Genomic DNA, 66,835 nt, shown 5'->3' with positions numbered 1-66,835 from the left:
CAATTCCACTTCTGGGTTTATTTCCAAAGGAAATAAAAACACTAACTCAGAGATCTCTGCATGCTGTGTACATGGCAGCGCTATTCACAATAGCCAAGACATGGAAACAACCTAAATGTCCCTCAACAGATGAACGTTAAAGAAAATACATAATTCAGCCATAAAAAAGGAGGAAATCCTGCCATTTGTGGCAACATGGATGGACCTTGAGGGTATTATGCTAAGCAAAATAATTCAGAGAAAGACAAATACTGTATGATCTCACTTATATGTGGAATCTAAAAAAGCTGAACTCATAGAAACAGAGAGTTAGAATGGTGGTTGCCAGGGGCTGGGAGTGGGGGAAATGGGAAGATTTTCATCTACAAACTTTACTCATCAAAGGAATACGTTCTGGGGATCTAATGTACAGCTTGGTGACTATAGTTAACAATGCTGAATTATGTGCTTGAAAGTTGCTAAGAGTAGGTCTTAAATGTTCTTAACACACACACACACACACACACACACACACAAAGATAATTATGTGAGGTGATGGAGCTCTTAACTAACTTTATTATGGTAGTCATTTTGCAAAATACACTCCTATCGAATCATTGGGTTGTAAGCCTTAAACATATACAATGTTATGTGTCAAGTATATCTCAGTAAAGCTGGGGGGAAAGAACACAACGTGAGATCTACCCTCTTAACAAATTTTGAGGTGCACAATACCGTATTGCGAACTACAGGCCCTGTGTTGTAGAGCAGATCTCTAGAACTTATTCGCCTGGCATAACTGGAACTTTACATCCACTGAGCAACAACTCCCCATCTCCCCTCCCCTCAGCCCCTGGCAACCACACTGTATTCTCTGCTTCCATGAGTTTGACTATTTTAGGAACCTCATATAAGTGGAATTATGCAGTCTTTGTCCTTCTGTGACATAGCATAATGTCCACCATTATCTATGTTGTCAAAATGGCAGGGTCTCTTTCTTTTTAAAGGATGAAAAATATTCCATTGTATGCATATACCACGTTTTCTTTATCCATTCATCTGTCGATGGACACTTGGCTTGTTTCCATCTATTGGCTATTGTGAATCATGTATTCCCATGTTCATCAGAGCTCGTTCTTTTAAAGGCCCAGAGACACACAGGCAGTAGACCTCTTCACGTGAGCACGGTGTTAAAGGTAACTTGGGTCTTCTTTCTGACTTTTTTTAAAAATATAAATTTATTTATTTTTGGCTGCGTTGGGTCTTCGTTGCTGTGCGTGGGCTTTCTCTAGTTGCGGCGAGCGGGGGTTACTCTTCATTGCGGTGCGCGGGCTTCTCATTGCGGTGGCTTCTCTTGTTGCGGAGCACGGGCGCTAGGTGCACGTGGGCTTCAGTAGTTGTGACACGTGGGCTCAGTAGTTGTGGCTTGCAGGCTCTAGAGCGCAGCCTCAGTAGTTGTGGTGCACGGGCTTAGTTGCTCCGCGGCATGTGGGATCTTCCTGGACCAGGGCTCGAACCCGTGTCCTATGCATTGACAGGCAGATTCTTAACCACTGCACCACCAGGGAAGTCTGGTGCTCTGCTCTGACCGGCCTGTAGACCGGCCTCAGGCCTCAAGGTTCATTGAGGTGGTGTTTTAAAGAGGCTGCTGTTATTTTGAGATGCTCCCCATCAAGACATGGGGCCTAGTCGCCCCTGAAATCTGAGCTCTGTGACTCCTTCAGCCAGCTGAGTGCATGGGAAGGATGTCTGGGGCTCCTGAGGCTAGGTCATAAAAGGCCAGGCCCTTGTGCCTGCTCCTCTTGGAATCCTGGCTCTCTGGTGGCCCCTCCCTCTCGGAAGGAAGCCACCACACTGCCGCATAAAGGGCCACGTGGGGTCCTGCGGCCCACAGTGCTGCAGCCCCCCAGTGCAGGCATCAGACCTACGAACAGAGTCAGTGTTGGACGTGCCTCCCCCAGGCCCAGCTCTCCCAGCTCTCCCAGCATCCCTCCAGCCACCTGAGCCTTCCCAGTGGAGGCTACAGACATGGCAGGGCAGGGAAGAGCCGTGCCCACGGGTTCTGTGAGCTGCAGAAAAGGCTCCTTTCACGTTGCTTTAAACTCTGCAGAAAGAAGGAGACTTCAAGGCAGGCAGCACTGAGTTGCTCCTACTCGGAACAAAGCCTCCTATGACTTCCTACCGCCTGTCCCTCCTCTGCCTCCCTGACCTCTTCTCCTCCCAACACCTGCCCCGCCCCACACATCCCCATTGGAGCCCCCCTCCCCAAACGCAGTGCGCTGCGGTCCCACCTCAGGGCCTTCGTGTGCTCTGTTCCCCCGCCTGGAGAGCTCCTCCCACACATGCTACCCCCCTCCCCCTCCCTCACTCCCTTAGGCCTTTACCCTGAGCCACTTCCTCAGTAAGACCTTCGTGGTCACACTCTCCCGGCTTGCACCCCTGCTTTATTCCTAATTTTTCTCCCTCATTTTCACCATCTAAATGCTTATATGTTACTGATTTATGCTGTAGATTGTGTCTCCACTAGAATGTAGGTTCACTGGGGGAGGGGAGGGGGTAGAATACATCCCAGGGCCCCGGAGAGCGCCTGGCACAGGGAAATAGGCAGTCGATAAATATTCATTGAATAAATAAATGAATACTATGTGACAAAGTGTTGGTTTTGCTATTATCCTTAGAAACAAACTGAATATGTGCCTGTCACAAAAAATATTTGTTGAGAAAGTGGAAAGCATGAAGAATGGAGGGCCCTTAGAAAGTAGTCATCCTGACTGTCATCCTGAATGTCATCCTGTCGCCAACCTCCACGTCCAGCGTCACTGCCCACTTCTCTCTTCTGCCAAACAGGAGCTCCTCTTCCCCTCGCACTGAAGCTTTTCTGCATCTGTGCTTCCCTCCTGCCGGGTCCTCAGCCTGGGATGTCCTTCACTGACCACTTTATGGACTTGTATCCTGTTAGTCTTTTAAGGGTCAGCTCAGGCACAACCTCTCCCAGCTGGAGCCTCTGAGCTCCCATGAATTCCACCTGAGCGTGTCTGTGGCACTTCTCATGGGTACCGGGGTCCCTGGATGCCCATCTCACCTCCCTCATGAGTCTGAGATCCCTGGGAGGACAGGGGCTGCATGTGCCTTGCTCATCTTTGTAGCTGCACCAACCCTGCTCACGGGTGGTCTCGGATACAGATGGGGTATCAGGAGTTTGGGACCGTGGAGGAAGGATGGGGTAGGAGAAGAGGTAGGGAGAAGCCCATGCTCAGATTCTGAGACCTACTATAGTAGTGGCAGAACTAACGGACACACCCCTACTACAGTAGTGGCAGAAAGAACACAGTTCTTGGATAAAAGAATCTGGGTCGTCTCCTGGCTAAGTCTCCACAGAAATTCGTTTAAGTTCCTCAAGCTTTGGTTTCTTCATCTACAAAATATGCTTATACTGCAAGGATACTGTGTGGGTGAAAAAACATGGTTTTTCGGGGGGGGGGGATTGTAAACAAAAACACTACACAAATAGTTTGTTTATTTATTTACGGCTGTGTTGGGTCTTCGTTTCTGTGCGAGGGCTTTCTCTAGTTGTGGCAAGTGGGGGCCACTCTTCATCACGGTGCACGGGCCTGTCACTATCGCGGCCTCTCTTGTTGCGGAGCACAGGTTCCAGACATGCAGGCTCAGCAATTGTGGCTCACGGGCCTAGTCGCTCCGTGGCATGTGGGATCTTCCCAGACCAGGGCTCGAACCCGTGTCCCCTGCATTAGCAGGCAGATTTTTCAACCACTGCGCCACCAGGGAGGCCCCACAAATAGTTTGTATGCAAAAGTTAAGCGTTCTAACCACCTCTAGTGCAATTAACAAGGGTGCGGTTCAGGTTGTGACCAGAGGGTGGCAGCAGCAGCAGGCGGAAGCTTTGCCCCATGGTCCTTTGAAATAAAGCAGTTCCTGGAGCTGCTGGATTGCCCTGCGGTGATGGGTGATCGGTGACCTTTTTCTTTTCTGCCCAGCTCACCTAACTCGGAAGAGATTGCCCTCTCTCATACAGTGGGATCTGGCTGTGCCTGCACTAAGCCCAGAAACCTCCCTTTGATGATTTCTCCATAAGTTTTTAATGGCCACTCTCACCGTCACGTGTAAGTTTTTCATCGGTTACCTTATCTAGCCCTCACCACAACCTTCTGAGCTAAACTGAGCCAGCAGAATTGCTGCCCCTCCTCCACCTCACCATCCCAGACTCGATGAAACTGAGGCTCACAGAAGGACTTTGAGGAGAACACAGCTAGCAAGCGGGAAAAGTTAGAACTCACTTTAAACCTGGGTCTTCCAGCTCGACTTCCAGCATACCACCACTTCTTTCACCTTCTCTATTGAGTTGTTCACGCAACCAGCATTTACTGCGTTCTTGCTGTTTGTGGGAGAGTTACATGGACTTCCAGCCACTGTGGACCCTTCTCAGGGCCTAGGCCAGCTGGTGTCTCCATCCTGTTCTTCTCAGGTGCTGGCCCTCAGTCTCTTTTTCCCCTACTCTGCGGCCAGCACCGTCTTCTTGCGCCCTGGGCTCGTGTCCCCAAGCCTAGCAGCTGAGAAGCACTCTGTTTCACTGCTTCTTCTGTCACAAACTCACAGGTCCCGCTGGCGTTCTAGCTCAGCAACCCTGAGAAATAAACACGGGGAAGAAGGCTACAAAAATAAAAAGCAGAGAAAAGCAATATGTGCCCTAAGAAATCTTATAGTTTCCTAGCTCTTGTTGGTCTTAATCCCCAACTTTCTTGCTGGAAAGTATTCCGAAACCCTGAGAGCCTCTAGCTTTCCTGGCTTATTTCTGAAGGCAAAGCTTCTCAATTTTGTCCCCTCCCCTTATTCTCTTAAGTAGACCCCTTTATCAGGAACATAGTGGCAAACAGGAAAGCTGATGTTTGTCGAGGATCTCCTCGGGGCCAGGCACTGCCCTATATGCTGGACACACATCACTTCATCTGACTCACAATAAGCTTGAGAATGAAGTCTCTGTCCTCTTTCACAAACGTGGAAACTGAGTCTCACAGGCAGGAACTGCATGCCTAGATCTGTATAACTAGTATGCGTGGGCCGGCTCTGTTTGGCACAAATCTCTCTTCTCTGTAATCACGTGATTATACGACTAGTGACATACATAGACATAGTGTATCCCTTCTCTCAGAGGCATTTACGGGCCCCCCCAGCCACCCCCCCGCCGGGGGGGACTTCCAGGCTGAACGACTCTCATTTCAGGTATCCAGACTTCACACAGGAACTGTCTCTGTGGGTTGATTCTGTCCTGCCTGCTGTGTGGGTGGGAAACACCAAAGGAAAAGAAAGCTCCGTTCTTGCCTCAGAGGAGATAACACCTGGCAGAGGACTTGGCGCTCAGAGATGGGGGTCTCCCTGCGTGGAATATGCGTCGGCGGCTGATTGCAAGAGGCTGCCTTTGGGAGAAGACCCACTCGCTGCCTGGCAGTGAAAATGGCTGCGGATTGATGCCGATTCTGATGTGACCACCCAGATACACAGCCAAGCTGAATATCAACAGCACCAGGCTGCAAACACACACACACACACACACACACACACACGGTGTGGCCTTTCTGATCCTCACTGAAGCCACAGCATACTCAGTTTTTAGTATAAAATGCAACCTGCTTACCTCCTTTTTCGTGTTTCTCACCTGAGCTTGTGGGAAGGTATAACGAGGGCACAAGCAGAGGTACCAAAGAGAGGAGATGGATGTTAAGTAGGAAGGCGAGGCTGGACTTAGTGATTCCTAAGTTGAGGGAGCACACGAGGGCTGGGAGGCAAAGATGACCCTGAGGTCTCAGTAGGAAACAGACAGTGTCCCAGAAGCTGGGCATTAGGCTGCTGACTTGGACAAGGGGGACAGACACACCCCAGAACCTCCCTGAGCTCAAGACCCTCAGCTGAAATGCAGAGAGGAGACCAGATCGCTTCCTGAATTTCCTGCTGCTCTAAAATCTGACAATTCAGGACATTTGGTTGGGCGTGAACTGCTGCGGCGTGAACACAACCTGATTCTCTCTCGAGCGCGTTACCTTGACACGACTTGAGGGAGGCAGGAGTGAGGACCAAAGGTATTTCAGTAGTCAGGGATAGGAACTGGTCCTAGAGCGAGATCTCTGGAAACGTCTTCTTCCGCCCCCTCCTCCTCTGCTTCTTACTCCCTTCCCTCTTAGACTATTTCCCCAGGAGTATTAGTTTGGGTAGGAAGAGTCAATGAAGACAGAACAAGAGACAGCCCCTAGAGGGCAGTGAGGATGGAGCGGGAAAATTTGGAATGAGTCATCGGCGGATTTTCCCTGGAAGCTCACATACAGGAAGGCAGGAACTGTACCCACCCTCAGTACTGGGAGCTTTTACCTAAGTGGGAGGCCCACTTAGAATTAAAAAGAAATCAATTGAAAAGCAATATATATTCAATTCGGAGACGTTAGAATAGCAGCAACAACCAAGGACAACAGAACAATAGCCATTATCCCACACGCAGAGACCAACACCCTGGTGGACATCCTTCCAAAAGACACACACCCAGCACACACTTTTTGAGAAACAAAAATGGGATTACGTTGTTTATCGTGACCTTTTTTTTTTCCATATTCAGTTTTTGCCCATATCATGATTTGTTTAACAGATTTCCTCCTTTCAAATGTTTAAATCATCTGCAATTTTGACTTATAAAAAATGCTACAAGATATAAACTTTTAGCCAAGTCTTGTAAGTCTTTCATTATTTTCTTAAGACAAAATCATTCTTGTGGACTTGCTTGGTCAAAATATGAATATTTTTGATGCTTCTGATTCACACTGACAAACTGCCCACCAGAAACTCTACACCTGTTTGCATTTCTACTGTCGATATTCAAGAATGTCTGTTTTTACCATCATTAACACTGTATAGTTTAATTATTTAAAAAAAGATGAAAAATGCATCTATGTTAAAATTTACATTGCTTTATTGATAAATTGACTACATGTTCATAGGCTTATTCAGTTGTATTTCTTTTTTTGTGAATTGTCCCTTTGACAACCTTAACCAAATTTAATATCAAGGTGTTTTTTCTACATTTTCTTTCTACATTTACATAAAAAATTTAATTTTAATTTTCTACATTTACATAAAAAATTTAAATTTAAATTTAAAATTAAATATTAACCTTTGTTATATATCTTGCAAATAATTTGCCCCTTTTGGTACTTTGTCTTTTAATGTTTTTTAGGGCTTTTTATGTACAAAATTTTTAAATTTTACATAGATTTATCGATCCCTTTCTTTTTCAGTTTCTGCCCTTGAAGTCCTGCCCATTCGTCATTCAGAATTAAGAAAGATGTGAGAGGAGCAGGAATAACGTTTTAAAAAGAACAGAAAGCTGCTCTCCACTTGCTCCATGAGAGCCTAGGAAAACTATCAGGAAAGCTGAAGCAGGTAACACCATGGCCGTCACCACACCGTCTGGACCAGACCTTGAGAGGCTGGAGTTGGCAGTTGGCCAGTGAGTTAGCCACTTACAAGCAAGGAAGCTAGATGATAATTGCTTCTCAGGATCTGCATATACTTTTGAGAAAACATGTGTCTTAAGCACCCTCTATCAAAAAAACTTTTTATTACAAAATTAATGTATTCATTATCAAAATTTCTAACTTCACAGAAGTTGATAAAGTAAAAAGTAAAAGTTTCCTTTCTTCCGCTTCCAAATTTTAGTCCTGAAAGGGGAAACACTGTTAAAAGTTTGGCATGAGTCCTTACAGACTTTTTCCTATGCATACACTATTACATGTGATATAATATAATATAATAATGATATATTATAATATATTCTTACTTTTAGGGCTACTTCATTCTATTTTAACTGTTATTCAATATTTCATAGTATGAATATACCATAATTTTAGTTGTTTGAACATTTTTATTACAAAAAAACACTATAACAAACATCCTTGAACAGGATTTTTGCACATTCATGCAAGTATTTGTGAAGGATAGATTTCTCACATTAAAATTACTAGGTAAAAAATATATATATTTTAAAGTTCAGTGAAAATTTCCAAATTCCACCCCATGGGAGGTATGGCTTTATATACTCCCTCTAATATTATATGAAGGTGCCTGATTCTCCCTACATTCGTGCCAATAATGTAAATCACTATCTTTTCTAACTTTGCCAGTCTGATTGTGAAAATGGTGTTTTATGGCTATAATATATATATATATATATATATATATATATAACATTAGATGGCTTCTCATACATTTATTGACATTTTTTTCTATAAAGTATTTCCTCTATAAACTGCTCATTTATATCCTTTGCTCATTTTAAAAACTGAATTTCATTTGTCTTTTTGATTGATAGGAATAATTTATATACTTTGGATATTAATAATTTTTCATATATATTGCAAATTTTTCTGTCATGTCTTTTCATTTTGTTCATCATCTCTTTGCCTATACTTCAGTGTTACATTTTTACATAGTTGTGTCCATCTTTTCTTTATTAATACTTTTGGAACCTATAGCATATGTAGGTAGGCCTTCCATACTCAAAGGCATGAAAATATCCTCTATACTGGTTTTTTGTAGCACTGTGTAATACTTTTAACATTTAAAAATGTAATCCAACTGCGTTCTATTTTTGTGGATGATGTGAATTAGGGATTTGCCACACAATCGTGAGGTAAATATTCTATTCAGGCTTCCTTTTGCCCAGTGGTTGAGATCCATTGTTTTGACTTACTTTCATTTCCTGGGCAACTTTCTGAGACAGGACATCCATAGTTGCACCTAAAGTTGAAACAGAAAACAAGCACAATTTTTAAGATTTTTGCTCACTGTATCCTAAAGAATCATAAGGCTAGAATTTTACATTGGAAATCTGTAACTGGGTGTTCCTCTCTCTATAGCTGGGTCTCTCTGTGCCCCTTTTTCTGGCTGTGTTCATCAGTGCATCTCTGTTTCTCTCCCTGTCTCACACATTTCTCTCCTCTTTCTTTCTCCTGGTCCTCTAGCACTTCTCTTTTTTCTCCTTATCTCTTCCTTTCCTTAACCATCTACAGTGTTAACCATCTTAAATGTTTCTTGGATGATTTGTTCTGGTTGTTTAATAGCATTTCATAGTCTCAATGCATTTTTCTTTGTTTTGGAACAATTTTTTATTTACCTATCTGTGAATTTCAACATAGTTATAAAATGTATGCTAGGCTTCCCTGGTGGCGCAGTGTTTGAGAGTCTGCCTGCCAATGCAGGGGACATAGGTTCGAGCTCTGGTCTGGGAAGATCCCACATGCCGCGGAGCAACTAGGCCCGTGAGCCACAACTACTGAGCCTGCGCGTCTGGAGCCTGTGCTCCGCAACAAGAGAGGCCGCGACAGTGAGAGGCCCGCGCACCGCGATGAAGAGTGGCCCCCGCTCGCCACAACTAGAGAAAGCCCTCGCACAGAAACGAAGACCCAACACAGCCAAAAATAAATAAATAAAAAATTAATTAATAAATACAAAAATTTTTTAAAAATGTATGCTAAACATAAGATTTGGGGATTTCAAGCATTTACAGCTGAGACTCAATTTATATTTGTTTCTTTTTATCACATAAACAGTCTTAGAACATTTAAAATGCCTTTTGAGAAAGAGAAAAAATTCCACTTTCATAATTATTTAGTATGTATACATTTTCCAGTATTTGTAATCATGGAATAAATGATTGTATTCTACTAACTATTCGCTTATAAACATTTACCTATATTTCTATGTGGTCCTGTTAGGGACATTACAGCAGAACGGATAGAAGATGGGCCGTATGGTTGGATTTGGCTCCTTGTTAACTAAAGGGTGATCCTGAGTGATTTATTTAGCCTCTTAGTTCCTTTTCTCTTCGATGGGAATACTAAAACCCACCCAAGGTTGTTGTGAGGATTAAAATGTTATAAGAAGATACACACTCATAAATATACCTGCTTTGGCAAAGGAGCACATCAGCCAGGTTTTGTATGTGTGTGCGCGTGCGTGCACGCGTGTGTGTGTGTGTGTGTGTGTGTGTGTGTCTGTTTTCTATGTCACTGTAAAGAAGCAAAAAGGAGAGGCACGTGGTTAAGCTCTCAGGCAGTGCATTCCACTGGTGTTATTTCAGTTCCTTTTAAAAGAAGAGCTCAGAGTCACAAGAAGGAAACTAACCCCAAAGATGAGACTTACGTGTAAAATCTTAGCCAGCTTCCTTCTGATTTTCGCTGTTTCCACCAAAGGTAAGTTGGTGCGTGGGTCTCCACTGTCACCATTAGAAGCTTCTTTGGCAACCCTGAAGTGAGTGCAAGAATCAGAGAAGTCACAGCCCAGCTTTCCTCGGCAGTGAGCTACCTCAGTAACTTCCTTGCTTTTTGTAGGTGAGGTCTCTGAAAATACTAAAGTCATCTGGGGTCGTCTGGATCATGACATCAACCTGGACATTCCTGGTTTCCAAATGAATGATGGGATAGCAGACACACGATGGGACAAAAACAAAATCAAGATCGCACAATTAAAACAAGACAAGCCACCTTACCAGATAACGGACACGTATGTGATGTTAAAAAATGGAACTCTGAAAATTAAAGCTCTGAAGAGAAATGATAGCGATGTCTACACAGTATCTGTATATGATTCGAATGGAAAAAACATATTGGAGAAAGCATTTGATTTGAAGATTCAAGGTAAGTCTTTGTCCCCTAAATTCCTCCATCTCAGTATGGGTGCTATTTAGCAAGGTGAGGAATAGCATTTATGAAATGTCCCCAGCCCTGACCTTGGCCTTGGGGGAGCCCTAAAGGAAATCGAATGCATCCCTCCTGCCTCGATGCAGGCTCCAGTCCTGTGAGAGAGATTGAATCCACAGCTAATAGACCCTCAAGTCTACATACGTCAAACTCTCTCTTCAGAGGCTTTGGGGATTCAGGGTTGAGTGAAGGATCTGGATTAAGATCCTGCGTTAATCAAGAGGAGGGGAACAGGTGGGGAGAAGAAAAAGGTGGCCGTTCCAGGTGGATGGTGAAGGGCAAGCTAGGTATGAGACTGGGAAGGGGAGGCGGACTGGAGGACAGTGGGTCTTCCATCCAGAGAGACACTTTCAAGCCAGGATGTCCTGAAGGAGTAATTGTAAGGCAGAAAAGGGCTGGAAATGATGAATTTAAGGATGAACAGCCCTTGTTTCTAATCAGCTCAACATTGGCATGATCAACGGTGGAAGATGATATTTGCTGATATCTGTAGAAAATACACAAGGTGTGGCTTTGTATGTCTATGCGTGTACTGGGAGGGTGGTAGTAGCTATTGAAGATGGAAGCGTGAAGCCCAGCTAGGAAGCTGCTGCTTTAATCCAAGTGAAGTAGGGAGGGGCTGGTCTGTGAGACTCAATTCAGGTTTCACATTGAAATCAACTGAGGTGCTATTCAAGTTACCAGTGCTAAGTCCCATCCCAGACCAATTTAATCAGAGTTTCTTGGTTCAGGGCCTGGGCATCGTAGGTGCTAAACTCCCCAGGTGATTTTAATGAGCAGCCAAAGCTGATAACTAGTGGCCTAGACTAAAGGGTGCCTATAAAATGCCTAAAGAACGATTACACTGGGGGTCATGTGTGGAGAAAGGATGAACAAAGTGGCTTGAGTTCGGGAGAGAGGGAAGAGAAAGTGCAATAGAATGGAAGTGACAATGAAGTCACAAGTCCAGGGGTCACTTGGCTGGGTGTGGATAAAAGTGAGAAGAGGAAGCTGTACTTAGCTTGGAGAGGAAGACAGGAACCCCAGCATGAGCACAAGCCAGAGATTCAGTGAACAAATAAGCATTTCTGTGCTTCGCACAGGAAACGCTGCCAAAGGAAGGGCCCCCTCCTTCTACCTAGAGTCACCATCCAGCCCTGTTCTTGAGCACTGGGACCTGGTAGCAGCCCCCCTCCAACAGTCACAGACACTGTCAGCCCCTCTGCAAATGACAACTTTCCATACCTAGACCTGCACCAGAACGGACAGTACATTCCAGAAATGGGGTGAGACAGAATGGAGCCAGCAGGGACCTCTGCTTGTGGGCTCTGGGAACCACAGATATCATGACTCCTGCCAGCATGGGCTTGAGTGTCCTGTTTTGAACTTGAGCTTCACATTCGTGTTTCCTTTAGTACTGCAGTGGTAATAATGGCTACCAGTGAGATGTCACGTGCTTTGCTACGTGATCTTATTTAAGGTTCCCAACAATCCTGAGAGGTAGCTGTTATTATCCCCTTACTATCTATAAGGTAACAGAAGTGGCTTGACAGGAACAAAGTCAGGATCCAAACCCAAGGCTAGTTTTAGCCAGGATGGAGACATTCCCCCACCCACCACCCCAAACAGCTTTATTGTGGTATAATTCACATACCATAAAATTCACCCATTTGAAATGTATGATTCCATGGCTTGTAGTATATTTACAGAGTTGTACAACCATTACCACAATCAATTTTAGAATGCTTTCATGACCTCAAAAATAAACCTTCACTCCTTGGCCAAAAGACACAGATCTTTGCATGACACAACAGCCATCTCATTGTGTTTGTGTGTGTGTGTGTGAATGTCACACAGCATGTCAATTTGTGGGTCCAGTCACCATTTCCTGCCACATGACCTTGGGCAAATTCTCTGTCTGCTCTGAGTCTGATTTTCATAATAATAACTCTATCGGCTATTCAGTGGGACAAGGCTTCAGGGAGACAACTAAGCATAGGTGCCTTGGGCACCTGGGACACAATACCTGCTTCCTCAGTGCTCGTGCTCTCCCCATCTCTTTGTTCCTCCATGCTTCTCAGTCTCCAACCTTGGTACCCACGTCTCCTTAAGGAGGGGGCTGCTGCTGCCAGCTGAGGAACCAGTGGAAGGCCCCTTAAAAGCAGATGCTAGTGGAGAAGGAGTTTGTCCTAGCAACCTGGAATCAAAGAGTCTCATCTGTGAGACGTGCCCCACAGGATCCAACCATGCCTCTTGTATGAAAGTATCTTACAGAGAGGATGTATGCAAAGATATAACTTCGACTGGATGGCCATTTCTGGGTGGTTCATATCAGTGAAATACTGGAAAGGATCTTAAAGTCCCCAGCAGTTAGGAACTTATTAATTAAATCAAGAATAGATCATTTAGGGCTTCCCTGGTGGCGCAGTGGTTGAGAATCTGCCTGCCAATGCAGGGGACATGGGTTCGAGCCCTGGTCTGGGAAGATCCCACATGCCGCGGAGCAACTGGGCCCGTGAGCCACAATTACTGAGCCTGCGCGTCTGGAGCCTGTGCTCTACAACAAGAGAGGCCGCGATAGTGAGAGGCCCGCGCACCGCGATGAAGAGTGGCCCCCACTTGCCGCAACTAGAGAAAGCCCTCGCACAGAAACGAAGACCCAACACAGCCATAAATAAATAAATAAATAGATGTCAGGAGCTCTTAAAAAAAAAAAGAATAGGTCATTTAAAAAGATGATGAAAGTGTATATTTATTGGTGTTCCTAAAATAATTTCATAATAGATCATTAAAGGAAAACAGGCAGACTAAAAAAAAATCTATGATCCAGTTTTAGTTTTTAGAACACTATTCATATGTGGTATGCATGGCATAGAAAACATTTGTTAAAGGGATGCATCGAAACATTAATAATTATTGACTCTGGGTAGTAGAATTGCAAGTGGTTTTTAATCTTCTTGAAACTTTTTTGGTATTTTATCAATTTTTACAGTGATGCGATTTACTCTTATAAATAAAAAAAGAGTATTTCCATTTTGAAAACACAAGCAAACTCCTTGACTCAACCCCTAGCGTATGCACTGACCCTGTCTTGTTGTATGGTGATGTTTTTCCATCCTCTTCATTCTGGGTCACACCAAATCCCTGGATGGGAAAAAAAAAAACCCTTAATTTCTGCCTGCCTATATTTTGGGACAGAAATGAAATTTGGTGAGAAAGTTCGTGGGGAAGACATTATTGTCTGGGAGGGAGGAAATCATAAAAAAAAAAAAAAAAGCTATCCATCTGCATAATGAACGGAAAGATGCTGAGAGAGGAAAGTGGCAAGTCTGAGGAAAGAGAGGGAAGGACGAGAAAAAGGGCAGAAGTTGGTCACACGGCTCACAAGTGGTGGAGTAGGATTTGGACCCGGCCCAACTGACGCCAAGGCCAGGGCTTTTTCTTTCATGATGCAGCCTTCGAATATTGTCATGTCAGAAAAGGAGAGGCAGGGCGTGTATGATTATGATTATAACAACTACCACCAATATTGTCAGTACCTGTCAGTGTGCCAGGGCTTTGTCACATGTCATCCCTGCTGTGACAGGTGGGGAATGTCTTTCTTATCCTTCTCTCGTGGATGAGGTCCAGTGAGGTACAGCAGCTCTGGGAAAGCTGAAGGCGCTCCCTCCCTCCAGAGTTTGAACTGTACACCTGGCCCCCTGCTCCCAGGACCTGCTGCTTCATTTGTGACCAAGGCCCCAGGCTACACATGTACCAGTCCTCCAGGGTCAAGTTCGCAGCTGCTCTTAAAACATTGCCCCCACCCCGCTATCCCTCACAGGCTCCTGAACGTATGGGGATCAGGATATGGTAAACCTCTTACCCGTACTACTGAACTTGGATCTGGAAGGGTGAGCTCCTCTCCTGATTTGCCATTTATTAGTGGGTGCCCTTGGACTGTCCATTTAACCTCTCAGAGCCTTGGGCACTTCATCTGTAAACAAGAAGAAAAACATCTGCCTCTCTGTTTGTTAGGGTGAAATGATATCATATATGTGAAAACATTTTAAGATATAAAACAGCACATAAGCATGTGATATGATGTATTTTTTACTGATATAATGTATCTATAAATATCAGAAATAAATTTGTTCTGAATGTGCTGTATAAATAAAATGAAATAGAAATGATTTTGGGGGCTTCCCTGGTGGCGCAGTGGTTGAGAGTCTGCCTGCTAATGCAGGGGACACAGGTTCGAGCCCTGGTCTGGGAAGATCCCACATGCCGCGGAGCAACTAGGCCCGTGAGCCACAACTACTGAGCCTGCGCGTCTGGAGCCTGTGCTCTGCAACAAGAGAGGCCACGATAGTGAGAGGCCCGCACACCGCGATGAAGAGTGGCCCCCGCTCGCCGCAACTAGAGAAAGCCCTCGCACAGAAACGAAGACCCAACACAGCCAAAAATAAATAAATAAATTAATTAATTAATTAATTAATTCGGAAAAAAAAAAGAAATAAGTTTTGAAAATTGCTAAGGGTCTTTGAAATTTTTTCTGGTCCCAAACTAACTCAATTTCCCCTCTCTAAATACCTATGTCTTTTACAATCAGTAAATGGCCTAATATGAATTGGATCTTTCTTTTCTTTTCAGAGGTGGTCTCGAAACCTGTAATTTCCTGGAGTTGTACCAACAGAACCCTGATCTGCGAGGTAGCAAAAGGAAGTGACCTTAAATTAAAACTGTTTTTAAATGAGACCCGTATCAAAGAAAGTCATCAGAAGGTCATCACACACAAGTGGAACAGCAAATGGACTGCATCATTCAACTGCGTGGCGAGTAACAATGTCAGTGACCAAAAGAGCACGGTGACCATCAGCTGTTCAGGTGCGTGGTGGGCACTGGTCAGACACCCCAAGTTCACTTCACAAACACAGCCTTTGAGGCCCACAGCAGAGGACCGCTCCAGGGCCTGGGGGCTTGGGCTGCGAGACAGCCCTGGCTCAGGATGAGGACCGAAAACATACCTCTTTTCCCCGGAAATCTTCAAGGGAAGTCTTAGAGGAGAGAGGAGGTAGTGCTCTATGGTTGCCCATCTTGGGAGTCTTCTCAGGGAGCGTGGTATAACCTCAGGCAATGAAAAAGATTCTCTTCTAGGCGAAAGAATTGCCGAGTAGAAGAGATAAAAGGAGCTGTAACGGTGATCTCACACAGACCGCCACTTCCCAGAGGGGCAAGCTGACTTGCCCACGATCCCTCGGCTAGCCAGTGAGCATGATTGTGGCTCTTAGGGCAATAATAGGGAGCAAAAAAGATTCCTTTCTGGAGGGGAGATGGCTGGCACCTCCTATCAGGGGCAGAGGCAGAAGGGCTGTAGAAACCCTGGGAGTTAGAGGCTTGTGGGGAGGGAGAGCTCGAGGCCAGGGAAGACCATGAACACAGGTGGGCAATGCTCTTACTGCCTCAGAGCAGACAGCCCAGCACCAGAAAGTTCTGAAACTTCAAGAGTCTAAGTTCTTTCCTGGACCGCCAGCTTGATGTGACCCCTAGAAGTAATTTTTTTTTTTTAATAAATGTATTTATTTTAGGCTGTGTTGGGTCTTCGTTGCTGCATGCGGGCCTTCTCTAGTTGTGGCGAGCGGGGGCTACTCTTTGTTGCAGTGCGCAGGCTTCTCATTGCAGTGGCTTCTCTCATTGTGGAGCACGGGCTCTAGGTGCACGGGCTTCAGTAGTTGTGGCACGAGGGCTCAGTAGTTGTGGCTCACGGGCGCTAGAGCGCAGGCTCAGTAGTTGTGGCGCATGGGCCCAGTTGCTCCGCGGCACGTGGGATCTTCCCGGACCAGGGATCAAACCCGTGTCCCCTGCATTGGCAGGCGGGTTCTTAACCACTGTGCCACCAGGGAAGCCCCTAGAAGTAATTTTTGAAACGTGGCCTGCTCTGGGAGCCAGGGGTCTTGACTTCTAGTTTGGGCCTGTCCAAATATATAGGGATGACCTGGACAGAGTTCTTCTCCTTTCTGGGCTTCAGCCTCCTGGTGCACAAAGAAGATGAGCCCTGTGATCCCCAAGAGTCTACTCATCTGATACTCTGGGATTCTCTTTCCACTGTTGTCTAGTCAACCCCCTGACAAGAAACTGAGCACAAAAGATAGTTATTTGGCCAGAGACCCTGAGTTTCTATAGTGAGTATGGCTGGTCAGTGACCCTAGGAAGCAGCCCTGAGCTGGTGTGAAGTCAGAAGTGAGACTTTTTAATATACATTTTGAATTAGTTATCAGTTGCTGCGTAACAAACAACCCCATATTTAGTGGCTTAAAACACAAGCAGTTATTATCTCACAGTTTCTGTGGGACATGGATCTGGGAGGGACTTAACTGGATGTTTCTGGCTCAGAGTCTTTCATGAAGCTATAATCAAGACACAGGCAGGAGCTGAAGTCATGTCAGTCAGGTGCAAGCACTACTGGGGGAGCATGCATGTCCAAGTTCACTCACGGGGGTGGCATTGGGCTGCCCCACAATATGGCAGCTACTTCCCTCAGAGCAGCCTAAGAAAGAGCAACAACAAGCGCCCAAGACAAAAGCTGTGGTCTTTTTGTACTTGATCTCAGGAGTGATAGATGTCCCATCACTGCTGCGGTATTCTATTCATTAGGAGCCTCTCAGTAAGTCCAGCCCACATTGAATCAGAAGGGGTCTCACATCAGTGGGAATGCCAGGAGGCAGGGCTCAACGGGGACCATCCTAGAGTCTGCCAGTCACACGCTCAGACCAGCGTCGCTTCACCTCCTATGAAGTCTATGTCTGCCCACCAGCCGTCCCTCCGTGCCCCCCATCACTAAGGCACAGTGAGTGAAGTCGCCCCTCCTCGACTTCACAAGCTCTTATCCCCTTTTAGGAGGCTCTTGATTAGAGTTGCCAGATTTAGCAAATAAAAAGAGACAGTATAAATGTGTTCCAAGTGTTGCGTGGGACATACTTATACTAAAAACTATTCGTTGTTTATTTCAAATTTAACTGGGCATCCGGTGTTTTATCTGGCAACCCTACTCCATGCTTATTTTAACTAGATCCCACCAGTATAAAAATGTGTGTGCATGAGGGATGGAGCGAGGGAAGAAGGGCTTTGGGGGAAGCTGAGGTTTGAAGACTGGAGCATTCCTGTCCCTTACTCTGTGGTACAGAGTGGGAGCCAGTTTGGGAAAGGGCCACTGGAGAGATGGGAGGAGTACCTAGGGGGAGACTGGGGAGGAAAGGGCTGCTCTTGAGGACCCTAAAATGGATCTGGATGTTTCGTCCTAAAAGGTCAAGGCAGAGAGGAGCAATGATAGGATTAACCACTTGGCTCAGAAAAGAATGAGCATGTACTTAAAACCAAAACAGTAGGAGGAAGGAGCAGGTTTGGACACACAAGAAGGACTCCACCACATAAACTCGCAGGCACATTATCTCCAAGAGGGAGTGCAGGAAGGAGCGTGGCTGGATTTAGTGACTGCGAGGACGTAGCTTTGAATGACAGAGCCACAGCTGCCTCTGAGACAGGCTGGAACATTCCCCGCAGAAAGCACCCAGAGGCTGTGCTGGACAAATCTGTGAACAGACTGTGTAAGGCGCTCCTACATTCCCAAGCGTGCCCAGATAGGGGCGTGCTTGCCCTGCCTGAGGACTCTGAGAAGACAAGCTAGTGGCTTCATGGTTTAGCCCCTGCTCCCCAACTGGTCCTAGGCCCACGCCCCCCCACCCCCCCCAACCCAGGTCAGACCCTGGGAAGTCCTTGGCTCAGCCCAAGGTGGACTCCAATAGCCCTGGCCCTTCCTCCAAGCAGGCAGAGCCTAAAGGACCCACCTAACTTTCCCGGTCCAATTTCACAGCAGGTTAGGATTATGCTTGCTTTCCTAACGGAAGCCCCTTCATCCACAGAGCATAGAGAGGCTGTGCAACCGGCAGGCAAAGAATGGGTCAGAGAGAGACTTAGGAAAGAAAGCAAGGATTAACAAACCACTGCAGTCTGAAAACCTGTTTAGTTTCGTTTCTGAGCCTCCGGCTTGCTCCTGGGGCCCATCCTGGGCTTCATGTACAATAGTATCTTCCCAGGAATGTTTGGCTAGAGAAGGGTTTCCTTGTTTTCCAAGGTTTCCTTGGTTTCCTGAGCTCCATTTGTTCTCCAGATGTACGAGTCCCCTGACCCCTGGCCCCAGCTGCTGCCTCTGTGACTGCTGTTGACTCACAAAGGGGCAGATGGTCCAGCATCCCTCCCAGGAAATAGCTCCCAGAAGCACCGGTGCACAGAACTGTAGTCAGAGCAGACCTTCGTCTTTGTGTGTAGTTTTACAGTTTACAAAGCACTTTCACATCCATTATCTGATTGACTTCCAGCAGCCGCCTGTGATGTAAGTTCCTTATCTCCATTTTTTAAAGACAGGAACAGGCTCAGAGAGGTGGAGTAACTTGCCAAAAGTCACACAGCTCTTGCCTAGAAGAACCTGCACTCAAACCCATTTCTCTTAACACAGTCGTTGTTATCCTCATTGCATGACAGCAGCTGAAGGTCTGTGAGCTGGAGATCAAGTCCACTGCTGCTGCTAACTCGCTGTGTGTTTGAGTTTCTCTCACAGGCCAGGGAAAGTCTGGGACGGGGTGCTGCCTCTGAGGTCAGAGAACTGGGTTGGACACTTGAAACATGTATCCTGTCTTTAGAAACTTTCTGGCCAAGAGGGTGAGAAAAAATCATGACGTGGGAGGACAGCCAGAGATGAAGCTGGAAAAACAGTGCAGAAACATGGAGATGAGGGGCTGCTTAAAGGAACCACTCAGGAATGGATACGGTGTGGCCTCAGGCAACTCATCCTCCCTCTCTGGGCCTTGTCTGTGAAACTAGAGATTACCCTAGATCTTCTCTAAACTCTTTCTCAGATCTAAACTTCCGTGACATTCTCCTTGATAGGGGACAGTGCTTGGTACATGAAGAATCAGGCATTTGTGGTTCAGGAGAGCAGTTCTCCAAGGAGCGTTCTGAGAGGGCTTATCCTGGACCCTGCACCCGCTCAGGTATTGACCCAGTTCACCAGCCTCCATGAGCTTGTCTTCCCTGAGGCTGAAAAGTCCCACCAAGCTCTTTTATCTGAAAGATAGGAGGCAGGAGTCCTCAAGTCCTTGGCCAGAGCAACGAAATGGCCCCTCTTCCCAGGACCCTCCCATCCATCCCACGTCTGTTCCTCTTGCAGAGAAAGGTCTGGATATCTATCTCATCATCGGCATTTGCGGAGGAGGCACCATCTTCCTGGTCTTCGTGGCGCTACTCGTTTTCTACATTAGCAAGAGGAAAAAACAGAGGAGAAAGAGAAATGGTAAGCTCCCTCTCTTCTGTCCCACCGCAGGTCTGGGTGAAATCCCCGTGGAAACAACTCATGGGTCTGGCACTTAGAGTCTGGAAAGAAGATAATGGAGATGGGTAGTTTCAGAATGTCAGGGCTGTAACCGGCAGTTACAGTTTGTTCCGTTTTGTGGTTAGCTTGATTTTTGAAAAACAAATTCTCAGGGGTAACAATGTGGGAGCTTTGAGAAGCTCCATCCAGGCCGGCCTCATTGGAATCCACCACCTGAGGCTGACTGGGTATAAAGCTGTGTGGACATATGTTGAATGAGCCACATATATCTATGTGGGTAGAAAGATAAGCTTCGAAACACCGTTTCTATGAACAAACATCTTGTCTTCTCCTGAGGGTGTGGCCAAGGTGGGTTCAAGACCAAGCTCCTAGGAACACAGGTAACATTTCAGGACATCACAGGGACTCCCAGGAACACACTTGTTCTAAAACTGGATGTTTATATCCCCTTTCCCATTCACTGTTCCAAGGGGAGGGGTTAGGGCTGTGAGCGTTTCTTCCTTGAATCAGGCCTGTCTGACAACTCACCTAGAATGAGAAAGTTATGCTCATAAGTGAGGAGATGGCTCAAGGAGCGTCCAGGCCACTCCAAGCAGTGTGGGTGAATTACAGCAGAACTGGGTGAAAGGCAGATCTAACGGAGAGACGCATCCAGAGGCAGGTAGGGACTAATGTCCTCTCTGACTACTCAGAGCTTATTACAAGGGCTCTAACCCTGCCATGCTCTAGGGCATGATCCCTGGGATGACTCAGAGGCAGGGCTGGGATCTGAGTGCCCTCTCTGCTCCCTGGAGACCCAGGCACAAAACCATCTAAAGTCCTGGGCTCTAAAGCCCTAGGCTCTCCCTCTATCTTTCTGGTGGGCATTTCTGTCTCCCCTACCCCACCAAGGCCTGGAATCTCTAGAGGGTAGAGGTGGCTTCTGCTTCCTCATCGTATCCCCCAGAGCAGCTAGCGTGACATCTTGTACACAGGAGGGACACTCAATAAATTGTTACATTGATCTTGATTGTATCTTGCCAAGAAAACTCTTCAGAGGTTTTATTGTTGCAGATGAGGAGCTGGAGATAAGAGGGAAGAGAGTGACCCCTGAGGAAAGGGGCTTGAAGCCCCACCAAATTCCAGGCTCAACTCCTCAAAATCCAGCCATGTCCCAAACTCCTCCAATACCTGGTCATCGTTCCCAAGCACCCGCTCGTCGTCCCAGGCCTCCTGGCCCCCGTGTCCAGCACCAGCAGAAGAAGAGGCCTCCTCCTACCCTGGGCAAACAAGTTCACCAGCAAAAAGGCCCTCCCCTCCCCAAGCCTCGAGTTCAAACGAAACCTCCCTGTGAGGCTGAGGAAAACTCATAACTGTCTCCTGACGCAGCTGTCCTCTTCCTCTAACTAAAAGAGATTAAAAACCGTCCTTTCCCATAAAAGGCACTGTGGAATTTCTCCACTCCAGGTGTGCACGCCCACATTTCCATCAAGTGTGCTCTACAAGCAGACCATGATCACCTCCCCAGCCCAGGAGCCACAGCCATGTCTGTATCTTCCAACTCAGCCATGTGGTCTGACGTCTGGAGTCTCTGGCCTCCTCACAGAGCTCCACCTCACCAGGAAGGGAAAAACAATAAAGGTGCACACATTAGGATGATGGGTGATCGGGCGCAGAATCCTAGAGCTCTCCTGCCCTTCCTCTCAGAGCACGTGCAGGTGTCAGATGTCAAGCAGTCACTGTGGCCATGTCTTGCTGCAAGCAGCTTCCTGCTTGAGAGACCCTTGGTTTTCTTAGGTGGACACTTGCTCACTGTATCGGGAGTACAAGTGAAACAAAAGCCTTGACTTGACCCCAGCATCTACTCGTTGTAGAAAGGAGTCCAGCATCCAGATGCTGAATGAGAAAGAGGCTAGTGGGTGGGGTGTGACAGCAGGACCAAATTTGGCCATCCCAATTCAACTGGGCCACCTTAATCCCCACCAGCACAACCAGAATCCACTCCCCAGGTCTCAGCTGCAAAGCTGGACCCACAGCCTATTGGTAGATTTATACAATGAATTGAAATCTCTGTGCACAAACTTCAACAAGAGACACCAGAAAACATAATCTCATTTTGGGTTTCACTTCCTTGACTCTTCAGACATGGTCACCATGATCTGTAGAACCATCCTCGAAAAGAGGGAAATCCATGAATACTGAAGGTGCCATGAGCCTACCAGACGACATGTAAAAGGGCAGGCTAAGAGACAACTTGGCTGAAGCAAATCCCAAGTCTTAAGGGACCATTATTAAAAGTTCAGGCCCCACCCCCAGCTAGCAGTCATGCTAGCTGTACTTTGAGGGAAGTGGGAGAGAAAAGAACAGTTTACAGTTAAGGTTCTAAAACAATAGGTGGTGAGAAGCCACCTGCTTTGAAATGTTGGTACCATGTTGTTTGTGGTCCCATCCGCCCACCTTCTCCCAGCTTCTTAGACTTGCTAAACCTTGTCAGGCTCTGGCAGGAAGCTCTGAGGTTTAAACCACAAAGTCTATGTACATTCAGGACTTCCTGTGAGAGCTCACGGAGGGTTGAACTGCTCTTTTCTCTGAACCTGAGCGTCCATTGTTTTAGCACCCAGAGTTAATTATTAAGAATAATGATGAATGGAAGCCCATAGCTTCCTGAAATTCAAACATGAAATCCAGTCAAGTAACAGTCATCACAAGATCAACCTAGGAAGAGAAATGAAGGTCTTAGCACTGCCCCCTTTCTCCTTCCTCATTGCAGTCCTGAGCTATTCCATCGGCCATCCTGCCAGAATGGCTCCTATCCCATTCCCTTCCTGAAGCCCTCCCTGGCCTTGCCAGCCCGCGCTGTGCCTTTCTCCTGAAATCTTGTGGCATTATATACCATACAGAACATGTATTGCCTCTAACTATTCAATCCTTCATCATTTATTCATTCAACAAACATTTACTGAACTTCTACTACATACCAGGCTCTGTGCTAGGTACTAGGAACACAGAGGTGTACATGGCATCTTTGCTTTCAAGACGCTCACTGTCTAGTTGGGGGAGGGGTAGACTAATTACAGGATAAATGTAACCCTGTGATAAGTATAGGTCAGAGGCCAATACAGGAGCCCAGAGGAAGGACTTGGAATCTGGATTGAGTGGTGGGACTGGGGTGACACAGAAGGCTTCCTGGAGGAGGTGGCATTTGAACTGAGTTTAGTAGAACTGGTGAAGCAGAGGTGCAGAATTACCCATGCAAAGGGAGCAGCAAGGGCAAGCTCATGCCGACTACCTGTTTATATAAATGTGTTATTCCTTTTTCAACTACTATGTTTCATCAATTTGAAGATACCATTGATTTTTTTTAAATTAATTAATTAATTTATTTATTTATTTTTGGCTGTGTTGGGTCTTCGTTTCTGCGCGAGGGCTTTCTCTAGTTGGGGCAAGTGGGGGCCACTCTTCATGGCGATGCGCGGGCCTCTCACTATCGCGGCCTCTCTTGTTGCGGAGCACAGGCTCCAGACGCACAGGCTCAGTAGTTGTGGCCCACAGGCCTTGTTGCTCCGTGGCATGTGGGATCCTCCCAGACCAGGGCTCGAACCCGTGTCCCCTGCATTGGCAGGCAGACTCTCAACCACTGCGCCACCGGGGAATCCCCCGATACCATTAATTTTTAACTGGCACCATTATTTACATACCATAAGAAAGAAAAAACACTCTCAATCACACTGTAACAAATGCTAAGATACAATCAATTTTAGGCCCAACCCCATTCCTGAGGTGTCAAAATGTGAAAAAAAAAGTGCATTTTAGAAGCAATGAAATGCATGGTTAATAAGCCTCTTGAGGATGTTGACCATTTCTCAGCATTGCCCGTACCACTTTACTGAAAATTTCACTGGCCAGTTGACTCAATGGGTGAGTACAGTCTTGATGAAAGGAAGGGAAGTAAACATCCGTGGCATCTACACATGGAAGATACACTCCCTGGCTTGCTGGAATCTCCACCGTGAGACGGAAAACACAGGCCTCACTCAAGATTTGTGCTGCAGTCACCCCTGCTGAGGTTGTGTGATCTCCCACTGAGCCTGTCCCACAGTGTGGACTTTCTGAGAAGTGGTCAGGCCAGCTGCAGAATAGCTTGCTGAGCTTGTGAGAAAAAAAAAAAAAATTGATGATTCAGTAGCTTAGGTTGGGGCCCGAGGCTCTGTTATTTTTAACGATAACAATTCTGAGTGGTTTTCAAGTGGGGAACCACAGGTCTGGTGGTCCAATACTGGTCCTCCAATTATTAATCTTCAGTGACTTGTCAAACCTGAGGACTTTATAGATAATACAGCATTGTAAGAAAAACAGCGACAGTCCAGTTAAACAATCCTCTGCGGGTAACGTCCACTACAATGAATTCATCCTGGTTGGAAGATATATTTAGGTAATTTGAGACACTGGAACACCCTAGAGTGTCCCATGAAGATGGAAAATTCCGGTCTTTTTGATATCCTCCCTGCTCTCCCTAAAAGCAGTCTGATCCTAGCAACTGGGTCAGCCTTGCTCCAAGGGGACCTTGGCTGCAGACTAGCGATTTCATCTCAGTCTTCCTTCTGCCGTCTCTAGGGTGAGCTCGCCTGGGCTGGTTGGGCTGCAGCCATACGGTTCCTCAAGCTCACCCATGTGTTCCCCACCACAGGACCATTGCACGTGCTGACCCCGCTGCCCACACTCCTCACCTGGCTCTTCACCTGTCCACACTCTTCTTTCAGGACCCAAACTGAGAGTCATGAAAGAGGCCCTTCCTGACCCCTGAACTCTGCTGTGACATGAACCTTGTGAGACCATCTCATCTCTGTGTCTCATTCTGTGGTCCTCTAGTTCAAAGGAGGACGAGGCCCACAGGTACTGCAGCCAGAAGGTTCTGACTCTCTCTCACTGGCTTTGAAAGCTTGAATAATTTACTCAGCCTCTTTGAACCTTGGTTTCCTCATCTGTAAAATGGGGATGACACCTCACAGGGTTAAAGTGAGGATTAACTAGAAATAATGTCTGTAATTGTAACTGAGATGCCCTGGTGTACAGCAGAAATCTGACAACTCTGAGCTTTCTTTCTGGCTTGATACCTGAGAATGAATACCCTGGATAGCAGATACAAATGGTCCAGTATCGGAAAGAGACACAACCCATTTTAAATTAATAAATAAGCACTCTGTAAGGTGACTTAGTGTGCTGTGAGTTTGAGTCACCTGAGTTAGTTTCCTAACATCTGGCCACATGGGACAAATTGATAAAATCCAAAGCCAGATATATTAAAAGCAAAGAACAGACCTGTGAGGCAGCCCCACAAAGCCTGGATTGAGCCACCCGCCTGCTGACAGCTCCCAGGCCCCATAAGCAGGGCCACCCTGATGACACATTTGGACATCACTCCACAAGGTGGAGGTTGAAAACCACAGGAAGGTGGTTTATTCACAGCAATACAGAGCAGGGGCAGGGGTGGCAGGGGAAGTTCGGGTCTTTCTGATAGCCTGCCTCTGATAGGGTGTGAGATCTATACCCACTGGTCAGGGCCGGCATCGGGAAGGTGCTTACAGCAGATGTTGGGAGGGACAATCAATTTCATGGATTTTAGCAAACAGTCAAGCAGTCCCGGAGGTCCCACATGAACTGGTGCCGCAGAGCCCAGCCACATGGACTGGGGAAGCAAAACCTGGATTGCAGGGAGCTGTCTTCAGGGAGAGAACAGGGCAGGGGTAACAGTAAAGCAGGGGAGTTCCTAGTTAAGGGTAGCAGCTTAACTCATGTGTCAGCCTTTACTCCCTTCTGAAACCCAACAAAGATAACATTAAACTTAACAACAATAAAAGACACAAACTACAAGGACGAAGAGAACAGAGGGAAAAAAAACAAAAAACAGTAGCACAATTAAAACCAGAGGGATTAAATACAAGTTCTCTACTGAATGTTGAGACTGAGCTCTTACCCCACCCAGCTTGCAGAAATCAGGCAGAGTATTCATGATATTTTCAGGCAGGATATTGGGAAAGATTTATCAGCTAAAGAAAAATCTCACCTAAAAAGACCTAATGACACTGACAACCAAGGTTTCCCAGTAAAACCACCCAGCTAGTCGTTAAACCCCTCCTGCTCACAGAGGTTTTGGTCTTTACTCTTCCTCCATCTCCAAATACGGTCACATTGGGGATTAGGGCTGCAATATATAAATTTTGGTGGAAATAATTTAGTCCATAACAGTGTTGAAGTGCTAGTGTTCCTAAGGGCAAGAAGGCTCTATGTGTCCTATGGAAAAAACCCATGTGTCAGATAAGCTTCTTTGAAGCATGAGTTATAGTACTGTTGGCCGTGAGTTCAATGTTAATGCATCAGCAATGTATACTAAATTAGGTGTCTTTAAACAGAAACACACATAAAACAAGGTTCAAGTTTCTGTATTGATCAGTTGATAAAAATGTGTGACCAGAGGCTTCCAGGAACCTAACCCTGTATTCCCCCTGGGAGCATAGTTCAGTATTTGCTAAGTCAGTGTTCATGGTGGCTTTAGAGAACACAACCACTATGCATAATGAGAACTGACTGTATATGCATTTGTTTTTTCTTCTGGCACTGCCTTCAGATTAGCTGCCCTCACTCTCTCTGCTACCGCCAAGCTGCTGGGACTCTTGCCCAGGATTGCTGTGGTGATGAGGCAGCCCAGACAGGGAGGAGAGAGCAGGGATGGTTTAAAAGCTCTCCGCTCGCCTACCCTCTTCTGCCCCAGGCTGTGGACATCCATCCCCTCAGGTCCCCTTGCTCACACTCCCACTCACCAAGAGCCTTCGGTCTTCTCAGAGGGTCCTCAGTTTTGTTTTGTTTTGTTTTGTTTTATAATTCTTTATTTTATTTATTTATTTTTGGCTGTGTTGGGTCTTCATTTCTGTGCAAGGGCTTTCTCTAGTTGTGGCAGGCAGGGGCCACTCTTCATCGCGGTGCGCGGGCCTCTCACTATCGCGGCCTCTCTTGTTGTGGAGCACAGGCTCCAGACGCGCAGGCTCAGTAGTTGTGGCTCACGGGCCTAGTTGCTCCGCGGCCTGTGGGATCTTCCCAGACCAGGGCTCGAACCCATGTCCCCTGCATTGGCAGGCAGATTCTCAACCACTGCGCCACCAAGGAAGCCCCCATGGGTCCTCAGTTTTATGTTAGTTTTTCATATCCATGCTTTTTTTCCCTCCAGTAGTTCTGTAGTTTGCCAAGAGTTAATTTTGGAGGAAGGGACCAGCAGCACAATCTGGTTCATTGGCTTGTCAGAAACTCGATCAGGGAGGATATTAGTAATGCGATGTAAGAACAACCAAGTGGAAATATCAAATGTGAAAAATATAGTAGTGGAAGCAAAAGACATAAGAGCTGGGATAAGTAGCAAGATAGATACAGTGAAAGAATGAATTAAGGAGCTGTAAAATAATCCTGAAGACTTATTCCAGAAGGCAGGGGAAAATATAAAGAGATTTTAAAAAGTAAAAGAAATACTAAGAGATATGAGGGATAAAAATACCAACATTCAGATAACAGGGATCTCACAGAAGAAAAAATAAAAAAAAACATAGGGAAGAAAATGAAGGCTATGATGTGGAGCCAAACAGAAGAGATAGGAACCCCCAAATTAGACACATTGCTATGAATTAAAATCACTGACGACTAAGAAAATTCTGAAATGTTTTCAGAGAGAGAAAGAAGCTCACATACAAAAAAACAGGCATCAGATTTACATTATACTTCTCAGTAGCAACACTGGATGCAAGAAGATTAAAAAGCAATACTATTTTTAAAGTGTTGTACATAGAATTTTATATTCAGCCAAATTGACATTGAAATGTGAGGACATAATAGAAAGTATTCTGGATATTTTCTGACATACAAAACCTCAGAAACTATGCTATACATAGACTCATTTTGAAAAACCCTTGGAAGAAATATTCAAAAAAGAGGAAAATGAATCCAACAGATGCTGAGGAGAAATGTAGAGTTAGGGTGATCAAATAACCTAGCAAAACTGTTGTGTAAAAAGAAAAAAAAATGTGAAGGTTACAGAAGAAAAGCAAAGGGAAAACTATATTCATAAGAATCCAGAACTAAAATTTGATCTAGGCTATATCAGTTTCGTGTGTATGTGTGTGTGTGGTTTTCGTTGTGTGTATTATGTGTGGGACAGGGGAAGCAGAGTCCAAATAGGTGAGACAACCTGTTAAACTACCTGCCTTGTCAGGGAGAGGAAATAGATATTGATACATTTAATAAGTCAGGAAGAAGAAATAGTCAAATATGTATCTTAAGGTAAGGGTAACCACTATAAGAACAAAAATTAAATATGTTCTTTTAAACCAGCAGAAGAAAATCACATCTACTCAGTGAAGAGTAAGAAGGTTAAACAGAAAAAAAAAAAAAAACATATCAGTAATGGTAATGGAAACTACAAAATAAGATGGCAGAAACAAGTCCTAATATAGAGTGGTTATGATAAATGTATATAGATTAAGTCACAAATCAAAAGGCAGAGCATCTCAAATTGGACGTTTTGAAAGATCCAACAATATATTGTTTACAGAGGACACATTTACAAGAAAAGAATATAGAAAGGCTGAAAATAAAAAGATATCAAGCAAAAAAGATGAGACAACAGTCTTAATACCTGACAAAAGAAAATTCCAGGGACAAGGGAGGAAATCATATGTTGGTAGAAACAATAATAGAGCAAACACATATGCACCTGAGAATATTACCTCAAAAAATATAAAATGACAACTGATAGAGCTTGATAAGAAAGAGCCAAATTAATAATCTTAGTTGGAAGTTTTAACATTAAAAAATTATATAGGAGAAAACTGAGCCTTCAGAAATGAATAGGTTAAACAGAGAAAAAAATAAGCCATGATGTAGAAGATCTGAATATTTCAATCAATAAAGCTCAATTTATCTATACCCAATAGGGTACATATTCTTTTTGAGTACACATAAAAGAGTTTAAAAACTTAATCACATACTAGGCCACAAAGGAAATTACAAGAAAGTCTAAAGAATGACTACTATTCAGATTACCTTTTTCAATTATAATGAATTAAATTGGAAAATTTTTTAAAAAATGATAGTGAAAAGAGTGCTTCACTGGCAGCGCAGTGGTTAAGAATCTGCCTGCCAATGCAGGGGACACGGGTTTGAGCCCTGGTCTGGGAAGAGCCCACATGCCATGGAGCAACTAAGCCCGTGATCCACAACTACTGAGCCCATGTGCCACAACTACTGAAGCCTGTGTGCCTAGAGCCCGTGCTCTGCAACCAGAGAAACCACCACAATGAGAAGCACACACACCGCAACAAAGAGTAGCCCCCGCTCGCCGCAGCTAGAGAAAGCCCACGCGCAGCAACGAAGACCCAATGCAGGCAAGAATAAATAAATAAATAAATAAATAACTTTATTTAAAAAATTAGTGAAAAGAAATCTACGTCAGATTACTAGAAAACATTACTTTTCTGGAAATACATTATTTCTAGAAAAATAGAAAACATATAATTAAGTAATTCTTGGGTTAATAATAAAATCACCAAAGAAGTAAATATAGAAAACCAAATGATAATGAAAGTACTACATGTTAAAATTTGACGACTACATCTACAGCAGTACGTATTGAGAAACAAATATGTAGTTTTAAATACATTTATCAAGATATAAGACAGGTTGAAAACAAGCAAAGGATAATATTCAGGAAGATGGGAAAAGAATAAGCAAAGAAACAGAAAGAAAAGAATAATAATAAAGGTGGAACAGATATCAATGAAATCGCAAATCACAACAACAAAACTAGAGAGTATTAATAAAATCCTAAACTAGTGTTTTAGAAAGACTAATAAGATAGACCTGTGGTGAGACTACTTAAGGAAAAAGAGAGAGGTTGAAGATTCAAATAAGAAAAAAATTACAGAATGTAAATGAGGGGATAACTACAGATGCAACAGAAATTTAAAAATTCATAGAAGAGCATTATGAATAACTAGCTATACACTAATATATTTTTAACACTAAGGAAATTTGCTATATTTCTTGAAAAATTTAAAAAGCAAAATTGGCACAAGAAGAGGCACAAAACGGGAATAAACTATGAGGTGTTAAAGAAAGTGATATATTATCAGAGATCTACCTTTTAAAATATCTCCAGTGCATTTTACAGGTGACTTTCATGAAATGTCCATGGAGCACTAATTTCTATCTTATACAAGTAATTTCAGAAAATAGAGAAAGAGTGAAAACTGCCCAGTTCAATTTATGAGGTTAATATAATCCTGATTCTAAAACTGAATAAGAACAATGTAAAAAGGAAAGTATGAGTTCTTTCCACTTATGAATGTAGATTTTTAAAATCCTAGATAAAATATTAACAAAAAAAGCCAACATTATATTTTTAAAAATACATCATGATCAAGTAGTGTTCATCCAACAAATTCAGGGAAACATCAACATAAAAATAATCTATCAATAAAATTACAAAATAGCTGAAAGGAGAAAAATCATGATTATATTACTGTACAAACAAACAACATTTGATTAAAAGTCTTAGCCTACTAAGAATAAAAGATCCAGCCATGGTTGCTAATTGGTCCCCTTCTAATGATAACAGTTGACCTGGATAGCATGGTTGCCAAGGTAAAGACTACATTTCCCATCCACCCTCAGCTACTAGATGTGGCCAAGTATTTAGGCTCTAGTCAAAGGGGAGCGTTCTGAGCCATCTGGCAGTGCGGAGTCAAATCAAGAATTCATAAAACATTTGACCTGACAAATCTATTCCTGGGTGTATATATCTTAGAGAAATACCTGTACAAGCCCCTTGTATCTGTTCTTACAAAGAATTATAGGTAATCTAGAAGGTGACCAAGAGAATGGATAAGCATATTTTGGTGCTTGTGTAGAATTTTATGCAATTAGAAACAACAAGTTGAATGAGTACACAGCAACAAGGAGACATCTTAAAAACAGTACTGCTAACGAATTATTTTTGTCAGGGGGAGCAATTATAAAGAGATAGATGAGAGAGTTCTTCATGGTGATGGAACAGTTCAGTATTTACAGATTCATTACATAGATCTGTACATGGAACCCAAATGCACAGAGCTACACACACATATATACATACATACACTCAGAGTTCATGTGAAAACCAGATAAAATCTGTGATTTAGTCAACAGGATTGTACCAATATCTATTTCCTGGTTTTGATATTGTAACACTGTTATATAAGATGTCATCATTGAAGAAATCTGGGTGAAGAATTTATTGGACTCTAGATACTATTTTTGCAACTTCCTATGAATCTATAATTATTTTACCATTAAAAAAAAAAAAAACTAGAAGGAAACTTGGGTGGGTAAGTCTGTTGACTATTCCAGAACAATGAGACATTTTTGCAGATAATTACAAGACTAAAGGAGAAATAAAGGCAGGCTAGCAAGAACCTTCCATACAAATACTATGCAATCAGAGTCTGGAAGCAACTGCAGAATTAAGGGCAAAGATGTCAGGATGTCATTAGATCTTTGCTCTTCTGTTGTAATTTCATTTCCTGACCAAGAATATTACGATATACTTGTGTGGCAGGAGGTTGTTATTTAGCTCATAGGTATGAGACTGTGGAGAACTTGGTGCTCAGGCATGAACGCTCTGCTCTATTACAGTAGTGAATAAATCCTAATCTTAAAAAAAAGTTGTAAAATACCAGTGCTGCTTAAGAGCCATCTTATTTCCATGTCCTCTAAAAAAAAAGGCCCAAATTTTTTTAACTTTTCTTAACTTTTCATTTTATACTGGAGTATAGTTGATTAACAATGTTGTGTTAGTTTCAGGTGCACAGCAGAGTGATTCAGTTATACATATACATGTATTTTTTCCAAATTCAAAAAAGGCCCAACTCTTTACTGCCACTTTTTGAAGCACCTCCCAACCTGACTTCTGCCTGCCTCTCAAGCATCTCCTCACATCTACCCCCATCACTAAGTTCTAGGTGTATGAACTTTATTCGGTTCTTTAAATATACTTAAACTCTCACTTCTAGGCCTTTGCATATGCCAGCCCTGCCGCCATATTTGGCAAACTCCTATCTGTCCTTCAGGTTCCAGATTAAATATCATTCTTCTTACCTAAGACCCCAACCACGTTCCCTAACAGACTAGAGTACAAGGCCCCTGTCCCAAATCCCTCACAGCACCATGACCATCCCCTTCCACAACCTTCCTAACGTTTTAGAGCAGTCACTTGCTTAATGTTGCCTTTTGTGCTGGGCCATGTGTCCTGGGTCTGTCTTGTTTGCCTTGGAGTCACCCGTACTTAATATGGTGCCTGAAACATAGTAGGTGCTCAATAAATATTTTTAAACAAATTCACTGATTTAATCATTAAAATATGTTTGCACGGGTGTGACTGGTTCAGGAGCCAGAGGACCACCTCAGGAAACACACCCCCGACCAGAAGTATGGCGTAATCAATGTGTAGCTTTTTTCCCATGACAGGAACAGGATGGACCTGGTCAGGACTCATCTGAGAACTGGGACAGCGTTGTGTCTACAGATGAGGAGACGACCAGGACCATCTGTGAGAAGTGGGCAGGTGGCAGCCAGGGAAGAGCCCAGGGACCCGAGGCAGGTTCTCCACTCACGCTCCCTGGCCCCAGGTGGAATGAGCTTAAGAGAATAGGGAAGCAATTTCCAGAAAACGAAAGCACCAGTGTGGATATTTTTGTCTTTTTCACCTTCACAATCACCAGACTGAAAATTGACCCTTAGAAGACTTTGGGAGAAGGCAGGTGGTCTGAAGAGGTGGGTTTCCTGCCAGAGGAGAGCTCACAGAGACTCTAGCTGCTTCCTTTTGCTCCTGCCTCAAGGTCAGGCCATTGAGGTCGACTTTATAAGATGCTCTTGGGGCAAAGCTGGCGGCATGTGCCTTAAGAGTGCTAACAGTAGCAATAGCCTGACGACAGCAGAGCTACCTGAAGTAAGAAAGCTGACTAACCAGTGTTTGAATGAATAGGTCCCACATCAGCATGCCCATCAGCGGAGGCAAACCCTGATGGGAAAAAGCAAGGTGTCTGTGACCTAGATTGGTTACTGCATCAACACCTGCCCTCACAGAGCTGATAAAGCGATTCAGTGTGACAGTTGGTTACACCACAGAAACGCGTTTCCCTAAGAACGTGAGGGGAACAAGTAGCAGAGATTCCTGCTTTGGGAGCAGGCCTGTCATCAGTGTGTCCTACCACTCACCTCCCTGGATCAGGGGTCTTCTGTGAAGCTGTAAGGAGGTAGAGGAAAGTCCCTTCTATACTTCAGAGATCCATGTCTCAGGGCCAGGCCCAAGGAGAACCCACTGATGTGATTTCTGAGGGGCCGCTGCTCCCCAACCCCCAGATGCTCCCATCCCACTGGCTGATAACTGAAATCCCACTATTAAAGCTTCGCGTTTTTCAGTGTGGAGCAATGATGAACACCTGAGGACTCAGAGCCACGTGTGAGACCATCAGACTGCCCGGTGATTTCAGGATGAACTTCCTAACTTTCTAATGATTAAGGAGCCCTGTCAATTTCCTCACAGACATCTGGTTTTTTGTGTGTGTTTTTTTTAATTAATTTATTTATTTATTTATTTATGGCTGTGTTGCGTCTTCGTTTCTGTGCGAGGGCTTTCTCTAGTTGCGGCGAGCGGGGGCCACTCTTCATCACGGTGCGCGGGCCTCTCACTGTCGCGGCTTCTCTTGTTGCGGAGCACAGGCTCCAGACGCGCAGGCTCAGTAGTTGTGGCTCACGGGCCCAGTTGCTCCGCGGCATGTGGGATCTTCCCAGACCAGGGCTCGAACCCGTGTCCCCTGCATTGGCAGGCAGACTCTCAACCACTGCGCCACCAGGGAAGCCACAGACATTCTTTTATTCAGTAAGGTAGGTATTCCAGGTCCTGAGATTATCCTTTCTTTTTTTTTTTTTTTTTTTCATATTTACTTCAATGGGAAGCAAATGGGGCCTGTGTGCACTTTATTTTTCCTGAGTGTGGGAAAGGCCACCCGCCTCTGGCTTAAGGGTTTGAGCCCTATTAGAATGTGAGTCTTCCCAGAAGAGTGCAGCCTTTTTGTGTGGAAAGAAGGGCAGGTTGGCACCGGGTGCTGAAGGTGTGGAGACGGAGGATGAGGTTGGGGGACTGAGCGTGTAGCTTAGGGGTGGGACAGTAATGTGGGGAGGGGATTGGGCCAACTTCTGTCCCCTCAGAACTCTGCCTGAGGCCAGCCCTGCTCAGAGCACACTGGACCCCGGAGCCCCAGAGCAGAGGGACGGAGCTGGGCAGGCAGGGCAGCTGGCCTGGGCTCTCCCGAGCAGCTGTCAGGCCCGTGGAGACCACTGCCCCCTGCCACGCGCCCACCCCTGGTAGCCTCCAAGAGCTGCCTGGAAAGTGAAAGAGAAATCTGTCCTCTTCTAAGGAGGAAAGTCCCCCGTTCTAGGAGACAGAGTGTTTCCTCAACCCAGAGCCCAGGGGAGAATCTGTAGGGAAGAGGCCAGGGGGGCCTTGCTCAGAGGAAGCCATCCTCAGAGAGAAGCTCTCCTCAGGGAGATCCCTCAGGGGAGCGCCCCTCGGGGGGGCAGTCCTGAGGGGTAGCTCTCCTCAGGGAGAACTTTCTTTCCCTTCTACCCTTCCCCGTCATGTGGATTCTGGCAGTGTCTCAGAGCCAGATCTGCTTCTGCTTTCTCACAGGACAGGGTCATACACCATCATTTACACCCTCGCTGAAAATGCAGTCACATCCATTCACAGCAATGCTTCCCCTCAGCCGGCCATGTGCAATTTATGGAGAAACCTGGTGCCCTCTAGGAATTTCAGCAAGTGTGCAAGGAACATGGCAAGGACTGTGTGAGAGCCCTTCTCCTTCTACCTCAAACCATACTACGCTGTGGCCGGTCCTGGAGTGTAGCATGTCTTAAAGGCTCCTGGAGAGGCTGGGGACGGAAAATCAGCCCTCTCTTCCGCCTGCTGCGGCGGGATGTGGGACCACATGGCTTGGATCTCAGCACAATGAACTGTCGTAACTTCAGCCCAGAGACCTGAACCCTCAAGTTGTCAGCAGTGCTCAAAAGCACCCACCTTAAGAGTGTGTGATACAGCAAAGGTGTGGAGGGACAGCCCTATGACCACGCGAGTACGACCAGACCTTGCAGAGTGGGGAAGGAGGGCAACATGAGGCAATTCTGAATTTTCATTGGCATTAATGGGGATATAAAATCGCTTAGAATGTTCAGGAAATTGCTCAGGCCCCTGCAGAAGCTACCATGCCTCCTTCCTCTTCAACTTTATTTTTTGTTTGTTTGTTTGTTTGATTTTCAGCTCAGAGAACTGGGAAAATGTAAGATGTGCTCTTCATTTAGTCATTCATTCAGCCATCCATTCCTTCAGTAGTTTTCTATGTGAACATCTATCAGGCCAGGTACAGTATTAGGCACCGGGCCTAGAAGGATGAAAAATATTATAGCTGGCCTAGAAAACTCACCATCCAGCTGCGGTGTACACACCTTTATTTCCCTAGTCTCATCAGCCTTGGGAATGAACAAGGGTGGAGTGACAGTACAGTGGTATTTGACTTGGACCACCCACAGCAATTGTTAAACTCCAAGCCTCCCACCCCCACCCCCTGCCCAGAGCTACAGCTGTTTCCCCCCTTTTGCCTCATATGTTACCTCCCTCCCTCCCTCACCTCTGCGTCCCAGACAGAGCCCTGCCGCCCTGCTCCCGCTTGCTGCACGGGGAGCTTTGGGTGGACACTTTAAGCAGTTTCTGTTGAAACTTCCTGTTCTGTCCTTCGAGATTTCCAGGCTCTCCGATAAAGTTCTGTTGCTCTGGAATTGCTTTTTATCTGGGCTGTCACACTTCCACGGTATCTCAAAGACAGCATCTACAATTTTTCTGAATCATCTAGTTATCTCACCTGAAGCAATTTCAGTGAAAATACACATGCTATCAGACCTTTTCCTGTTTTGCAAGCAAGTTGAGAGCAAGAAAGCGCTGACTGGGGTGGAAGAGGAGGGGAGATTCCTGGGGGTTGGGGGACATAAAGGGGAGCAGGAGAGCCAAGGTCAAACTCCCTCTCCTCACACCCTGCCCAGGGCTAGCCCTGCTGGGCTGCAGCAGGCAAATAAAGGCTGTGGGCACCCACTTCCACGCCATAGAGAGCGCCTTAGGTGGGTATAAATGTCTTGACGATTTAGGTCATAACGAACTTGCCTCACCTTAAAAATAAAAACCGGTCATTCGAAGACATAATATGTATCATCAAAATCAGAACATGACATTTTCTCTGCTAGATTAGTTCCACAGTCCATCCATCCATTAAACAAATATTTGTTGATCTATCTGTACAAGGACTGAGGAAGGTGTAAGAAAACAGCTCGTTCTCTCAAAATGCTTAATTTCTAGCCAGAGAGGTAATTGGAAGGATGGGGTTTTCTTTTCCTCACCATCCCCACCCCTTCCCAGAGAATAAACCTCCCAAGGTTACAATAATAAAGGAGGTCGTTTTGTTGTTGTGAAATCCAGGTCTTAGAAAGAGACAGTCTTTTCGTACAATGAGATACAGGAGATAGGCAGATAAGAGGTTAACATTTGCCTTCTGAGAGATCTTACATTAATTTTAAATATTCCGTCTCATGCTCAGCCTCCCATGAGGGTTCCTTCCTCAACTTTCTTCTACTCTAGCATTCAAAGTTCCCCTTCTCCCCCATCCCAGAGCGGAAGGAGATGAAGCAGAGAGTAACTGACAAGGCATCTGGAAGCTTAGACACAAAGAGAGGTGGGACCTGGGGGTGGTGCCGTGGAGGGAAAGGGTTAAGATAACTGCCTGGGAGGGGAAAAGTGGGCAGCCAAAGGAAGATCTGGGGAATGGACCCTGCCACGCAGAGCAGTCGCTCGATGTGGACCCCAAGGTTGAACAGGGAGGCCTGTGCCCATGAACCGAGGTGGGAACAAATTAAAAGTTGAAGTAAACTAACCACTGGGACCCTGAATGCTTTGGATTATAAGGCTGGAGACAGAAATAAAGAGCTGGTTTTACATCCTCTGTGATTCCGTTTGTGTGTTTGACTCCATGAGACCTAGATGAAGTCACCTTTCCCATTCCCACCCACCTCCCACCCTTCCTTCACCAGCACGCTCCTGGGCCACAGAAGGCGACGAAATGAAGATGGTCACTCCTGGAACCGACTGACCAACCACTGAAAGACCATTCTTGTTTGGCTCTACCACCTTCCACAGAAGGGATGCTGCCAGGTTACAGACATATACACGAATATTAAGTAGAACTCAATTCCTCTGGCTGGGATGAAAGGAAGGCTTGATGGAGGAAGCAGCATGAAAAGGGAGCTTTAAAGGACAACTATGATCTAGGTCTGCAGAGACAGAGGGGAGGGAATTCCGAGCAGAGGTGAAATGGGAATGGAAATGAGATGTGTAGTCTTTATTTATCACGGGTGTCGTGGGATATCATGTAGAAAATCATTGTGATTATTTATCTCCATGATGCTGACCTCTTTGCATCTTTGTAATAATAACCTTGCCAGGAACTTACATAAAATCCCAACTGGAAATGAATACTCATTTCTTATTTTTAACTAAACCACAGATCGAACCAAACTTGCAACACACACACACACACACACACACACACACACACACACACACACATACCACTATACTCCTAAATTCGAACCAGACGATAGAATTCTGTATAATTTAAAAAGCCATTGAAACAAAATTGTTAAGAAAGGTATCTTTTTAAATTCTAAATTACTTTTCTCTTCTAAATACAATATCACATTTATTTTGGTAATCTGAATTTGTAAGCCTTCTCTTTATTAGCACACAGAAGTCAATGAGGCGGAACTGTATGTAATGATATTGATTTCTGCATGTACCTTGCAGAATTAGTCTTCATAATTAAACCTCTTTATTTTGCTATATCCAAAGGCTATCAGTCAGAGTCCTTAATTCAAAACACCATCACCCACTTAGCTAGTTTAAGCAAAAAGGGAATTTATTATGGGCTATGAGGTAGCACACAGATTGTCTGAGAGGGCCAGTTGGGCTTGGAAGCTGCACAGCCCAGTGTACAACTCATCACAGGATTGTATCAGAAAGGCCACCCTGGGCAGCACCATAGTGCCCACCGCCGATGCCAGGTGCTATACATCAGAAGCTCTGTCACTGTTCCCCCCAAAAGCAGCCATTCTGCTGCTCCTCTGGCCAAAAGGTATCCCCATGTGTTCCTGATCTTCATGTTGCTCTTTTCCAAATCCAATTCTTACACTGGGGCATTGGATAAGCCAAGTCTAGATAGCATGCCTGTCCCCTACACCCACATGGGAAGATGGGGAACTGAGTTCTGGTTTCCACCTTAGGAAGTACAAGTCCATACTTGCACTCAGTAATATGGGAAATTTGCCAAACATAGGAAGCTGTTCAAATAACATAAGGTGGTCACAAAGCATGGCGAAGTCCACTACACATGGATATAGTACCATGTGCCATGGTGCTATGTCAATCAACTTTATTGACATAAAAGTCTCTGTGTTCAATTTGTTTAGCATTCTGGAGATTTCTGTTTCTGCCAATATTGTGAGTGAAATGTCCTGAGAAAATATCCCACTGCAAGAAATCTAGAAATCCTGGACAAAATATATCAAATCTCCTCTGAAAGTCATTACCAATCTTGGCAAAAAAGGTAGTGAAATACATACCCAAATGAAGCTGAAGCTGGAAAACTTAGAGATGAGTTGACTCTGAAGCTGTAGCTGCCCTTTGGAGATTTGCTGATTCCCATAAACCAGAGTTTTGAGTATAATGGTTGTGTAAGGACTGAAGTTAAAGCCTCAGGCCCATCTCAAGGTGAGAGTTGGAACAGAGAACCCCATAAAATGTTGACATAGTCAAAGAGGCTCAGTGAGAAGGTATCTACGGAAAAGCTGCTCAAAAAACAAAGGGAGTCTCTGTGGGAATTTTTTCAGCCTGTGCTGAAGCTGGCCATGTAAAAAGTTTCTCCTAAAACTTTGAGTTTAAGACTTGACTCAGCACTACTGGTGTAGCGCAAGAAGACACAAGCTGAGAAATTTAGTGAAGTGCCTCCACGTTTGTAGTGTACGTGGTGACAGGTAAAAGCAAACACTAATTGCCCCAAGAAGGCATAGCCTCAATCCAGGGCTCTCAGGATCCCCACAAATACAGTTCAGCCAAACACAATATCACATTATGAAATTATAAAAGACATAAGGAAACAAGCTACCACAAGCAAGAGTCAGCAAAAATAACACAGTCGAATTAGATCATCTAGGACCTCAGATACTAGAATTATGGTACAGTTTAAAATGCTGAAAGGGAGAAAAAGGAATTGGAAACATGAGCAAGGAAAAAGGTATCATCAAAAAGGGATGGGTCAAAAAAAAAAAAAAAAAAAAAGGATGGGTCACACAACAGAGTATCTACAGCTGAAGAGAGAATTAGTGAACTGAAAGAAATACAAATGTAAATTTTACTCAGAATGCAAAAAAACTAAGACAAAAAGATGGGACATATGAAAGGAAAGTTAAGAGAGACGGGAAATAGAATGAGGTCTAATATATGATAAACTAGAATTCCAGAATAAGAAACCAGAAGGCTTCAGGGATATTGGAGTTTAAGGGGCAGACCAATAAAGTACACTCTATTCTCCACTGTGTTTGGAACCAACTGAAAAATGTACATCGGATTCAGGTAGATGGAGATAAAATGCCACATTTATTACTGATGAACTGTTGAATAAATATGTGTTAATATAGCCCTCCTAATACTGCATCTCAGAATTAAGCAAACTTACCCACCCCATCATAGGCAGTGCTGAACAGCTGAAGCCCTGGCCCCTTTCTCCCATTCTCAACAGTACTTGCCCTGAAAAACTTTAGCACAGAGAAAGAGAGAGGAATGTGTTCTAAGCCAATTTCAACTCTACTGACTATCAAAACGTTCTCTAAGGAAAATCAAATATAGGACTTGTCATTAGGATAGTCCTGGAAATGATGGAATGACCAAAGAAAATAAATTTACATCTTCCTGAATTTTATGCTTAAGCTAAATAGAGTTTAGGTGTACAGAACAGGACTATGAGGGAGAATAAGAAGAATGAGGGAGATGATATTTTAGTGATTAAAATGATCTTCTCAATATAAATCCTATTTTTAAAAACATTTGTGTTACATATTACTGTGTTCTCCGAGGGCTCGCCTCCCCCTCCAGAAGGTGCAAGCCCAGGGTGTTAAGGACGAGGAAAAGGGAGATGGGGCAAGGACAAATGTGGAGTGTGATGAAGTGTGATGCAATGAACTACCAAGGTGGCCATCTTCACAAGGAGCCAGGAAGAAAACACATTCTCAGGTGGAATTTCCTCTGGAAATGTTGCAAGAAAAATCCATGCCTCGGTGTATTGTATGGAAGGGAAAAAGGAAGAGAAAACATTATCTGCTGGCTCTCAGCATCTCCTGATTCCCATTGGCCAAGGTTTACCCCAGGACTGAATTCACCCCCTGTGCTTTTGGGTGACATCACTTGGCTGCTCAGAAAGTCAGATCCCATGCTTCATGGTATACCATTTCATTCAAGTTCCAGAAGTGGAAACATGACGTGGAGCGAATAAGGCTTGGTGTTTGAGATGTGTGAACCATGCCAGTCTTAACCTAGTCTCCAGCTCAGAAATCTTTGTAGGGTGCCAACAGATTGGTGATGGTGATGGTAGAATTGGGAACACAAGCAATGCCTTTGGAAAAAAGGAGGCAATCAAGGGAATCTGAGAAGGCCCACAAAGTTTGAGTTCCATGGACTCCTAAAACAGTTTTTCTCTCCATTAAGTTAACAATCTGCATGGAGATTAAATATAGGTTCTTGGACTTCTTAGAACTATTCTCTAACTAAACCAGATTTTTAAAATTTTTCACTGAAAATTAAAGGAAAAAAATCAAACACTGTACCAGTCAGGATAAGATAGGTTGTGCTAACAAACCATCTAAAGTCTCAGGGCATAGCATAGCAAAGGTTTAGTCCTCATTTTTGCAACATCCGTTAAGGTCTCAGGTGACTCTTCAGGGCAACAATCCTCCATGAGAAGCGTCAAGGATCCAGGCTGAGAGAGGCTCCTTCATACTTCGCTGTTCTATCTAGGTTTGTGATCTCCTCGTGAGATGGCAGAAGAGGAGCATGGAAAGTCGTGCACCTGCTCTTAAAATCTTCCTCCTGGAAGTTATACACATCACATTGGCCGACAACATTCTTCAAAGTTAGTCATGTGACTCTGCCTAACTTCTAAGGAGTGGGAAACTGTAACCTCCGTGTGTCTGGAAGGGGAGGAGAGTCCTTGGAGAAGACAGTAATGTGTACCACAAACGTTTTTAAAAATAGGATTTATGTTCAGGATGTCATTTTAATCATTAAAATATCATCTCCCTCATTCTTCTTATTCTCCCTCATAGTCCTGTTCTATACACCTAAACTCTATTTAGCTTAAGCTTAAATTTCAGGAAGATGTAAATTTATTTTCTTTGATCTTTGCATCATTTCCAGAACTATCCTAATGACAAGTTCTATATTTGATTTTTCTTAGAGAACGTTTTGATAGTAGAGTTGAAATTGGCTTAGAACAAATAGATTGTTTTGGAATTGAAAAGGACTTTAGAATGTTACAAAAACATGTTTTTAGGAGAATCAGAAGAAATCTACATTGTCAAAATAAGAGTGTGATTTTAATGTCAATCAATACTCTTCCTGGCACGTCTGTCAGTATCACCATTTTGTCCTTTTCCACTGTTTTACCCTAATGTAGACTCATCATCTCTCCCTGGACCAGTTAATTGCCACTTGACAGTCTCCTTTCCTTCCCGGTCCCCATCCAACCCATGTCTCAAGATGAGGCCTGATCTTGACACTCATTTGCATGCATCCATGGTTTTAAATATTAGACACTGTCTCTCGGATTTTCTCATTATTTCCTAAGTGTGTTCTCTCTCTGTCAATACTGAAAGCTCCTGAGGATTAGAAACATTTCATATATTGTGGTATATTTTCGCCCATCCTCGTTTCCTGCCTTTTCCAGCACCTGGCCCTGAACACTGTGTGTTCACAGTGCACTCAATAAATACTAGATGAATTGAATTCTCTAAACCATACTAATTATTCATTCCGCTCAAGTCCCTGTGTCTATGTAGAATGATGGATTTCCAGACACCAGGACTGAGGGTCAATTCAAATCTCTTGAGAGCCTATTGGATTTACAGTTCCACAGCACCTTCCCCTTTCCCCACTGGTAAATAGAAGGCACAGGGTGATGCCGCCCAGGATTTCTAGGCAGCTGCCCTGTATTTTATGCCATCTCTAGAATTAGTCTTAGTGGCAGCATGAAAATAAACCCACTTTTTTCTACATTCTGTCAACAAAAGGGCCAATGAATGTCAAATTAATGACTCATTGAAAGTCCATTGCATCCTGTGTCTGACTTCTTGGAGGAAGTAGATCCCAAGATTTCCGAGAACACTCTTAGCAATTTCACCACTAAGCACTCCTTTCAGATGTTTGCGTGAGTGACAATGTCTCCATTATTATAAGTCTAAGACTCTTGAGGGCATTCTGTTGTGTGATATTTAAATATTATCATAGTTTATTTCTAGTTTGAATTGAAAAAGTGGCCAAGAGGAACGCTGTGGGTCTCACCTTTCTGCTTGTTCTTTTGTAAAGTAATCATGCAGGTACAAACAAGAAAGATTTATTACATAACAGGAGATGACACTCCTAATTGTTGGGATCAATTTTAATACTCCATCAAATAAACTGGCGAAACAGCAGTGCCGTAGAGAGCAAAAAGTAATAGAAAAACTGCACAAGCCGTAACACATACAAATGTTGCCGCTGAAATGTGTTTGATGTCTCACTATGTGCCACAGGGACATGCAGGAACTTCTACGAAGATGCCAGAGTCTTCCAAGTGTTGGCTAATTCCACACAAATAGTCCAACCTGATTAAGGTATAGTCTTTAAACTGTGGACTTTTCAGCATTGTCTGTAATGCTGTGGGCTGTGAGTACCAAGTTTTCATTTTTCATAGTGAAGTTCAAGACAGGATGTTTGTACGAATAATTCAGATGAGACAAGAAATCCCTCTGGGGGAGGGCGATAAAGAGATCCCATTTGCTACATATCTCTGCAATATAACGTGGTTGTACAAGCCTGTATCTCTTACTAATTTTTAGTAAATTCAGTAAAATCGTTGTGGCTGTATACAATAACAGTGTCACTGGGTTTATAACTACGGAGAGTGTCAGGATGAAATTGAAACAAGTGTGGAATCAATATGAAAAATAAGTTAGATTCACTGTTGTGAAGTGGAATGCACCTCTATCAAAGGCAAGAGCTCAGTTGTATGAAACTTTGTAAAATGTCATAGATTGAAATATCCTGGTATCAAAAGTTACCATACGATTCAAATGTATTTTCTTCCAAATAGTGGAGACATATTATCTGAGGGAGCCATTTATCCATGCTCTCCACATAGACTAATAACCAATTAAAGAATGACAAGCGCTTATTAGATATTGGTAATGATTCAACTTTGAAACAGTCACGAGACACTATTCCCTCTTCAAGCTTCTAGTACAGTTATTTAAGGAGCATTGTTAGATTTAAAGCAAGCTGTTTTTTAAAAACTTATGTTTTGTGATTTCTATTCTGTGTAATTAGGATTTTCTCAATGTTATGCCTTCAAAACAAAACACAGAGATCAATTGGCTAACATGAGATTCAAACTGTTATCCATAACTTCTGATTTAAAGTCATTGTGTTCATCAAAACAGCCTCATTTTTGACTGATTTCTTTAAAAACAAATAGATGGTACAAATTTGAAGTTTAAAAAAAACCAAACAAACTGGTAAAAGATTAGGGATTCTTACCAAGAATTTAAATTTGATACAAATATTTATTGGTGATAACAATATTTTTTTAAATTTATTTTATTTATTTATTTATGGCTGTGTTGGGTCCTCATTTCTGTGTGAGGGCTTTCTCTAGTTGTGGCAAGCGGGGGCCACTCTTCATCGCGGTGCGCGGGCCGCGGCTTCACTTGTTGCGGAGCACAGGCTCCAGACGCGCAGGCTCAGTAACTGCGGCTCACGGGCCCAGCTGCTCTGCGGCATGTGGGATCCTCCCAGACCAGGGCTCGAACCTGTGTCCCCTGCATTGGCAGGCAGACTCTCAACCACTGCGCCACCAGGGAAGCCCCGGTGATAACAATATTTTTTAAAAATTTAAAACACTTTAGTTATGAAGTCTTTGGGGTTCTAGGGCCATAACTATATCATACTGGGACACTTCATGTGTAAATAATAATTATGTGTAAATAATTATGTGTAATTATGTGTAAATAATTATTGTTTAATAGGTAGATCTGCAGAACTCTCAAACTGCGTGATAAAACAATATTCATGATTCACATATCATTTTACATTTGCCATAACACGTTCACGTTTGTTAGCTCACATAATCTTCAGAACAATCTGATCACATAGAAAATAGCCTTTTAGGGCTAGGTGGACAGTAAACAATGTTCCACAGGACCCAGGATTTGTGTTGGATTACTTCAGAGCAGATGGTCAGAAACCAGTGGATTTGGGGAGGCAAGACAGGGCAACTGGGGAGTGAACAATAATAATGGGGTCAGTGGGTTCCTTGACTTTTGTACAGAATCATTCCTTGAGGGGTGTCATGTGGGTGTAGTAAGGAAAGATGAAACTAGGGGAGTCACTCTTCATTCTTCAACCCTGGGGGAGTTGCTGTGAATGAAAGCAAACCAGAGACACACGGAGGAAAGCCGCTGGGAGTCGCCCACTGGGAACCCACTCAATGCTGGTTACACTGATGTGGTTTCTCTTCGTAAAGGACCCATCAAAGAGTTTCACACCCAGAGCTGGGGAAGTTGCATGGCCTCTTGCCGATAAGTGCATATGAAGAGTAGCAGGGATTTCTATGTAGCTAAGACAAACTATGTGAAGGAAATGTTTAAAAACTCCTTGGAATAGAACACGTTTATTTTAATGCAAAAACAGGGTAGGGGAGGCTGAGTGAGAAGTAAAGGATGAAGTCTAAAATGGGGAAGAGAGTAGGCAAAATCACAAAATTGTAGAAATCAACATTTCCTGGGCACCTATTTTTTGTCTACTATCCTTCAAACTTTCCATTAGCCCTATGGAAAAAGCAAGTCTCAGTCTCAGTTTCTCTCCCAACATCACATGACCATTAAAGTGGCCTGTGTGAGACTTGAACTCAGGTCTTATGACTGGCTTCAGGCAGGGGTCTTTCCAGTTCTCTCAGCTCTTTTCTGCCATGTTGTAAGAAAAACTGTAAAAACTTTTAATGTTGGTGCAGAAAAAAAGAATTAACATAGCAGCCTAAGAGGGCTATCCTTGGAAAGACCTGCTTTGCAAGGTTGGCTATTGGCTGGCATCTGGGAATTTGAATGATACAGAGTTCCCTAGATTGATAGAAAACTTTCCCCGAATGATAAGAGTGGCCCAATGTGCCTAAACTCTGTGTAAACGATGTGGCTTATGTTGGTCACCTGCTTTCCTTCTGGGAGTCTGGAATTTCACTATGTGCTAGGCAGAGTGACAAGCCCCCAATAAATACCTTGAACGCCAAGTCTCTAATGAGCTTTCCTGGTAGACGACATTTCACGGGTGCTGTCTCTAGTCATTGCTGAAAGATTTAAACGTGTTTTGTGTGGCTGCCCTGGGTGAGGACCCTCAGAATCTTGTGCTTGGTCTCCTCTGGAGTTTGCCCCAAGCTCCTTTTCCCTTTGCCAATTTTATTTTGCATCCTTTAGCTGTAATAAAGCATGAGTACAGCTATATGCTGAGTCCTATGAGTCCTCCTAGCAAACCACCAAACCTAGTGGTGGTCTTGGAGACCCCCAACAGGATGGCTCATAAATAGCAAAAATAATAGTGTTGGATTTCAAGTCATTGAAATTCTATGTTATTGATTCACATAATACTTGATTCACATCATACTTGCACAGAGTATTAAAATTCAACAAGTATTAAAATTCAACGAGTAAAGAAGGGCAGTTTCTTGCTTATGTCTTCCTTATACCCCCAGTTTTACTCCTTATAGGGAACCATTTCCCACTCTTTCAGACATTTCTTCTGATATTTATATCCATATTGATATATGTGCTTATACTTAATGTTTCTTGATTTTTCAAGTTTAGGTATTATCTATTGCCTTCCTACTATAGAGAATGAGGATTTAAGTATCTTACAGCCACCAACCCCCTCAACACACCCCACACAAACTTTTCTCTTTCTCCATCCTTGTGGTATGGTTTTTTTCCAAGCATGATTTTTGGTTAAAAATCAATATTCAGTGTTAATATTATTATGACTACCTATTATTCACAGCTAAGCACAAACTGTACTATGATTAATTTCCTCTTTTCTATAACTTTTTAAAAAATGGTCTGGAGATATTATTTTATATTTTCATTTGCTCTATCACTAAATGTTCTTCTAAACTCTCTGTCAAAGTTTTAAAACTCCTCTTAGCAAGCCAAACAAGTAAGGTAACCTATCATTTTCATTGATTTTTCTGAGATATCCTCTCCTGCTAGAGATGTATCGTCCAGGAATTCTCTTTGCTTCCCTCCTATGTTGGATGCCCTGTTTCACAGCTCTCATATTGTCCTCTTTCTTGGTTTGATGAAGCACATTCTCCAGTAGTCTCCCAGAAATGGCAAAAGGGAGTGAAACGTTTGAGACTTGCATGTCTGGAGATGTGTTTATCCTACTCTCACACTTGGTTGATAGCTTGGCTGGGTATAGAATTCCAAGTTGATAATCATTTCCCTTCAGAATTGGGCAGTCATTCCTTCACTATATTCCAGTTTCTAGTGTTGCTAATTAGAAGGCTAGTGATTTTCTGATTTTAGATCTTATCTTTTACCCAACTGTCTAAAACTTTACAATGATGTGTCTCTGTGTCCTTGTTCTGGGAACTCAGCATGCCATTACAATAGGGAAACTCATGTCCTTCAGGCCCAAAAGATTTTCTTGTATTATTGTCTTGAAAAATTTCTCACTTAATTTTCTCTGTCATCTCCTTCTAGAATGCCTCTTAGTATAATTATGCTTCTTGGATTGATACTCTAATTTTTTTGTTTTTCCATATCTTTGTCTTTCTGGTTAATTTCTAGGGGATTTCCTCCACTTTGTCTTCCAGTCTTTTGTTGAGCTTTTGATGATCACATTTTTAATTTCCAAGAGTCCTTTTCCATTTTCTGAATGTTCACTTAATAGCTATTTTTTTCTTTATGAATGTACTATCACATGACTTAGGTGATATTAAGCCCAGGGTGTTTTCTTTTCTTTTAATTCATTTTTTTTTCTGCTTCTTTGTCACTAAAATTTTGTTACTAAAACTATCTTTTACAGTGAAAAGTTTCCTCAGACTCCTGGTAATTCTCAGCTATTCATTCATATTTATAAGCAAGGAACAGAAAGCTGGTTACATACAGAGATGGAGCTTTCTGACTGATGAGCTTCACTGCAGGACTATGAGGTGGGGTCTGGCCACTTTGTTGCAGAACCTCAATGCATCAGTGATGTAAATCTTTTCTCTTGGGTCAGTCAGTTTCTCCCTGGAGGGATCCTCCTGCCTGAGGGATATAATCCCGTATGCTAGTGTTTTGGGAGTCAAGGAAGGTAGGAAACTGTGGATCTCACTTTCAAATATGAGGATTTTCATTTACTCCCTGGTCTTAAACCCTTGCACTATATCAAAAGACAGAAACCACACTAGTAATTCAAACAGAGGAAAATTTAATGTAAGGAAATATTAACTAGCTAAAAGTGGTTAACTATTAAAAAAAAAAAAAAAAAAAAAAGCCTCTAAAAGCTCCAGAAGTAGAAAACCAGTTACTAGCTTTAGACTATTTGGATGGAGGAAGAGTAGGCCATAAAGGAAATGGGACTAGGAACTAGGAGAGGCACCATGCTTCCCCTCCCCACCACACACAAGCTGAGATTAGATCTCCTCAAAGAAGGCACAGTTACTACAGGAACATGCAGCCTCCCTGTGGCAAAGAGACCTTCCAGAGATCATCTGTAGAGGTGGCCTTCCACTGCAGAGGTTGTGGATGGGCTGAGCCACTGTGGAAATGGTCACTAGGTGGGAGCAGCAGTTTCCTGAGGGCCTAGCTAGAACTGCCATGGAAGTGGCAGCCAGGCAGACAGCACGGGCTGAGTGTGGCTAGACCTGGTCATGAGGGTCACTGAGGTAAGTACCGCCAGACCATCCACCGGCTCCCTCACTGAAAGAAATGGTAGGAGAAACAGAACCAGAAGGGAAGCAGGCACTTTCCTGCTGCTATCACCCTGTAGTGTCCCTCTAGAACCTTCTATTGACAAGGCCTAATATCAAGCCAGTCAGCAAAGAAAAATGTTCACAGGGTCCAGCTCCCATGTCACAAATCAGGACAACGAAGCGTAGATCTGGAAGTGAGAGACAGGAAATGGATAACTGCACACCTGTGCTGCACTGGCCAGGTATCTCTGAGTTTAGAGCCTCTTTGTCAATTTCAAGAACAGTAATCTTCTATCTCCTGGTGGCATAGGAGAAGAGACCTGTGGTTTGACAGCTGCTTATACAGACTGTGAATCAATGCTCCTCTTTTCAGCCCCCTCTCCTCATCCCTAAATTCAGAGGTTTCTGGCACCTCTGATCACCAAGCCTCTATGAGGTTCACTTGAGCAAACTGGCTTCCCATTATCACTTTCCCCACTGCACATGGAGATTTCTGCTTCCTCCACACCACTACATCATTTACCTCTTGTCTATCTACCTTATGACTCCCAAGATCTTGTTGTCATCTTTCTTCTAGTGTCTTTTCTCCTAATTCTCTTTGTTCTTGTGGATTTATGACTTTTACAAAAATCCATCCACTGTCATTTTATTGGAATTTCAGGTGAGATAAAGATAACTATGTTCTTCAATTCCCCATGTTTAATCCACCCATCTTTTACTGAAAGTTTAAATGTTTATTTATAAATTAAAGAAAGCTAGTTAGATTAAGCAGTGATTAACAAATAATTTTTAGTTTGGAAGGTATTGAATTTACATCCATGGGTAGGTACTTCTTCAAACCTTACTTTACAACTGTCAAAATGAGTCCCAGAAACAGAAACATCAAAATCAACTTATCGTATCTGTTGAAGATGCATGTTCTTGAATCCATCCTAGATCATATGCATCAGACTCTTTAGAAGTTGGGCCAACTAGTCTGCATTTTAAACACATTTCTCAGATAATTAACAACTCTAAAGTTTAAGAACCACTGTTCTATTTTGTATTATTAATGAATGACAGAATACTTTGATTCGGTACTTTGATGAAAAGCTACATTTTATTAGGGAAAAGACCACTAAAAAATAACTCTCAAATAAGTAATATCATCTTCATTTGCTTGCTTTTTAGCCATACCTGGGTAAGCCTTACTTGTTGGCCTAAACAGCCGTAAGTGAAAGTACCATCATTCACCTGTTTACTACCTGAAACTGAAGGGAAAGACCCTAAGAATTCATAGATTCCTATCGACCAGCCCCACAGATTCAGTCACATGAAGGTGACAGCAAATGGCAATGCCTTCATTAGACTGTGGATAAAAATGAATGCATGTTCCAAGGCCTTGATGAGCTAAACCAATTATGCAAAGTGAAACTCGACATTAGTCTTTTGTTCCATTCCTAATCTCTAGCTGACTGTGAAGTGGGAAATCAACCTCCAGGCGTTCCAGGAAGGCCTGAAGCAGGTAATGAACAACCTCCACCCTTTATCCTCCAGGCCTTAGCCACACAGCAGCAGGTTTTGCTCTGTAGCAAGGCACTTTGTACTCAAGATTATTTCCTTTTCTTTTAAAATAGTAACATTTATATTCTTTCTGATTGTGAAAGCAATATGTGCTAATTGAAGAAAAATTAGAAAACTAAGAAAAATTGAGAAGAAAATAAAATTTACCACAATCCCAGAGATAATCAGTGTTAATATGTTTGTATATTGCTGTCTAGACTTCTTCCTGCACTTACGTATTTTACATAGTTGAGATAAGGCCTTTCAGTTGTGTACCCTGCTTTGTTCCACTGAACATTTTGTAAGCATGTCTCCACATAATTAAAGTTCTTCATAAACCCTTTTAAAAGTTGTATATTATTAGTTGTATATCTATATATTCATTTAGCCACTCCCCAACTGCTGGATATTTACATTGCTTCCAACTTTTTACTGTAACAAATAATATGATACGAGGCTTTGCATATAAATTTTAGCCTACATTTCTAGCTTCGTCTGAAGGATTCATTCCTAGAGGTTATGAATATTTTAAGACTCTTGATAACTGGCACACAATTTCCCAGAAAACTTGTCTCAATCCATACTTCTACCAGCAAGAAAGGAGAGTCCTCTTCTCACTAAAGTTTCAACAGGTCTGGATATTACAAATATCTTTTAAACAAAATGATATATGCATATTGTTTTAAAAAATAAATATTATCAAAAGACATAGTAGAAAACACTAGTCTCCTGGCTCCCGGAGCTCCCTCCTGTCCACAGCCCAGGGGCAACCCACTAACTTTTAAAACTATTGTTTGAGGTGCTTACCGCCAATAATATGCTTATTCTATCATTTCAAAGTTGTAGACATTAGTCACTTACTGCTGTGACATGTTAGGATTTAACTCATCTACGCCAACAGCCCCTGCCCCACTCTTCGTTGCCACATCCTTCCAATAAACATATAGCTATGTTTAGTTTAGCCAACACTAAGTCAATAATTAATTATTAAGTAATATAACAATAATACCTCATTGTGATTATCATTAATATATGATTAATATAATAATGAATTATTATAACTGCATAAATACTATTCAGCACAGACCCTCGCTGTATATTAACATTCCATTTACTTTCCCATCCCTTTTTGTTTGGGCTGTCATCTCTAATTGTCCTTTTCTTTCTGCATTGTCTTCTTTGTCATTGTTCACGTTTTAAAAAGTCACCATTATATCAGGTATTCTGTTGAAGATCTCTATGCCAAAGTTCTTCATAAGCCTGCTTCAGGATGGATCAGGAATCAAATTATTCTCTAAGCAGACTTCCAATTAATCCTTTGGGTTTTAATTCTTCAAGTCTCTTCTGTCCCTTTTGGTGTCTGGAGTTTCTAAGCTGAGAGGTGCTGCAGGATGTTCTGCATCTTACGGCGGCTCAGTGGGCACATTAAGCTTTGGCTTCCTCCAGTCTGCTACATCCAACATCATCTTCAAGAATATTTTTGAGATTCTTCACCCTCAGATAGCCCTTATCCATTGGTTCTCAATTGGGGGAAATTTGCCTCCCAGGGAACATTTGGCAATATCTGCAGATGTTTTTGGCTGTCACCACTAGGGAGAGGGGTTGCTACTGATTTCTAGTGGGTAGAGACCAGGGATGATGTTAAACACCCTACAGAGCACAGGATAGCTCCTACAACAAAGAATTATTTATTATTTTAGTAGCATAGAGAGGACATCAACATATATATTCAAACCAACATCTTTATATCACTCAATCTCTTAGAGATTGTTTCTCCATTCATAAAATAGGATTGATACTTGGGACTATTTTAGGATTATTAGGACTGAATGAGATAATGTATGAACAGGGTCCAAAGCATAAAAATTCTTCAGAACTAGTCAGAAGTTAGTTAAAAATCAAACACAAATGGAAACCAACTTGAAAGTTAACCAAGCAGACAAAACCAGTTCAGTTATACAGCAAAGCTTAATTTAGCTTATTTTGCAAGACAAGTCAGGGTAACTTGACTTTGGTCACTTCTTGCTTATGCCTCTAAAAATCATAAGCGAAACTTAAATTGTTCCCCCACATTTATATGAGCTAAACACTAACCAATCCCCCTTCATTTAAGAAAATTCTAGTATGGTAACCAATCACTGTGAAGAACAGACATTCACTGTCTCCACACCATGTAAGCTGCTTGGTAACAACATACCCCTGAGCCTCATTCCGTATTTTAGTTTGAGTGTTCCCGGTCTGCAAGCTGTCTTTTTGGTGTGTGCACGATCAACTTTTACCAACTACTACTTCAGTGATTCATTGGTTTTACTTCTAGTTTTTCCAAACTTTTGACTGGTTATAATTTAAAAATGTGATAGTTTGACAGATTTTTAAATGCTATCTTGTTTACATTTCTTTGTACAGGTAAGGCTGAAATATTTTCATAAGCTTATTTGGCAATTTGCATTCATTCTGCGGTGATTTGCCTGTCTAAATCCTTTATTAACATTTATTGACATTCTATGTTTTTAATAACTCGAGCGCTCTCGCCCCACCAACTTGTGACTGTAAAACAGAGTCTCATTTACTATAATAGCCAAATTATTACAATTATTGTTAATTATTATTAGTAATACTCAAATTATTACTCTAAATCGCTATATCTCAGATTAATAAGAAATCGACTATGTTCCCTGAATTATTTAAATGCCTCTCCTCGTCACTTGCTGCCCCCTGCTGGGGGAGCAGGAACTTACACTCACCCCACGCCAGAGAGGCAAGGCGGCGTTCTGTGGGTGCCCTTCCTGCACTCCCTCCTGAAGGCCACACCTACTGCTTTCACGTGCCTCCCACGCCACCATTCAGCGGCCCGGGGTGGCCGCCACTGGTGTACAGGGTAACGTGACAAAGTCCTGAAGGCCTGCAGAGATAAAGCCCAGCTGGGCACCTCCCTCTGCCTCCGCCAGGACTCTTGTTAACACTGCCTCCGGTGCAAGAATTGGCCAGCCCTCCCAGGTGGAGATGAATGGTCCAGATATGATGAAGCCTCCGGTATTCTTGTTGCTAAGGTCACATTATCTCCATCGAATGAGTCACGTTTTGTGAGATTTCCTGTGAAGAATTTCTAGGGCTGGGACCTGTGTCTGCCCACACAGAAAAGTACAAGAAATTAAATCTTGATCATCTGTTTCCCCATTTCAATCTGAGTTTTGCCCAGGAGAGGAAATGCTCCATAAGTTTCAGACTTATCTAATAATAGAAAGACCTTAATGTGATTATGAGAATCCCTACCATTTTAAAGTTCGTATTTAAATTCACAATTTGATTGGGTCTTGATTTTTTTTTTCTCTTTAAAGCAAAAACACAAAACCAAAGAGGCTTCCTTCAAAGTGAGAGGGCACTACCAAATCACATGTGTGTCTGAGATAAATCTGAGTCAGTACAAATAATGAAGCTATTCCAACACATGGGCACTGGACACCTTGCTCCACTCAGAATTAAGTTGCAATCAGCCAGAATTGGTTATATTTCTATTTCATTCTGACATGGGCATAAACTAATGTTCTGCATTCAATTTATAATTATTATTCTAAGCCACCATCATGAATTTCTTTTTTTTTTCATTTTTATCACTGTCACCATAATTATCTTTTTTTAAAATTTTATTGCAGTATAGTTGATTTACAATGTTGTGTTAGTTTCAGGTGTACAGCAAAGTGATTCAGTTACACATATACATATATTCATTCTTTTTTAGATTCTTTTCTCATATAGATTATCACAGAATATTGAGTAGAGTTTCCTGTGCTATACAGTAGGTCCTTGTTGGTTATCTATCTTTTTTTTTTTTTGCATTCTTTTTTTTTAAAATTTATTTCTATTTTTGGCTGTGTTGGGTCTTCGTTTCTGTGCGAGGGCTTTCTCTAGTTGCGGAGAGCGGGGGCCACTCTTCATCGCGGTGCGCGGGCCTCTCACTATCGCAGCCTCTCTTGTTGCGGAGCACAGGCTCCAGACGCGCAGGCTCAGTAGTTGTGGCTCACGGGCCTAGTTGCTCCGCGGCATGTGGGATCTTCCCAGACCAGGGCTCGAACCCGTGTCCCCTGCATTGGCAGGCTGACTCCCAACCACTGCACCACCAGGGAAGCCCCGGTTATCCATCTTATACATAGTAGTGTGTGCGTGTTCATCCCAAGCTCTTGATTTATCCCTCCCCCCCACGTTTCCCCTTTGGTAACAGTAAGTTTGTTCTTGATACCTGTAAGTCAGTTTCTATTTTGTAAATAAGTTCATTTGTATATGAATTTATTTCTTAATGCTTATTAAAGAAGGGGTAACCTTTTGATCCCAGTAAGGATGACCTGACAATTTTAAACATGGGAAGGGGGTCTATCTAATCGTAAGTTGCTGCAGACAGTGACAATGTCTATCACATCTTTGTACCCTCATGGCTCCTGCCACCTGGGGCCTGGCACATAACAAGCACTCAGTACATTTGATCCTTGACTTTCTCTCTCTCTCTCGTTTGCTTACAAAAATAATAGAAAGTATGACAGGACCAGAATAAATTTGGGATGTTTAAAATGCTGTTATAAAAGTTACATTGAACCCAACTTTTACTGTTAATGACATGGAGGGATCATATACGTATTTAAAAGCATAGAAGATATATTGGATTTTAAATGTACTAATGACTAATGAGTAGACTGCTACCTTAATCATTTTATCTTGGCCTAGTTAATTTAATCTATAAGCTGCTTTTGAGCACATGTCTTCTGCTTCACACTAAGGAAACTCCCTCAATCCCATGCTCTTGAAGAGGTTAAGACCTATTAAGACACTTCCTCTCTTTTTTGGCTGGTCCACATATACCTGTTACTAAGATCTCCAAGCTTAGAGCAGAGACATGGAGGAGACTAAGGAACAGATGAGGGCAGCAGGCCAGTCTGGCAGGAAGGCTGTGACATCATGGCTGAGAGAGGCTGCGCTGTGGTCCCAGGCAGCGCGGGGGCCCATCATAGAGACTGACTAGCCACCACCTAAGTCCTATTCCTAAAGACTAAATTATCAATATTTCAGTTCACATCTTACCTTCCTCTCTAGACACTGAGGTTTTTTAAATCAGAGATTGTTCCTAAGTGCCTTCCATCAGCTGCGCCCATCCTACAGGGAGTAGATACTTAATAACGTTCACTGACTATCTTTAAAGGCTGGATGAAAGGTTTTTCAGTAAAGGAGAAATGAGAACTCGCTGCCCGTTCCCTGTTCCTCTGCCCTCCCCAGGTCCTCTCAGCTGTGTGCGCCCAGGTTGCCCCCAGTGGCCTATTCTTCCGAGGTCCTGGATCATCTTCACTATCATTATTCTGAATTCTTTTTCTGGAAGGTTGCCTATCTCCACTTCATTTAGTTGTTTTTCTGGGGTTTTTTCTTGTTCCTTCATCTGGTACATAGCCCTCTGCCTTTTCATCTTCTCTATCTTTCTGTAACTGTGGTTTTTGGTCCACAGGCTGCAGGATTGTAGTTTTTCTTGCTTCTGCTGTCTGCCCTCTGGTGGTTGAGGCTATCTAAGAGGCTTGATGGGAGGCTCTGGTGGTGGGTAGAGCTGACTGTTGCTGTGGCGGTCAGAGCTCAGTAAAACCTTAATCCACTTGACTGTTGATGGGTGGGGCTGGGTTCCCTCCCTGTTGGTTGTTTTGCCTGAGGCAACCCAACACTGGAGCCTACCCGTGCTCTTTGGTGGGGTTAATGGCAGTCTCTGGGAGGGCTCACGCCAAGGAGAACTTCCCAGAACCTCTGCTGCCAGTGTCCTTATCCCCACGGTGAAACAGAGCCACCACTCGCCTCTGCAGGAGACCCCCAACACCAGCAGGTAGGTCTGGTTCAGTCTCCCCCAGGGTCACTGCTCCTTCCCCTGGGTCCCGATGCACACATTACTTTGTGTGTGCCCTCCAAGAGTGGGGTCTCTGTTTCCCCCAGTCCTGTCAAAGTCCTGCAATCAATTCCCACTAGGCTTCAAAGTCTGATTCTCTAGGAATTCCTCCTCCCATAGCCAGACCCCCAGGTTGGGAAGCCTGATGTGGGGCTCAGAACCTTCACTCCAGTGGGTGGACTTCTGTGGTATAAGTGTTCGCCAGTCCGTGAGCCACCCACCCAGCAGTTATGGGATTTGATTTTACTCTGATTGCGCCCCTCCTACCGTCTCACTGTGGCTTCTCCTCTGTCCTTGGACGTGGGGTATCCTCCTTGGTGAAGTCCAGGGGCTTCCTGTCAATGATTGTCCAGCAGCCAGTTGTGATTCTGGTGCTCTCGCAAGAGGGAGTGAGAGCACGTCCTTCTACTCCGCCATCTTGGTTAATCTCCCCCAGTGGCCTATTCTGCCCCAAGTCAGCTCCTGACGGGATTCCCATGTGTCAAGAGACCTCAGCCTCCTGGGGAAACTACTCACCTCCTCAGACCTCATCTCAGGAGCAGGCATTGCTCCTCTGTTGCTCCCCACTTTCTCTCCTGTGGTCCCTGCCGGTCTTCTGGGCTGCATGTCAAAAGCCCAGGGTTCTGGCTCCCCCTGCTCCACACTGAGGCCAGGTCTGAGCTTTTGCTGCCCCTGAGGAGGACGTCTCTCCCCACACCTATCCACCTCCCCTGTCTCACCCTGTGGATACTCAGGGAGGAGGGCCAGTCTACAGTTTTGGAACCTGGTTCTTAGATCTGACTGGTTATGCCTCCTGGTACCCTGACCCCCGTCTAGAACCGAAGTATCAGCTGGGGGTCCTAGGTGCCCTATTCTGTTGCCATCTGGGCCTGGACACCTATAGCCCATGCATGCTCAGATCTCTGAATGTCATCTGCCCATCTACCTGAGCATGAGGACTGACAACTGTGGCATCTCTGGTTTGGCCACCCATCCTTCCTGAGTCTAACTACTTTTGGTCATGCCTGAACTCACTCCACCCTTCAGGCATTGTGACTTTTTTTTTTTTTTTAATATTTATTTATTTAGGCTGCACCGGGTCTTAGTTGCTGCATTTGGCCTCATCGTTGCGGCATGTATGCGGGATCTAGTTCCCCGACCAGGGATCGAACCCAGGCCCCCTGCATTGTGAGCACGGAGTCTTACCCACTGGACCACCAGGGAAGTCCCCGGGCACTGTGACTTTATTTACTTACTTACTTATCCCTGCAACCAGCCCATTTCTCCTACCCTGGTACCAGACCCTGGCCCCTTCCCTGCTCTGTTCCATCCTCCTCCAGTTGCCCCTCCTGCCTGAGCCTCAAGTTCTGATGTGGACGATAATTCAGTTAAAGGGATTCTGAGGGGCTGGAATAACCAGGCCCAGAGAATATGTCTTAATGGATTAATGTGTAAATTCCAGATTGGGATTGAAGGGACCAGGCCTTCTTCATCTTTGTAACCTGAGTCCTTTGTGCATTCACTGGATAAACTATTATTTATTTGGTGAGTGGGTGTCCAAACAAATGAGCAAGCAAACCTGAGGGAGCTCCCCCATAGAAGTCTCCTAAACTCTCTCCTTGGCCCTGCCCAGTTCAATGTTTTCATCAGTGGTTGCATTCTATGAAAACCCAGTAAATGGTACTATGGAGGATATGTTTATCAAATTGCAAAGGACAGAACGTGAGAGATTATTAATACCATATTTCACTAAATCTAAGATGCACAGCCTAACATGTCTAAAATCAAATGTATCACACAATCAATTGCATGTTATAGTTTACTTGGCAGTATTTTTTCTTCATGGTATTTTTTTTTTATGGTGCATCTTACAATTAAAAGAGCCATATTCAGTGAAATACGGTATATTGGTTGATGTAATCCAAATCAAAAACTATCAACAGGATAGAACAAATGGGAGTGACTCTAACAAGATGGAATTTCGTAGTGATAAACAATATAGTCCTGCACTTAAGTTCAAAAAATCAATTGCACAAATAAAAGATGAAGATAGCTTGGCTTAAATTCAGTTCCTGTCACAGTGACAGGAGTGAGTTTGAGTAGACTGCTAACAAAGAGTCAATAACGATGACACTCTCCCAAAAGCTAGTGCAATTGTAAGCTACGTTAATAGAAATATAGTTTCCCAAAACAGGCAGAATTATCTCCTTGTAATTTTCTTTGGTCAGACTGAGTTTGAAATGTTTTATTGCCATATTTAAGAGGCACATTAGCACACTGGAGTGTCTGCTTTTATTGAAATTGTGCTTTGGAATTAAGACTTAGATCTACATTGAGAGATAACTTTCTGAGAGACAGCCCACGTAAGTGTATTATTGAATTTATCATAAGAAAATTGTTGGGTGTGTTCAGGAGGACACAGAAGATTTTCTTTCATTTCCAGATACAGGCGTAGCTGTGTTTCCTATTTACTCTTAAGGACACTGAATTGTATAACTGCCCATATTTTCCTTTTTGGTTTGGTTGCCAGTAAGTTCAAAAGGCAAATTTAGAGACTACCTCTGGCGAAGTTCAGAGAACCGTATGGCATATGTCTGTGTACTACGCTTACCTTGGGTCAGTATTTCCTGCATTTATTTTCCCTACACTAACATCTCCATCGCTTTATAAACCTGCTGTATCATTTATGCCTTGTAAGCTTCAAGTCTCTTTTGGAATAAATTGGGAATATGAATGAATAAACAAGAAAATAATTAAGTAAAAAATGGATACATACTGAAAGGAGAGCAACTTGGAAGGCAAGTGATAAGGAAATTGTTCCTGAGAGACAGGAGTGAAAAACTGGACCTTTTTAGAAAGCAAAAGACTTACTGGGAAATGAGAGCAATCCTACAAATGTTTATGTATTGGAATACTATCTTGTCAGAAAGCTGTCGAATGTATTCTGTGCAACTCTAAGTAAAATCAGTGGAAGTTAGAGGGAGATAGATTTTTTTTTTCTTGATATAAAAGAATAACCTGCTAAAAATAAGCCAAAATTAGAACAATTGCATTGTGAGGTAGTGTGCTCCCTGTTTTTGCAAGTGCTCAAGTCGAGGCTGGAGGGTCACCTGTCAAAGATGTGAAGGGTGGGATTCCCGAAGGATCTCCAAGTCCCATCTTCCAGTGAGTCAGCATTTTGGAAAATGCGGGAAGGGACAGCCAGCCACCTGCCAAGGGACGGGACACAGCCAAGAACCTTGCCTTGTGGGCCAGGATTCAGGGAGGCAATGGCCTGTAGGGAGAAAAGCCACCTCCCAGGGAGGGCCGTCCCCCTGCCCCGTGGGGACGTTCTTCCCAGCACACTGAAAACTGCACAAAAGGAAATCGGGAGCACGAAGGTTAACACCGAGCTGCACAGGCCCCAGACTGGCCTTCCTGCTCTGTGCTGTCCTCTCACACGGTCTCAAGGGGGGCACAAGAATGTGGCACTCTCAATTCCCCAGAGGTCTTTTCTATTAGCATTCCTCAGTTCAAATTCCATCCTTCGCTCTGATTGGCCCGCAATTACGTCATTGTTCCCTCACTTGTTAGAAAATCACATCTGCCCTCTGCCCCCCTCCTTTCCCAATTCCTCTACTCCAGAATGACAGAGAGTATTTCCCTGGCTGTGCATTCTCCCCTCAAGTTCACAGCTCCCCATTGTCCTCGACCTGCCCTCCCAGGGCTCTCTGCCATCTCTGTCCTGACGTCATTAGCCATGCAGATTTATGCAGCACTTCTCTCTGTCCTCTGCAGTTTCCCTGCTAGGCTGATATTCAACGTTTCCCTTCTGTCCACTCTGCTGGCAGCAGATCATACTCCAAACTGCCTCAGACCTTCTCTCCCAGCTTGCTGGGGGCAGCCAAGGTGGGGACAGAGCTGGCCGAGAGGACAGGAAAGCCCCTGGCCTGCTGCTGAGAGATGGAGCTAGGAGTAGGAGGGGAAGAATGAGCCAGCCCCACCAGTAGAGGATAAAAATGGACCTGGCTGCCTCTGAAGGTTCTCAGGATTAGGACCCTCTTCCTCTTTCTCCATTCCTGCCATCACTCCAAACTAGCCACACTGCAAATCACACAGCCCTTTGCATCTCTTCCTAACAAGGCCACTCAGGATGTTCATCTTAATGTGCTTTTGATAGACACAAAGAGAAGGGGGAGGAGGAAGCCCACGGTGCTATCTGTCCTTCTCCCTACACCCACCTTGAAGGGCGGCCTGGGCCCAGCCAGCAGAATATACAGCTTTGGGATGATTTACAGCCTGAGACCTCAGAAGGCTGGCCCCAAGCCAAGGCCATAGACTTTGTTCAAAGTACCGTTTGATAGTTTATGGTGAACGGCAGATGCCACTTCCTGACCCCGGGCCTGTCCCTTCATTCCAGAGCACCCCTGTCTGCTGCTCTTCTCAGAAGGTTTACAGACGTGGGGAGCTGAACTTCAAATGGTGAGTAGACATGGTTCCTGTGCCCTGGGTCCTCACACACCCAGGTTCTCACACGCCCAGGTCCTTGCACGCCTGGGTCTTTACATGCCAGGGAATTTGGGCACGAAAACAGAGGACAGGGTCATAGAGTAGGCATGTAAAGCCCCAGTATCTCCTGTGTCATCAAGTTCTCCCTCCAATGGGACTTTCACATCATACTTTTGTTTCGTCTTTAAAAAGAAAAAGACACATGATAAGATGCTCAGTATCATTAGCCATGAGGGAAATGCCAATCAAAACCATGATGGGACACCACTTCACACCTACTAGAATGGCTATAATCAAAAGGATGGATAATAAGTGTTGGTGAGGATGTGTGGAGAAATTGGAACTCTCCCACACTACTGGTGGGAATGTAAAATGGTACAGCCGCTTTAGAAAACAGTCTGGCAGTTCCAAAAAAAAAAAGCTAAATGTAGAGTTATTTCATGACCCAGAAATTCCACTTCTAGGTATACACCCAAATGAAATGAAAACAAATGTCCACGCAAAAACCTGTACATGGATTTCACAGCAACATCCTTCATAATAGCCAAAAAGTAGAAACAACTCAAATGTCCGTCAGCTGATGAATGGATAAATCAAATGTGATATATCCACACAAAGAAGATTATCTGGAGTAAAAGAAATGACTGATGACACATGCTACAACATAGATGAACCTTGGAAACTACGCTAAGTGAAAGAAGCCAGCCACAAAAGGCCCCATATTTTATGACTCCACTTATATGAAATGTCCAAATAGGCAAATCTATAGAGATAAGAAATGTAGATTAGTGGTTGCCTAGGGATGAAGGAGTTGAGGAAAATCAGGAGTGACTGCTAATGGGAATGGGGTTTCTTTTTGGGGTCATGAGAATGTTCTATAATTGATCATGGCAATGGTTGCACAACTCTGTGGCAATACTAAAAGCCACTGAATTATATACTTTAAATAAGGGAATTGCATGGTGTGTTAATTATATCTCAATAAAGCTGCTATTCAAAAAAAAAGAAAAAGAAAATCTTCTTTGAGCCCTCATTCCCCTTCTCCTACTGCCCCATTCTTTGTTCCCCTTCAGAGCAAAACTTTTTGGAAGAGTTGTTTTTACCTACTACCTCTACTTTCTCACCTCCTTTCATCATTTATCATCATCATCATTGTTATTATTATTGTTATAAAATTGCTGTTTATTTATTTTGGAGCCACAGGTGTGAGGTGTTGAGTTATTCCTATTGCTCAACTGGTGGGTAGCATCTTCAGTGTGGACAAGGCCCCTCTGTGTTGTATTTTGTTCTCTTCCCTTCGTTACTGGTCCCAACTCTCCTTTCCCTCTCCACCACATGCACACACACTCAAATTTGTTTTGCCCAAATACCTGAATTTGCATTATTTTTTAAAAACATTGGTATTATACAGTATTAAAAACAGTACTATACCATTCTCACTTAGAGACTGTGAGTGCGCTGGTGAGAGTGTGGTCTTGGAATCCCAGCCCTGCCACCTACTCACAAGGTGACTTTATGCAAGTTATGTAACCCTTGGTGGTTCCATCCCATGTGTGTAAAATGAGGACTCATTCGACAAAGTTTCACAAATATTTATTGAGGGCCTTCATGTGCCCAGCACTGTTCCAGGTACAAAATCCCTGCCCTCATGTAGCTTATATCTATAATTGCTGTGAGGATTAAATAAATTAAAACATGGAACTCCTATATATATAATGTTTTCTTTTTTGCTTTTTACTTAGCATCATATTTTAAAATATCTACGTATTGTATGTATCTCCATCTTCCGGATAACGGCTGGCAGTGTTCCATGGTTTTCATCCCCCACATTTTACTTGCTTATTCTCTAGTCACAGAAACCTGGGTTGTATGAGAAGACTCAGAGACAAGATTATTTAGAAAAGAAAAGCAGAAGTTTAAATGTAAAGAAGTAGTGCAAAGGAGTCCGCATTCAGAAGAACTGGTTTTTCAAATAAAAACCACAAGAGGTATCTAAATGGAAAGGTGCAAAGTTACCAATGTTACCAAGCTCTCATTCATCTGTTCACTGTGGGAAAAGAGCATGTGTCCTTTTCATATGATTTTCCTATCCATGAAGGTGATCACCAGCCTTCAGACATCAGCATGGCCAAAGTCAGGGGCAGAGTTGTTTCCTTTAGTCAGTCAGTAACATATGGGATATGCTTATGTCTTTCATTTATTTTGGAGAATAAAACTAGACAGATAAACCTGTCATTTGCCATAGTTGTTGTTATTGCTGTTTATCTCAGTGTGCAGAATGTCCCATCCTGAGATGGTGGGAAATGATGCACACACTCATAAATCCACGAGGACAAAGAAGCAGTTTTGCTTCCACAGTTTCTTCCAAATTCCTGCAACAATAATACTATGATGTACATTCTTGCACATGCCCTCATGGACCTATGCATGGGTTCAGTGCAAAATTACTCAGGAGTGAAAATGCTGAGACAAAGAGTAAAAGATATAGTAAGCAATATATTTAAATAGTACCCAAGTATATGTATAAACTACCTAGTAATAAATTTAAAAGGAGCATAGAGGTGGCAGGATAAATATACCATAATATATTACATAAAATTCAATGGAATAAATGCTCCAATTGAAAAAAATCGAAGATTGTCAGGTTTAATAAAGTATTGTGGATAGACTGCCTAAATTTAAGGCTATAGAAAATTTGAATGGAAAAAGATGAAAAGAAATATGCTATGTAAAAACTAACCAAAAAAATGTTAGTGTTACTATGTTAAAATTACACAAAGTGAATGTTAAGGCAAAAAGCATTACTAGATACAAAGAGATACTCTTTATAATGATAAAAGAGTCAATCTACCAAGAAGATATAGAATTTTAAGTTTGCATGCAGCTACAAAATAGCCTCAAGATGTATAAAGTAAAAATTGACAAATGTAAAAAGAGAAATAGACAAACTTACAATGATAGTTGAGATTTTAATACACCCTATCTCAGTATTGATAGAACAAGCAGATTAAAAAAAATAGAAAGAGCTTAGAATATATGAAAAATAAGTATCAGCAAAACTGACCTAATTAACATATATAGAGCATAGCACACACATCTGCAGAATACACATTCTTTTTAATTGCACTTGAAACGTTTAGAAAAATTGACCATATGTTTGGCCATAAGAAAAGTCTCAACAAGTTTTGATGAACTGAAATCTTGCAAAAAGTGTTCTCTAGTCACTACAATTTAGCTAAGTTAATAGCAAAAATAAAGCTAGAAAAACTCCCCAAATGTTTAAAAATTAAGCAATTTGGTTCTAAATAACCTATGGATAAAAGATGAAATCACCATGAAAAATATAAAATATTTAGAACTAAATAATAATAAAAATACTACACATCAAAATTTGTGGGGCAAAGCTAACATCATTCTTAGAAGGACATTTATAATTCTTTTTAAAATATTATTTATTTATTTATTTATTTATTTATTTGGCTGGGACAGGTCTTAGTTGCAGCACACAGGATCTTCATCTTCCTGTTGCAGCATGCGGGATCTTTAGTTGCAACATGCAAACTCTTAGTTGCCACCTGTGGGATCTAGTTCCCAGACCAGAGATTGAACCTGGCCCCTGTGCATTGGGGGCATGGAGTCTTAGCCAGTGGACCACCAAGGAAGTCCTGAGAAAGACATTTGTAATTCTTAATGCATATATTAGAAAAGAGGAAAGGCTAACATTCATCCCAAGAAAGTAGAAAAAGATCAGCCAAATGAACTCAAGGAAACTAAAGCATGTAAAATAATAAAGAGCAAAAATTTGTGAAATGTAAGGCAAACATACAATAGAAATTGTCAATAAAATCAGGGGTCTGTTCTTTGAAAAGATTAATAAAATTGTTAGACACTGGCAAGACTGATTTTAAAAGAGAGAGAGAGAGAGAGGAGATATAAATAAACAATATCAGGAATGAAAAGTGATATCACTATAGAGAGGGAACCAGGAAGAAATACCCTGACTTTACTCCCCTCTTTTCTCTGAACTTCTGTGAGAGAATCCAAAAGAATTTAAGATAAATTATTAGATAATGAGAAGATATTATGAACAATTTTATGCCAATATATTTGAAAATTTTAGTGAACTAAACTCCTAGAAAAATACAAAATACAATCTACCAAAAGAAAGAAAAAATTCTAATAATCATAAATTATTACAGAAATTGAATCCATAATTGAAAATCTTCTCTCAAAGAAAACTCCAGGCCCAGGTGACTTCACCAGCAAATTCTGCCAATCACTTAATGGGGGAAAATGTCAATGTTATATAAATTCAGAGAATAGAAAATTGGGGAACACTCCCCAACTCATTTTGTGAGGCCAACATAATCTTGGTCGTAAGGTCGTTCAGCTAGTAGTTCATAACAAGAAAAGAAAATATTAGGCTGATCCCACTTATGAACACAGATGTAAAAATCCCAAACAAAATATTAGCAAACCAAATCCAGCATTATCTAAAAAGGATACAACCTCATGACCAAGTTGGGTTTATTCAGGAATGCAAATTGGCTTAGCATTCAAAAATTAATAAATGTATTTAATAGAGGAAATGGGAAAAGTCATATGATTATCTCATTTAATTAAATTCAACATATGTTTGTAGTTTCTCTGTTTTTTTAAAGCTCCTAGCAAACTAGGAGTAAGATGTAACTCCTTTAATCTAAAAAAATTTTAGAAATTAACCACAGTGTAACTAGAATAAGAATGCTTGCTATCATCACTTCTTTTCTTTTTTTTAAAGATTTTATTATTTTTAAAAAAATATTTTCATTTATTTATTTATGTGGTTGCACAGAGTCTTAGTTGCGGCAAGCAGGCTCCTTAGTTGCAGCATGCATGTGGGATCTCACTCCCTGACCAGGGATCGAACCCAGGCCCTCTGCATTGGGAGTGCAGAGTCTTAACCATTGTGCCACCAGGGAAGTCTCTATCATCACTTATTTTCAACACTGTACATGAGGGTCTATCCAGTATAATGTAACATTGAAAAAAAAGTTGAAAGAATTGGAAAAAGGAAATAAACTGTCTTTATTCACAGGTGACATGCTTGTGTACAGAGAGAATTTTTTTGAATTTAATATAAACTATTAGAATTTTTAGGGAAGGTTAGCAAGGTTGCTAATTAAAAAAATCTTTTGCTTGTCTATATTTCAGCAACAGAATTAGAACATGAAATTTTTAAAAGGTATAACTTAAAAAAATCAAAATATACAGACTTTCTAGTTATAAATCTAAAAATGCTATGTAAGATTTACATAGAGAAAACTACAAACATTTTTGAGAAAAATTAAATGCCTAAATAAATGGAGTGGGGTATACAATATTCATGGATAGGAAGACTTGACACTGTAAAAGTGTGTATTTTCCCCAAGAGGATCTATGAATTCAATTCAACCTTAGTAAAAATTCCAAGTGTATTTTGGGAATTTTTGGTGGAATTTCACAGACTCATTCTAAAATTTATACAGGAATGCAATGGCCCAAGGATAACCTAGACTTTCTTGAAGAACAAAGGGTAAAGATTTGCTCTGCTTGAAATCAAGACTTATTATAATGCTACAGCAGTCATGACATTATAGTATTGCTTCAATGATAGAAAAGAGAGGCCAGGAACAGACTCATATGTATATGGACATTTGCTATGACAAAGGTGGAAACTCTAGGTAAGTCAACTCAGCATCTAAATGTGAAATGTAAATAATCTTCTAGAAATTTATAAAGGAGATTATCCTCATGACCTCAAGTTAGCAAATATTTTTAAGATATAACAGAGAGAGCACTAACCACAAAGATTTTGATAAATGAGACTACATTAAAATTAAGAATTTCTGTTTATCAAAAGACACCATTAAAAGAGCAAAAAAAGACAGCCACACGGTGATGTGATATTGTGATTTATAGTAAGAACTATATATATAATATATATATTATATGTATATACATATAATATATATATATATATAATATATATATATATATAATATATATATATATATATCTTTTCTTCATCCCATTTCTGGCACAGAGCTCCTAAAACCCTTAGAACTTCCTAAGTGATGAGAGTAACAAAGGTGTCTTTTGTTATGTTAATAAGGTGATTTTCAGAAAGCACCCAAGGGTGAGGGCTGGAGCCAACCATGTGATTAGAGGGTTGGAAATTTCAGTCCAACCCCCTGACCTCCTGAGAGGGGAGAAGGGGTAGGGTCCAATCAATTGCCAATTACCAATGATTTAATCAATTGTGCCTATGTAATGAAGCCTCCATAAAAACCCAAGAGGATTCAGTTTGGAGAGCTTCCAGGTTAGATGAACACATGGAAATTTGGGGGGAATAGAGCGCACAGAGAGGACATGAAAGCTTTTTCCCCATACGTTGCTCTATGTATTGATATCTTTTCCA

The 66,835-nt window shown here is 42.9% G+C and overlaps 1 protein-coding gene across 2 annotated transcripts; it reads left to right on the top strand.

Moving 5' to 3' along the window:
* The first annotated feature begins 10,007 nt into the window (after positions 1-10,007).
* On the top strand, positions 10,008-30,858 carry CD2 (CD2 molecule). Of its 2 annotated transcripts, XM_082369619.1 has the most exons (6): positions 10,008-10,229; positions 10,368-10,673; positions 15,348-15,581; positions 19,638-19,741; positions 19,918-20,040; positions 21,133-21,267. In XM_082369619.1, exons 1-6 carry the CDS (start codon positions 10,169-10,171, stop codon positions 21,148-21,150), a joined length of 846 nt encoding a protein of 281 aa, XP_082225745.1. In that variant the 5' UTR covers positions 10,008-10,168; the 3' UTR covers positions 21,151-21,267. The 2 variants fall into 2 exon arrangements, with proteins under 2 accessions (XP_082225745.1, XP_082225744.1); XM_082369618.1 differs by lacking the exon at positions 19,638-19,741 and having other exon boundaries at positions 21,133-30,858.
* Positions 30,859-66,835: the final 35,977 nt, after the last annotated feature.

Source organism: Balaenoptera borealis, assembly GCF_965194805.1.
Source record: "Balaenoptera borealis genome assembly, chromosome: 1".
In the NCBI taxonomy this organism is placed as follows: domain Eukaryota; kingdom Metazoa; phylum Chordata; class Mammalia; order Artiodactyla; family Balaenopteridae; genus Balaenoptera; species Balaenoptera borealis.
This window is presented reverse-complemented; position numbering and strand designations above follow the sequence as displayed.

Coding starts and splice junctions, on each gene's coding strand:
- CD2 (XM_082369618.1), top strand. CDS start 10,169: ATGAGACTTACGTGTAAAATCTTAGCCAGCTTCCTTCTGATTTTCGCT. Junction 10,230..10,367: donor TTTCGCTGTTTCCACCAAAG/GTAAGTTGGTGC, acceptor TGCTTTTTGTAG/GTGAGGTCTCTGAAAATACT. Junction 15,582..19,917: donor GGTGACCATCAGCTGTTCAG/GTGCGTGGTGGG, acceptor TTCCTCTTGCAG/AGAAAGGTCTGGATATCTAT.